At 47.7% G+C, this 71,712-nt stretch overlaps 1 protein-coding gene and 1 pseudogene across 2 annotated transcripts in view; both read left to right on the top strand.

Annotated features, from left to right (window-relative positions):
- The window catches only part of LOC147120876 (peroxisomal biogenesis factor 3-like), a 50,998-nt pseudogene extending 43,307 nt beyond the window's left edge, over window positions 1–7,691 (top strand). The window contains exons 7-10 of the transcript XR_015075323.1: window positions 927–997; window positions 2,316–2,438; window positions 5,787–5,883; window positions 7,126–7,691. The product of XR_015075323.1 is annotated as a peroxisomal biogenesis factor 3-like (transcript). The remainder of the gene's footprint in view (window positions 1–926; window positions 998–2,315; window positions 2,439–5,786; window positions 5,884–7,125) is intronic.
- Window positions 7,692–20,213: 12,522 nt separating this feature from the next.
- Window positions 20,214–51,683, top strand: LOC147120875 (zinc-binding protein A33-like). Its single transcript, XM_085979229.1, has 6 exons — window positions 20,214–20,705; window positions 25,141–25,236; window positions 27,095–27,328; window positions 44,413–44,435; window positions 44,543–44,658; window positions 50,739–51,683. Exons 1-6 carry the CDS (start codon window positions 20,313–20,315, stop codon window positions 51,281–51,283), a joined length of 1,407 nt encoding a protein of 468 aa, XP_085835355.1. The 5' UTR covers window positions 20,214–20,312; the 3' UTR covers window positions 51,284–51,683.
- The last annotated feature ends 20,029 nt before the right edge of the window (window positions 51,684–71,712 follow it).

Below are 71,712 nucleotides of genomic sequence, written 5' to 3'. Positions count from 1 at the left end.
TCTCCCAATGGCCAGCCTCACTCACAGGTACCACATCTCCCAATGGCCAGCCTCACTCACAGGTACCACATCTCCCAATGGGAACCTCACTCACAGGTACCACATCTCCCAATGGCCAGCCTCACTCACAGGTACCACATCTCCCAATGGCCAGCCTCACTCACAGGTACCACATCTCCCAATGGCCAGCCTCACTCACAGGTACCACATCTCCCAATGGCCAGCCTCACTCACAGGTACTACATCTCCCAATGGCCAGTCTCACTCACAGGTACCGCATCTCCCAATGGCCAGCCTCGCTCACAGGTACCACATCTCCCAATGGCCAGCCTCACTCACAGGTACCACATCTCCCAATGGCCAGCCTCGCTCACAGGTACCACATCTCCCAATGGCCAGCCTCGCTCACAGGTACCACATCTCCCAATGGCCAGCCTCACTCACGGGTACCACATCTCCCAATGGCCAGCCTCACTCACGGGTACCACATCTCCCAATGGCCAGCCTCACTCACAGGTACCACATCTCCCAATGGCCAGCCTCACTCACGGGTACCACATCTCCCAATGGGAACCTCACTCACAGGTACCACATCTCCCAATGGGAACCTCACTCACAGGTACCACATCTCCCAATGGCCAGCCTTGCTCACAGGTACCACACCTCCCAATGGCCAGCCTCACTCACAGGTACCACATCTCCCAATGGGAACCTCACTCACAGGTACCACATCTCCCAATGGGAACATCACTCACAGGTACCACATCTCCCAATGGCCAGCCTCACTCGCAGGTACCACATCTCCCATCAGATGAGGCCAGCTTGGCAGCCTGCCCCCAATGGCCAGGGTTGTTATGTGCTAAGAGGCGAGATTTAATATGGGATCTGTCACTGCAATTTCTATAGAATTTTTTTTCCCCCCGCAGGCCTGTGGATTGACAGAAAAAGACTTAACCACACTCAAACTTCTAAATGAAACCAGAGATATGCTGGAAAGGTCTGTATGAGGGAATTCCGGGGAAGAGAAATTCAGTTTCCCCTCTGACAGTGCTGTGTATCTTCAGCTATTAAAGTCTGATCAGGACATCGGGATTGGGAGCAGGGCGGGTGTGATGTTCTCACTGATTAGAGACTGCAGGCTTACGTGGCGGTGGTGGGAGGAGAACCAGGTTTCTGCTTACCCTTCCTTACAGTGCAGATGGGAGTCTTGAGTGGAAGTGAGCCAGCACTGCCTTAGAGGGTGCGGTAGTGTGGTGATTATGTTACTGGACTAGTAATCCCGAGGCCTGGACTAATGATCCAGTGACATGAGTTGAAATCAGCTGGGGGATTTAAATTCAGTTAAATAAATCTGGAATAAAGGGCTACCATCAATAATGGTGACCATGAAACTACAGGATTGTCGTAAAATCCCAATGTCCTTTAGGGAAGGAAATCTGCCACCCTTGCCCGGTCTGGCCTATATGTGACTCCAGGCCCACAGCAATGTGGTTGACTCTTAACTGCCCCTCTGAAATGGCCTAGCGAGCCACTCAGCTGTATTCAAGAAGGCGGCTCACCACCACCGTCTCGAGAGCAGTTAGGGATGGGCAATAAATGCTGGTCTTGCCGGCGACATCCACATCCTGTGAACGAATGAATTTTTTTAAAAAGTGGATAAATGCCCTGCCCTCTGCTATGGTACAGTGACGGAGAGAACAGGAAGGCCACAGGATCGATGCCTGGTCGGTGCTACGTTAGCGGAGCTCCACGAGTGCGTGGCTAAGATCGGGCTCGGCTACGATAGGTCATGCAGCCAATAGCCCGCCGACGCTCGCTGTCCAGGCTCCTATATGGAGAATGCTCACTTGGGCACGGTACGAGAAGGCAGCCGGTGCTGGCTAAACCTAACGCAAAGCAGCGGCGCGGGGAAACTGCAGGAAACACTAACCACTCCGTCCTCGTCTGACCAAGAAAGTTCTGGTAAATTAATGGCCCTAAACAATTTGCAACAAATACTCTTTATCACTACAGTTTTAATGATTTAATCCAATCTCGCATGTATGCACAGGAGGTTTAACTCTGCGCCTTTCAATTGTCCCCGTTTTTTAACCGGGGCGTTCCCAGTGCTGCTGAGAAAGGCAGAGACTCTCAAGCCGAAGAGTTCAGCTGAATTACTGTCTCTGCAAAGTAACTGAGCTGAATTTCACCCTCTCGGCTCGCTCCAAGCTGAGAAGCCATGAGCCCTTAAGCTTGCTGCTGGTTCACCTGCATGTTTTAAAAACTAAAGCAAGATGTGGTCGTTAACTATCTATTATTTTGTGTGAATATTACAGTCCGGACTTCAACACTGTTTTGAATTCCTGTTTGAATCGGGGATTTAGCCGACTGCTGGACAACATGGCGGAGTTCTTCAAGCCAACGGAACAGGAATTGACTCAAAACAGAAAGATCAGCAGGTCAGTGGATTCCCCCCCAATTGCAGCACGACACGCCATTCGGTACGTGCAAGCAGGGAGATGTGACTATAGCTAATGCTGCACAGGAACCTCGGTTTAAGTTTAGATTGCAAAATCAAGGAAGTTGTGCTAAACTTTTATAAAACTGGTCAGACCCCAGCTGGAGTATTGTGGCTAATTCTGGGCACCACACTTTAAGAAGGACACCAAGGCCTTGGAGAGGGTGCAGAAGAGATTGACTAGAATCTCGTACCAGGGTTGAGGAACTTCAGTTGCGTGGAAAGACTAGAGAAGCTGGGATTGTTCTCCTTAGAGCAGAGAAGATTTGATAGAGGTGTTTAAAATGATGAGGGGTTTTGATAAAGTAGATGGGGAGAAACTGTTTCCTCTGGCAGGAGGGTCGGTAACCAGAGGACACAGATTAAGATAATTAGCAAAAGAACCAGAGGGGAGAGGAGAAATGATTTTTACGCAGCGAGTTTTTATGATCTGGAATGTACTGCTTGAAAGGGCGGTGAAAGCAGATTCAACAATAACTTTCAATGGGGGATTGGATATGTACTTGAAAAGGAAACATTTTCAGGGTTGTGGGGGATTGGATAGCTGTTTCGAAGTAACAACAGAAAATTCTGGAAAAACTCAGCAGGCCAGGCAACTTCCGTGGAGAGAGAAATAGAGTCAACGTTTCAGGTCGAAACCCTTCGTCAGGACTGAGAAAACACAGGAAATGAAACAGATTAAAAGGCCAGTTTGGCGGCTGGGAAATGGGGATGAGAGAACAAAAGAGAAGTGAAGAAACATTAAGAGGTATTCAAAACGAGACGAGATGGTGATAGGACTAGTGGAGAGACAAAAGACAGCTCTAGATGAGGTGTGAAATGCGCTGGCAGAATGAGAGAGAGCTGCCATGTGGGAGAGAGAAAAAAGGGGGAAGGGCCAAAACAAAGGTGTGGATAAAAAATATATAAAAATGTAATAGGGGCCGAGGTTATGATCTGAAATTGTTGAACTCGATATTGAGTCCGGAAGACTAAAGTGCCGAATCGGAAGATGAGGTGCTGTCCCTCGATTAGGCACATTACAGCCTTCCGGACTCAATATCGAGTTCAACAATTTCAGATCATAACCTCGGCCCCTATTACATTTTTATATATATTTTTTATCCACACCTTTTGTTTTGTGCTCTCCCACATGGCAGCTGTCTCCCATTCTGCCAGCGCATTTCACACCTAATCTAGAGCCGTCTTTTGTCTCCACTAGTCCGATCACCATCTCGTCTTGTCTTGAATACCTCTTAATGTCTCTTCACTTCTCTTTTGTTCTTTCATCCCCATTTCCCAGCCCCCAAACTGGCCTTTTAATCTGTTTCATTTCCTGTGTTTTTTCTCAGTCCTGATGAAGGGTCTTCGACCTGAAACGTTGACTCTATTTCTCTCTCCACGGATGTTGCCTGGCCTGCTGAGTTTTTCCAGCATTTTCTGTTGTTATTTCGGGTTTCCAGCATCCGCAGTATTTTGCTACCTAGCTATTTCGAAGAGCCAGCACAGGCATGATGGGCCGAATGGCCCCTTTCTGTGCTGTAAGATTCTACGAGTTACTTAATGATGGCTCCGGGCCCACCTTTACAGCTTTTTGAATTGTAAGTTTGAGAGAATATTTCAATGAAAGTTTTTTAAAAAATGATATAGAAATGAGTGCCCCAGTAAATCTGCTGGCACTACCTCCCTCTGGACCGGCAGGAGTGAGGGGCCTGCTGGTCGCACATCTGCTACCGTCCCCCTGGCCATTGGATGAACCCTGGGACAGAACGCGGCTGCAGACTGGCCCGGGTTGGAACCCGCTGCCGCGGCAGGGCAGCAGGAGTTCCGCTCTACTGCAGGAACGCGCAGGACAGGACGGGACCAGTGAAGCGACTGCTCCAAGTTCCTCAAACTGACGGAGCCAGACCTGACTCGCACAGGAGGAAATCCATCCGGCCAGTCCCCAAATCCCTCTGCTTTTCACACTCCTCAATCAGCTTCCCCTGCCAAACGTAGCTCCAGTACCAGAACAACAAAAGCAAAAGCAGCATGGCTGCTGGAAATCTGAACTCAAAACAGGAAATACTGGAAACACTCAGCAGGCCAGGCAGCATCTGTGGAGAGAGAAACCGAGTTAACGTATCAGGTCGATGACCTGTCCAGTGCCTGCTTTCATTTAAGAACATGTTGAATGGCGGAGCAGGCTCGAGAGGCCGTACGGCCTCCTCCCTGTTCCTCATTTTTATGTTCTTAAGATCATGACTGATCTTCGACCTCAACTCCACTTTCTCAACTGGTCTCCATATCCCTTGATTCCCCTAGAGTCCAAAAAATCTATCGATCTCAGCCTTGAATATACTCAATGTCTGAGCAGCCACAGCACTCCCACCGCCAGCAGTCTGTTCCATACATGCACCATCCTCTACCTAAAGCCTGATTCACTTTCCCACTTCGATTGGGATTGGGATTTTATCTTTTGCAATCATGAATATCTCAGCAGGCTGCTGGAAGTCGGTTGTAAAAGAGGGACTTTTTTGGTGGCCGAATCTAGTCTTGGAGATTGTGCTGACAAGCTTCTGCAGCTTTAGATTCCGTTCTTTCAGTGGTTTGAGGTGGAGATGTTTTTAGGGGCTGTGCACAGTGATTCTGGTATACTTGTTTATCAGGTAATTCAATTGGTAGCCCTCGCGCCTCTGGGTCAGAAGGTTGTGGGTTCAAGTCCCACTCCAGAGACTTGAGCACAAAAATCTAAGCTGGCACTCCAGCGCAGTACTGAGGGAGTGCGGCACTGTCGGAGGTGCCTTTTTACGGATAAGATGTTAAACCGAGGCCCCGTCTGCTCTGTAGGGTGGATGTAAAAGATCCCACGGCACGATTTCAATGAAGAGCAGGGGGAGTTATCCCCGGTGTCCCGGCCAATATTTATCCCTCAATCAACATCACTAAAACAGATTATCTGGTCATTATCACATTGCTGTTTGTGGGAGCTTGCTGTGCACAAATTGGCTTCCGCGTTTCCGACATTACATCAGTGACTACGCTTCAAAAAGTACTTCAGTGGTGGCGCCACGCTTTGGGGCGTCCAGTGGTTGTGAAAGGCGCTATATAAATACAAGTCTTTTTTTTAACTGGCATGCTGTGGTTTAGAGCAGTTGGCTTGGGCTGATCATCCCCCTGATCTCTGGCTGTTAATTGGGCTGAGACACTGGCAAGTAAGTACCTGACGGGCTGTGCACGTTACACAGTGAGGCCCACTGCGAGAATTGGTTTCACCAGCAACCTGTTCCTCTCGTTTAATGTTCATCTTTCTCCCCCCACCCCCTTGCAGCTTGTCCAATGTTAGACTTCCACTCGCCAAAATCATCCCGATTATGAATGGGCAGATACATTCGACCTGCAGTGAGACACCCAGCCATTTTGTTCAGGTGAGTGATGGTCATTTTGTGGGGCCACTTTCCCTGCTCCCTGCCTTCTCACTGTGTTACAGTCGGTTCCCATCGCACCACCTCTAACTCATTACTTCCCCGGACCCCCTAAAATCTGGGAACTCCTTACCTCTCGCCCCCCCTTTCTCCTACAATCTGCAGACTACAATCTTGGTGTCGCATAAACGTTACTTCTCGACTTGTTTTGTCTTCTCTCCTACCCCTTTCAGCCCAGGCAGTATCCTCCACTGAGGGCCTCGGCCCTTCCCCCACGGCTTCCCCATTAAATTATAATTTTTTTTTCATGTTTTTTTTTGTTAAATTTGATACTCCCTGGATCTTGCTCTCTCTTCACTCCCAACCACCCCCTCCCAAACCTGCTGCCGTGGCCTCGGCTCAGGCCCGCTGCTGTCCAGTGCACAGCAGTGGATCAAAGCCCCTCTCCATCCCACTCAACATTGAAACTCTAGCGCTGAGCACCTCTGCACACAGAGTCCGAAACCGTGTTCGGTAGTGGAACAAATAGGAACGTGAAGGTGCAGCCTGTACCCGATGTACACTCGACATGGTGAGCTCATTGAGCAGTGAACAGGCCACCACCTCACCCAGTCCTTCTCCCCTTCTCTCGAGTGAGCAACATCGGCTTCCAGTTCCCTCACGCCGCCAATTTAAAATTCTCATTTTTGCATTCAAATCTCTTCATGGCTTCGCCCCCATCCAATCTGTGTAAGCTCCTCCAACCCTACAACCCCTTCCCCCATGGACTCTGTATTACCCCTAGTTCTGGCCTCTTGTGCATTCCCTGTTTTTCCCCCTCCACCCCACCATTGGTGGCCATGCCTCCAGCCACCTACGACCAAAGTTCCCTTTAATTATTTTTCGGTGCGTGGCCCATTCAAATTCCTGCGCATGCGCGGTTTTCCCTATTGTAAAGCCGGCAAGCGGACTGCGCGGGAGCTCCAGGCAGCTGCGCAGCCACGCAGCTTAAAGGGAACATTGCCTATGGCCCGTGCTCTGGGATTCCCTCCCTAAACCTCTCCAGCTCTCCACCTCCCTCTCCTCCTTTAAGACACTTATTAAAACCCACCCCTCCCAATCGCTCCTCCTCTTGCCTGGCGTCCATTCGTGTCTGATTGGTCCTCCGTGAAGGGACCTGGGGGACGCTTCCCCACGTTAAAGCTGGGGGTGGGGGGCTGCACAGAGGCGGGTTGTGGCTGACGGTCTGATGCCATTGCTGCCCAGGACCTGCTGCTGATGGACCAGGTGAAGGACTTTGCTGCCAACGTATATGAAGCGTTCAGCTCCCCTCCGCAGCTGGGGAAGTGACCCTCGGCCGAGCAGCTCCCACCCTCAGCCTCTTTGCCCGAGACGACGTGAAGTGCTTGCCAGACGTCTTTCCCGCTCCGCTCAGTCCTGCAGCATTCCCGTGACCGAGGCGCCAGTGGCTGTACTCTCCACACTGTCACCAACGGCCGTTCGCCGTTAACCCTGTCTGAATCTTTCCAGAAATGATTACATTAATCTGCCTGTAAATATTTTGTATCATACCGTTCTTTGTATCTCCTGAATTATACATTATAATCTGCGTGAGACTGGGTACGGGATTCTCCAGATCGTGTGGATATATATTTCTACTGCAGTGCGTGGCTGTTGCTCCACCTCAGATTCGAACGGATTAAATAAATAGTAATATATGTTGCTGGATGGCATCTCTTTCTTTGATGTTACTGTTTTGATTTCTTTGATCTTAAAGCCTCTCGTTTTAGTAATTTCTTGTACAGTATTAAAAGAATATAACACTAAGGCCACTTGTTGTCCAAGTTGTCTTATTTTGCAAATGCAAGTCGGAGAATTTACAGGCAGTAGACAGTGATGTAAGAAAACTACTAGGCACTTGGTCTAAGCGTTAAACAAAGCTTTAATCAACTGTTTGACAACATGGAGGTCTAGTTGTGTCCTTCACTAGTTCCTGTTAAGAATGTCCTGCGCAAACCGGGCCCGTGCCCGAGTATTTATACTCTCCCTGGACAGCGCCACCCGTAGGCTGCTCAGTATTATTTCATAAGTCTTTCTTTCATGAATGACTGATTCATGTCAGACAGCGCTATAAAGTCCGCGCCTCAATAATACACGGACTTCGGGAGAACAGTTTAACAGGTACTTTACTGAACAGGAGGCAGCGTCAGACTGAAAATACAGAAGCCTGCTAGGGCCTTTTATACAGGGGTGGTCACTGCCGGTACTGCAGTCTAAGACCAGTTATTCCCTTAAAGGTACATACACAACAATTCCTCCCCTTTTAGATAAACAGTACATAACATTCATTTAACAACTAAATAATAACTAATTACAATTACAATTTTCTCAGTAATATATACATCAACTGAAATAGTCATTTATAAGTTCAGTCTTTGAGGAGGCTTCCTGATCCTGACTGGATAGCGCCTTTCTCGAGTATCCTGTTCTGGCGGTGGAGTCAATTCTGGCTCATTGTCATTGGTTGGTTCGTCAGCTTCCAATACCCCTGCTTCTGAGGTAGACGCAATCTGTACTTCGGGCTCATTACCAGGTGCACATGCTTGTGGTATAGGTTTGGCTTGTTCCTGTGACTCTAGAATCTGGTCAGCATGGCGTCTCACGATGCTCTCTCCAACGCCCACTGTGTGCATTAGTGGTCCCTGCTGTGTACATATCGTTCCTGGCTGCCATTTTTCTGTTCGGTAATTGCGGGCCAAGACTGGTTGCCCTATCTTGAAGCTCCTGGTTGGCTTCTCATTTATGTTCTGGAACTGCTTATCCTCAACATCTCGTCTTATGTTTGGTTTGAGCAAATCCAAGCGACATCTTAGTCTCCGGTTGAAAAACAGTACGGCTGGAGTTTGGTTGGTTACTGCATGTGTCTCATTCCGGTAAGCAAACAAGAAGTTATCCACCTTGTGTTGCAGTGGTATGTCGTCATTATACATTGCCTTTATGGCCTTTTTAAAGGTCTGAACAAACCTCTCAGCCAATCCATTTGTGGCTGGATGATATGGGGCAGATGTGTAATGTTTCACCCCATTATTCTTCAGGAACCTCCGGAAATCCTCAGACACAAACTGTGGGCCATTGTCGGAACAAATCTGTTCTGGCAACCCATTCCTGGCGAAGATGGTCCTTAGGACTGCAATAGTTTTCTCCGTGGTGGTGGAGGACATTTTAATGACCTCTGGCCATTTCGAATGGGCGTCCACAGCGATTTGAAACATTGAGTCCATAAATGGACCAGCGAAATCAATGTGTACCCATTGCCATGGAGATGAGGGCCACTCCCATGGATGTAGCGCGGCCTGTGGTGGAGCGTTTTGGACCTTCTGGCATCCTGTGCATCTCTTGGTCATATCCTCGATTTCTTTATTGATTCCCGGCCACCACACAAACGCCCTGGCTAGGCTCTTCATTTTTACCCCTCCCAGATGACTCTCGTGAAGCTCATTGAGCACTCTATCTCTCAACTTGGGTGGAATTACCACTCGGGATCCACACATCAAGGTTCCCCGGCACACTGACAGCTGTTCTCTCCTTGGCGAGAATGCTGGCAACAGTGAGTCGCCATATGCTGGCCATCCCTTCACCGTCAAATCATAGACCCGAGAGAGTGTCGGGTCATTTCGGGTTTCCTTCTCAATACTTGCGTTTGTAACAGGCAAACATTCGACTATGGTCACATGGAATATCTCCACAGGGTCCACTGCAGGTGCTTCTTCCACCGTAGGCAACGGTAGGCGCGACAGCCCATCAGCGTTTCCATGTTGTTTCGTACCTTTGTACTCTATGTCATACTGATGTGCCCCTAGAAAAAGTGACCATCTTTGCAGCCGTTGCGCCGTCATCACCGGAAAGCCCTTCATTGGGTTAAAAATTGAGACTAGGGGTTGATGATCAGTCAGTAGGGTGAATTTCTGCCCGTGCAGATAGTAATTGAACTTCACCCCCCCCCCCCCACACCAGGCTGAGGGCCTCCCTGTCAATCTGGGCGTAGTTACGCTCGGCTGAGGTTAGCGAGCGCGATGCAAAGGCTATTGGCCTCTGAACCGTCACGGAATTTGTGTGACGGCACCGCTCCAATGCCGTAAGGTGACGCATCACATGCCAACCGAATCGGTAGTGTTGGGTTGTAGTGGGCCAATACTTCTTTTGAAGTGATTAGGCATTTACATTCCTGAAAGGCACGCTTACACTCATCACTCCATTTCCATGTTACACCAGTTTGAAGCAGGGCGTTCAGTGGGTGCAGAATTGTGGATAAATTCGGCAAGAACTTATGGTAGTAGTTCACCAACCCGAGGAACGACCTCAGTTGCGACACATTTTCCAGTGCTGGAGCCTTGACTACAGCCTCAATCTTGTCCGGCGACTTATGCAACCCTTCCTCATCAATCATGTGGCCACAATACGAGATTTGTCTCCTGAAGAACTCGCATTTGGGACGGTTGGCTCGTAGCCCATATTCCTGCAATCTCGTGAGCACCTGTTCCAGGTTTGCAAGGTGTTCATTGTCATTTTCGCCCGTAACCAGGATGTCGTCCAAATAACACTGGGTCCCCGGGATCCCTTGCAGGACTTGTTCCATTGCCCTCTGCCAAATAGCCGGGGCCGATGCTACCCCGAATACCAGTCGATTGTACTGGTAAAGACCTTTGTGAGTGTTTATCGTGAGGTATTTCCTAGATGCTTCTTCCACCTTCTTGTAGATACGCTTGAGCCAGGTCAATCTTCGTAAAACGTTTCCCTCCAGATAGTGAGGCGAAAATATCTTCTATCCATGGAAGCGGATACTGTACTGTGTGCAGGACTGGGTTCACAGTCACCTTGAAGTCCCCACAGATGCGAACCTTCCTTGGCTCCCCAGGCGTGCTGCTCAATGCTTTCTTCATTACAGGAACGATGGGTGTGGCCCACTCGCTCCAGTCCACCTTAGACAGCACCCCCGAATGCTCCAGACTCTCCAGTTCAGCTTCCACAGCTGGGCGGATCGCGTATGGCACCGGTCTGGCCTTGAAAAATTTTGGGGTTACATTATCCTCAATCTTTATGGTTGCCTTTACTCCTTTTAGAGTCCCAAGTCCTTGTTGGAACACCTCTTCCGCATCAGATAGAATTTGTGACAGACGTCCAGGTGCGACGTCATCATCTTTTTTGTCAGTCACAGTTAGTGCCAGAATGGAATGCCAATCCAATTGTAGTTTTCGGATCCATTCACGTCCCAATAATGGTGGTCCTCCATCTCGTAGTATATACATGTATAGTTTCTGTGTTTCCTTTCCGTTATATTCAACTGGCACCCTTATTTTTCCTCTGGGGTAGACCTTTTGCCCCGTGTATGTCTTAAATACAATGGACGTGTCCTTTAAGGGTATGTGTGAGAATAGCCGCTCATAGTCTCGTCGATTCATGACAGTTAGGGCTGATCCTGTGTCCAATTCCATCTTTACTGGGGACCCTGCTATCATGAGGGTGACCCAAATGGTTCGGTGATCTTCCTTTGCGATCACGTTGTGTAACTTTAAACAACTTAGTCTCCTGCTCCCGGAGTCCTTATCACTCTCCTGATCTTCTGAACTACTATCTGTCAGTTTCTTTACTTTCCTGTACTGTTCCTTAGTAGTTCTTGTCGTGTTGGTCTTCTTTCCCGACCTGCAGACTCTTGCTATATGTCCCATTTTTCCGCATTGCCTGCATATTTTGTCTTTAAACCAGCAGTCCTTCTGCTCATGGGTTGTTCTGCCGCAGCGATAGCACTTTTCGGCTCCATACGCCATTTCGTTAGCGCTGTATTCTTGTGGTTTCTGTTGTATTTCCGCAGCTCCCCGTGCTGCTGCTTCGTAGGATACTGCCACGCTGAAAGCCTGTTCTAGCGTCAGGTCCTTTTTTGAAAGTAGTCGTTTCTGGGTTCCTTCACTCTGGAGCCCGCAGACAAACTTATCCCGTAAGGTGTCTGCCAGTCCTGCTTCGAACTGGCAGTGCTTCGATAACTTGCGTAGTTCCGTAAGATAGTCAGCATTGCTCTCATCTTTGTGCTGGTTTCTTTTATGGAACTTGAATCTTTCTGCTATCAGCAGTGGTGTAGGGCTTAGGTGTTCCTGTAAGATATGAACAATCTCCTCAAAACTTTTCTCCATTGGTTTAGCTGGGGTAATTAAATTCCGCAATAGGCCGTACGTACTCGCACCCATCAGATTTAATAATACCGACGCCCTCTTTCCATCGGCCACCTCATTTGCCTTGCAGTATACTTCAATTCTTTCCACATACGTGGTCCAGTCTTCTACCTCGTTGAAAGCAGTGATACTGCCACTTTTCGGCATCTTGGGCGATTTTAAATGGTGCCTCCCGCGTTTTTGCTTCTTCCCCTTACTGCCACGCTGCTCCTAGCGTTCTACGGGGTAATGGCGGCGACCCGCAGCTTCGGCGCGTCTCGCTTCCCTTCCCCCCGTTTAGTTTCTCTCTGCTGTCCTGTTCTTGAGCACCGACCGCGCCCTGTGCGCTCCACCCTCTCTTATTTACTTTTCCGGGCGACGCTGTGCGGCCCATTTTGTAGAGCCGCTCGATCGAGCTTGAGCCCGCCGCAGTCTGGAAGGGTCAGCGCGCTACCAGCACGATTCGCTGGAACCACAGTCTCTCCCGCAATTCTCCGAACACCGATTAATTCTTTGGGCGGTTGCCCTCGGTCGACGCCCGTTGCTCAGACTACGACCTTTCAGGACCCTCCTCTCAGGCGAGATCCCCGTGAGATAATGCCACACTGCAGGTGAGTTCGAACTTACTCGTCGCCACTGTAAAGTCCGCGCCTCAATAATACACTGACTTCGGGAGAACAGTTTAACAGGTACTTTACTGAACAGGAGGCAGTGTCAGACTGAAAATACAGAAGCCTGCTAGGGTTTTTTATACAGGGGTGGTCACTGCCGGTACTGCAGTCTAAGACCAGTTATTCCCTTAAAGGTACATACACAACAAGCACCTCATGTTATGTTAAATTCATTCTCGGGGGGGGGGGAGGGGGGGTGTCGCTGGCAAGGCCGGCACTGATTGCCCGTCCCAGGCAGGTGGTGGTGGACGAGGCCGCGCAGCCAGTGAGTCGGCTTTTTAATTGGAAAATAAAACCGCGCATGAAATTACAGGGAACATTGGTGGTGGGCCAGCTTCTTGAACCGCTGCAGAGCGGGTTGATGCAACCGAGTGACTTCCGAGCAATGTTCCCGCTAAGCTGTGCGGCCGCGCAGCGGTCTGGAGGTCCCCCGCGCAGGCCGCTCACCCACTTTTACAGGGAAGAAACCGCGCAGGCGTGAAAATTTGAATGGGCCGCGCAGCCTGTTAAAGGGACCGCGCACCGAAAAAAATTGTTAGAGGGAGCATTGCTTCTTGGCCAATTTAGACAGCAGTAGTCAACCAGGTCTCATATGGGACTAGAGTAAGGACGGCAGGTTTCCATCCCTAAAGGACATGAGTGAACCAGTTGGGTTTTTACTGACAGTCCGACAGCTTTATGGTCATCGGGTTGAACTGAATTTAAATGATCGGGCTGCCATGGTGGGATTCGAACGCAGGTTCTGATGGATTATTAGTCGAGGCCTCTGGATGACGAGGCCAGACTTGCTGTAATGGCAGTCCAAATTTTGAACCTTTTGCCTAAATATTGCCACGCATCAGTGGCTGCAAACTGCAATCAGTGTTCTGGAGAGTGACGCATGACTCCTGTCTCATCAAAAATTACAACATGTAGCTGTTTATTATTCTTTTGAACTGTTACCAGTGCTGTAATCTCATCTGAAAGTTCAGCTGACTTCAAGTTATTACTTTTGAACTTTGTGATATTTATCTGAATTCGATTAGATTCACTCCTGGGTATTCGTTATTCTATATATAAACCACCCGAAACTCTCGATTAGATTCCAGCCTGTAACTCACTCCCAGGTATCTATTATTCTATATATAAACCACCCGAACCCATCGATTAGATTCCAGCCTGTAACTCACGCCCAGGTATCTATTATTCTATATATAAACCACCCGAACCCCTCGATTAGAATCCAGCCTGTAACTCACGCCCAGGTATCCATTATTCTATATATAAACCACCCGAACCCCTCGATTAGATTCCAGCCTGTAACTCACTCCCAGGTATCCATTATTCTATATATAAACCACCCGAACCTCTCGATTAGAATCCAGCCTGTAACTCACCCCCAGGTATCCATTATTCTATATATAAACCATCTGAACCTCTCGATTAGAATCCAGCCTGTAACTCACCCCCAGGTATCCATTATTCTATATATAAACCACCCGAACCTCTCGATTAGATTCCAGCCTGTAACTCACTCCGGGTATCCATTATTCTATATATAAACCACCCGAACCTCTCGATTAGAATCCAGCCTGTAACTCACCCCCAGGTATCCATTATTCTATATATAAACCACCCGAACCTCTCGATTAGATTCCAGCCTGTAACTCACACCCAGGTATCCATTATTCTATATATAAACCACCCGAACCCCTCGATTAGAATCCAGCCTGTAACTCACACCCAGGTATCCATTATTCTATATATAAACCATCTGAACCCCTCGATTAGATTCCAGCCTGTAACTCACTCCGGGTATCCATTATTCTATATATAAACCATCTGAGCCCCTCGATTAGATTCCAGCCTGTAACTCACTCCCAGGTATCCATCATTATAAAATATATACACTAGCAGGTCTCCTAATGTGTTTCTTACAGTGAAAAAGAGGATACACTATTTTTAGTAGACTGTTATTAACAAAATGTGATGATTTATTCAATTACTGGCTTAAAAAGGTGGTTATATCAGGTCAGGAGATCAAACAGCTATTTTTCTTCTGAGTCTTGACAAAGGGTTTCGACCTGAAACGTTGACTCTATTTCTCTCTCCACGGATGTTGCCTGGCCTGCTGAGTTTTTCCAGCATTTTCTGTTGTTATTTCGGATTTCCAGCATCTGCAGCATTTTGCTATCGTAATTTTTCTTCCCATGGTTGAGTAGCGTACCTACCATCTCTATCCATGCTCTGAATAATGGTCACTCGTGTGAGGCACTTGTGTTAGGAAGGTGAATTGTGTAATATTATAGAGAAAGGCTTCAGTCCTGCGCCTGTACGCCAAGATTAAATTCAACACGCAGCCAAATGGAAGATGAATTAAAGGTTAAATGAATCAGAGCGTAATCATGGCTGACAGCGAGATTGCATTAGATGCGGTCACGGAAGATACACACATCAGTCAGTCGAGTCCAACCCTCCAGATGTCTCTATTCTTCATCTACGGCTAGGATTTTACCCCATTTAATATGTTTCTAGCTGTGTTGCTCCATAGGGGTGCTTTCTGTAGCTCTCTGCCCACGTTGGCTACCTGTCCCTGTATCACGGTGCCCCCAGGTCCTGTGTGGGTTGACCCACAAACAATCTGCACATGTATGGGTGCACTTTCAGCCTTTTTGAAGTCTTTCAATTCTAATTAAAAGTTTTTTTCTACTACAGGACTGAAATGGAATATAATGTAACAATATAAATGGATTCCCCTTACTATTTCTCAACCTTAATCTCAAACAACCTGCAAAACTCGGCTGCCCGTGTCCTAACTCGCACCAAGTCCCGTTCGCCCATCACCCCTGTGCTCGCTGACCTACATTGGCTCCCGGTTAAGCAGTGCCTCGATTTCAAAATTCTCATCCTTGTTTTCAAATCCCTTTATGGCCTTGCCCTTCCCTATCTCTGTAATCTCCTCCAGCCCCACAACCCCCCGAGATCTCTGCGCTCCTCTAATTCTGCCCTCTTGAGCATCCCTGATTATAATCGCTCAACCATTGGCGGCCGTGCCTTCTGTTGCCTGGGCCCTAAGCTCTGGAATTCCCTCCCTAAACCTCTCCGCCTCTCTACCTCTCTTTCCTCCTTGAAGACGCTCCTTAAAACCAACCTCTTTGACCAAACTTTTGGTCACCTGCCCTAATTTATCCTTATGTGGATCGGTGTCAAATTTTTTGTCTTAAAATACTCCTGTGCAGCGCCTTGGGAGGTTTTACTATGTTAAAGGCGCTATATAAATACAAGTAGTTGTTGTTAAAATATTACGATCCTGAAGTTGCACAGAAATTAGCGATGTTTTGGTTAGCAAGGCATACGAAGAGAACTGAGTCTCCAGTTGGGGTGATAATGAAGTGTTTCGAGAGACTGGTCTTAGCTCACATCAAAGCCAGTGTTCCCGCCTCTCTTGACCAACACCAGTTTGCCTATCGTGCAAACAGATCAACGGAGGATGCAATCACAACTGCTCTACACTCGGCACTGAATCACTTAGATGGTAAGGAGACCTACATCAGAATGCTGTTCATAGACTACAGCTCAGCATTCAACACTATCGTCCCCAACAAGCTGGCCACCAAACTCCAAACTCTTGGCCTGAACACTTCCCTCTGCAACTGGACCCTGGACTTCCTAACAAACAGACCCAAGTCTGTCAAATTAGGTAACCACACCTCCCCCCCCGACCCTGAACACGGGGGCCCCACAAGGATGTGTGCTGAGCCCCCTCCTCTACTCCCTCTTCACCCACGACTGTGTGGCTGTTCATGGTTCCAACACCATCATCAAGTTTGTGGATGACACCACGGTAGTAGGCCAGATCACCAACAATGATGAGTCAGCCTACAGGGAGGAGGTCCAGCATCTCGTGAAGTGGTGCGCCAATAACAACCTGGCCCTTAACATCAAGAAAACCAAAGAAATCATTGTGGACTTCAGGAAGTCTAAAGGTGGAAGTCACACCCCCATCCACATCAATGGGGCTGTGGTGGAAAGGGTGGACAGCTTTAAGTTCCTCGGAGTCCACATCACGGAAGACCTCTCCTGGTCCCTCAATACCTCCTCTCTGGTGAAGAAGGCCCAGCAGCGCCTATATTTCCTAAGGAGGTTGAAGGGATGTAACCTGTCACCCCTGATCCTCTCTAACTTTTACCGCTGCACAATAGAGAGCATCCTGACGAACTGTATCACAGTATGGTATGGCAGCTGTAGCTACTATGACCGGAAAGCCCTGCAGCGGGTAGTCAAAACTGCCCAACGCATTACCGGCACCCGGCTACTGACCATAGAGCACATATACCAGAAACGCTGTTTACGGAGGTCACGGTCCATCATCAAAGACCCTACCCACCCCAGCCACAGTCTGTTCGCCCTCCTGCCATCTGGGAGACGCTACAGATGCATTCGCACCCGTACGACCAGATTTAGGAACAGCTTCTTTCCCAGGGCTGTCATCCTACTGAACTCCACAAATAAACACTAAAGCCTGCACATCTGCCAATGCACTTTATTATGGTTATGTTTATGTTAATGTATTACAAGCCAAATGTATGTTGAATGTTTAAATGTCTTAATCTAAATGTACACTCTCGGGAGCCGCAAGCCTACATTTCGTTGTACTGCACTTGTGCACTAACAATGACAATAAAAGTTGATTTGATTTGATTTGATTTGATTAAAGTGAATCTAAATGTAGAAATTTGTCGGTTGACCCACAAGCAATCTGCACATGTTCTCTGTATGGGCGCATTTTCAGTCTTTTTACAATCTTTCAATTCTAATTAAAAGTTTTTTTCAACAACAGGACTAAAATGGAATATAATGTAACAATATAAATGGATTCCCCTTACTATTTCTCAATCTTAAATTTCTAACAGCCTGCACCCTGCGAGGTTATCCACTTTGGTGTCAAAAACAGGAAGGCAGATTATTATCTGAACGGCAATAGATTGGGAGAAGGGGAAGTGCAACGAGACCTGGGCGTCCTTGTGCACCAGTCGCTGAAGGTAAGCATGCAGGTGCAGCAGGCGGTTAAGAAGGCAAATGGTATGTTGGCCTTCGTAGCGAGAGGATTCGAGTACAGGAGCAAGGATGTCTTGCTGCAGTTGTACAGGGCCTTGGTGAGACCACACCTTGAGTATTGTGTGCAGTTTTGGTCGCCTTATCTGAGGAAGGATGTTCTTGCCATGGAGGAAGTTCAGCGAAGATTCACCAGGCTGATACCTGGGATGGCAGGAATGATGTATGAGGAGAGATTGGGTCGATTGGGCTTATACTCGCTGAAGTTTAGAAGAATGAGAGGGGATCTCATTGAAACTTATAAAATTCTGACAGGACTGGACAGACTAGATGCAGGAAGGATGTTCCTGATGGTCGGGGAGTCCAGAACCAGGGGTCACAGTCTAAGGATAAGGGGTAAGCCAGTTAGGACAGAAATGAGGAGGAATTTCTTCACCCAGAGAGTGATGAACCTGTGGAATTCTCTACCACAGAAGGCAGTAGAAGCCAATTCATTAAATATATTCAAGAAGGAGTTGGATATATTTCTTAAGGCTAAAGGGATCAAGGAATATGGGGAGAAAGCAGGGACAGGGTACTGAATGTGGATGATCAGCCATGATCGCATTGAATGGCGGAGCAGGCTTGCGGGGCCGAATGGCCTACTCCTGCTCCTATCTTCTATGTCTATGTTTCACCCATAGAGCCATCCCCAAGATGCAAGTGTGCATTCAGAGGAGAAGATTGAAGGCGAAAATTCTTCTTGAAAAGTTTTTTATCCTGAGTGATGCAGTCACTTCAAAGTTTAATAAGGAAATGGGAGCAGGCAACACGTCACATGGAATAATAAGCGAACATGCTGGAAACACTCAGCGGGTCAGGCAGCATCTGTGGAGCGAGAAACAGTTAACGTTTCAGGTCGAGGACCTTTCGTCAGAACTGGAAAAAGCTGGAGATGTAATAGTTTTTAAGGAAGTACAGAAGCAGGGACAGGGTGGGGTGGGGAGGGAAAGAACAAAAGGGAAGGCCTATGATTAACCGACTCCCGGTTAAGCAGCACCTCGATTTCAAAATTCTCATCCTTGTTTTCAAATCCCTCCATGGCCTCGCCCCTTCCTATCTCTGTAATCTCCTCCAGCCCCACAACCCCCCGAGATATCTGCGCTCCTCAAATTCTGCCCTCTTGAGCATCCCTGATTATAATCGCTCAACCATTGGTGGCCGTGCCTTCTGTTGCCTGGGCCCTAAGCTCTGGAATTCCCTGCCTAAACCTCTCCGCCTCTCTACCTCTCTCTCCTCCTTATTGGACGCTCCTTAAAACCTACCTCTTTGACCAAGCTTTTGGTCACCTGGCCTAATTTCTCCTTATGTGGCTCGGTGTCAAAAATGTTGTTTTATAATACTCCTGTGAAGCACCTTGGGACGTTTTACTACGTTGAAGGCGCTATATAATTACAAGTTATTGTTGTATGATAGTGTAGAGGGCAGGAGTGACTAAATGACAAAAGGGATGATGGTGCAAGGCAAAGGTGTAAGACGTGTAGAAATCGCCCCTCACCCCGCCAAACACTTTCCAAAGTTCAGCCCCGTTGAACAGACAACACAAAACCCAATGAATCTTGTGAAAACTTTCCTTTACTTAAACATCAGCGAGAGGTTACAAGTAATCCGATACTCCTGTAGCGTATAATAATCATCAATTATACCTCCGCATACACAGAGCTATTCCTTTACTTTAAGCTCAAGCAAAACAAAAACCACATATGTACTGACACCAGCGAGTGGTCAATTCAGCTGTGACTAGACGCACGATGTCTGGCAACTGACCGGGGCACTCTCCCGAGTGCAGCCCTGACCGTCTTGAAACAGCACCTGTTATACCCCCAAAGTTTGGCACCCCTCCCACTGCGTACGTTTCCCTAACTATAGGCATAATGGTCATCAATTGTTTCTCAGACCCTCTTATCACCAGTCCATCAGGCAGCCATGGGCCTTCAAGATTACATTCCAAAGTCTGAAGATGTTTCCACAGTTCAATAGTCTGTTCCCACAGGACTCTCAAAGCGTGCTTTTCCTTATCGTAGTAAAAGGCAGCCGGCAGCCTTTCACAACTTACAGCCGTAACAATTCATTTAGCAAAGTTCTGTTCTTGCCCAAGGTCGTCTTTATCTGTCAACAGTTTTTATTTCGCACAAGTTCCCATAGAAACCTCTCAAAGCATGCTGGTATCCCAAAATGTTGTCAAGTTTTTCAGTTTTGGTCAAGTCACAGCAATATTTACAGCAAATGGTTTATTCTTACAAAGGTGGGGGTGGTAATGGGACAAGTAAAGAAACACAAGATGGGTGTGGAGGAGGTGTAAATGGCCAAAGCAGAGCCATCACCAGCACCTGCTGTTTGGAAAAAAATGGGAGCGGTGATTCCAATCTGAAATTGTTGATCTCAATGTTGAGTAAAATGGGCATTGATTAACCACATGAAACAGAAACTGAAGGTGTGCTGGACCAATTTCCAGCTTCAAACCAGGAAGTAAGCCTGCTTCAGTCTGGCTGCAGTCGGACAAGTTATGGCTTCCAGAGGCTTGTCTAACTCCGAGCTCCGCACTGAGCTAACCTGTGCCGTGTGCTGCGATGTTGTCCAGGATCCCGTCTTAACCGAATGTGAGCACAGCTTTTGCCGGGTTTGTGTTACCGAGAGCTGGGCCATGCAAGGACGCAACATTTGCCCTCTGTGCAGTCACGTTTCCCCCTCCAACAACTTGAGGTACAACCGGCCCCTTGCCAACGTTGTCGAACTGTACCTGAGGAGCGGTGAGCACTCCGCATGTTCGGAGCACGGCGAGGCCCTCACACGATATTGCAAGGACGACCAGGAAGCGATCTGCTCGGCCTGTCAAGATTCGCAGGGCCACCTAAACCATCAGGTTATCGCTGTGGATGAAGCCGTGGCTGGAATTAAGGTAAGGTGGGGGGGAGGGTGGGGGGCGGAGATGGGGGGTGGATAGTTGCCAGCTGTGGTCAAGTCTAGGCTGACACTCCAGTGCAATATTGAGGGACTGCGATCTTGTCAGAGGTGCAAAGCCCTTGGCCAGTCTGTCAGAGCTTCTGGGAAGCAAAAGTTTTTCCCCCCCTGTTGTGTTGAGGGTCCAGATGCGTCCATCCACACGCTCCACATTTAGTAACCCGCAGCGGAGATCTGCACACGTAGAACTCTCTCCGTGCGATCAGAGCGCAATTCGCAGGATAACTGTAGCAGTACTGGTTGAAAATTCTGCGGCGAGTGCCTCACCTCCCGACTCCCACTATCTACAAGGCACAAGTCAGGAGTGTGATGGAATACTCTCCACTTGCCTGGATGAGTGCAGCTCCAGCAACAGTCAAGAAGCTCGACACCATCCAGGACAAAGCAGCCCGGTGAGTTGGCACCCCATCCACCACCTTAAACATTCACTCCCTCCACCACCAGCATACCGTGGCTGCAGTGTGTACCATCTACAAGATGCACTGCAGCAACTTGCCAAGGCTTCTTCAGCAGCACCTCCCAAACCCGCGACCTCTACCACCTAGAAGGACAAGGGCAGCAGGCGCATGGGAACACCACCACCTCCAAGTTCCCCTCCAAGACACACACCATCCTGACTTAGAAGTATATCGGCCGATCCTTCATCGTCGCTGGGTCAAAATCCTGGAACTCCCTCCCTAACAGCACTGTGGGAGTACCTTCACCACACGGACTGCAGCGGTTCAAGACGGCTCACCACCACCTTCTCAAGGGCAATTAGGGATGGGCAATAAATGCTGGCTTTGCCAGCGACGCCCACATCCCATAAAAACGAATATTTAAAAAAAATTGCCCTCTGCAGCTGCTGGCCTGAGAACAATACTGTAGTTGAGGAATAAGATGTGGATGGTAGCGACACATGATAACACGCTATTTGATTGTTTTTTTGATGCTCTGGCACATCGCCACAGTGGAGCTGTGATGTCTGAGGAGTTGGGTGGTGGTGGAGGGAGGGCGCGGCAGTGGTAGAGACGGTACAGGAAGGTTGTGTTTATTGAGATACCTAGGCAAAGAGCCATGGTCCATAGTGCATCACACCAGAAGGTTGAAAAGAGTAGGAGAGAAGTTGTAAGTGTAAGGGTGTGTGTGTGTGGTCAGCTTTGCCTCTGACTCCCTGAGCGGTTCGAATCGCTCCCACTCCCTTGGTTCTAGACCTGGACTTATTTGGGGGTTGTAATGAAATTGCAACAGACAACTGAGTTTGATACAAGAACTTTGTTTTATTTGAGACAAGAAAATATACACAACACAATAATCTTATCACTCTAAAAGGGGGAACACTTCGGAATATATGAGGGAGAATGACAATAGACAGAATACTTCACCCCTCCCAATCCCACTACACTAACTAGGTTGGATTCCAGAGGACCAGGAAATGCTTACCAAACGCAGCAATAGTTTGTAGAGTGCAAAAAACTTGCAGATCTTCAGTTTCTTCCAAGTTGGTTTCTTGTTGGTCGCAGTGGCCCAGTATTACCTGGTTGTTGGTAATATCGTTAGTTGTTTGTTTCTTGGGGCCCTTGGTTGCCGCGATTCCTTCCGTTCTCCTCCTGTTGTCCTTTCGTCGATTGATTGTCCCGAGGCTGATGTGTTTCAAATGAGCTGTGCCTCTGTCTGTATGAACTGTACCTTTAAGTTCACACACCGTCCGAATAACCTTCACTGACTGTCCGTATGACTCTCTGACTGAACTGTACTTATCGAACTGTTCGAACCCATTGAACTCATCGAACTGACTTCTTGTGGAGACAGGTCTTTAGTTTATACTAATTAAGGCCTGCTTATCTGCCTGCCAAATCAGTCTCGGTTCATTATTAAATTTTGGCGGGCTCGTTAATTTTAATAGTTTTTAAATTCTTATTGCGTTTCGGGGCTGGTCCCATCTATTTTTAATTGACTTTTAACTAGTTTCGGGATTGCTTCGAAATCAGTTTAAGTGTGCGAAGTGGTTTTGGATGTCTCTCTGAGTGGGTTTAAACTGTTGTTCAATTGTCTTCTCCTGCTGGGGCCAGGGTCTCCTTTGTTGATTAGTGGCATGTATTGTATTATTCATGTTCTTGATGGCCCTGTAGGTTTTTGGCGGGAACTGTCCTTCCGTGGGCCTATTGTCTTTATGTAGAGTGGCTGGGACGGTCCAGAACATTCCCAGACAATCTGGCCTTTTCCAATACTCAAACAGTCTGTCCCACAGTGCCCAACCCAATTCCTTTGTTGCAGCTTTCCACAGGCCTGGACATGCCTTTTAAAATAGCCAAATCTTCCTGGGGTTTTGACTTTAAGTCCCTTTTGGCCCAATATTCTTTAAAACAGTCCAAAATCTCTTCTCTTCTTGGTTTGGGGGAATCTGTAGAATTTTGTGAACCTTACATAAGTCAAGAAGTAGTGTCAGCTTGGATCCTGTAGATTGGGGGATTAAAAAGGTCCGTAGATTTGTGTAGATGTGCATGGATTCTTTAGCACAGTCAAGACCATCTACGGCCCAAGCACCCAAGGTCCTACCCCACTGCAGGCCAAGAACGGAGAGGTACTCATCAAGGACAGAGACGCAGTCAGTACCCGCTGGAAGGAGCACTTTGAAGATCTCCTTAACTGCGACTCTGTCTTCGATGTGAGTGTCCTCAACTCCATCCCGCAGCATACTACCCGCCACCATCTCAGCACAACCCCAGCCCGGCATGAGGTTGAAAAGGCCATCCGACAACTGAAGAACAGCAAGGCCTCATGAGCAGATGGAATCCCTGCCGAGGCACTAAAGCATGGCGGAAAAGCACTACTGGTGCGAATTCATGAACTAATTTCTCTTATCTGGAAGGAGGAGAGCATGCCAGGGGATCTCAGAGACACCGTAATTGTGACCATCTTCAAGAAAGGTGACAAGTCCGATTGTGGTAATTACAGAGGAGTTTCCCTGCTGTCTGCCACAGGGAAAGTCATAGCAAGAATCCTCCTCAATCGCCTTCTCCCAGTGGCCGAAGAGCTCCTCCCAGAGTCGCAATGCGGATTCCACCCACTAAGGGGCACAATGGACATGATCTTCACCGCACGTCAATTACAAGAGAAATGCAGGGAACAGCACCAACCGCTGTACATGGCCTTCTTTGATCTCACAAAGGCCTTCAACACTGTCAACCGTGAGGAATTATGGAGTGTCCTCCTCAAATTCGGCTGCCCTCAAAAATTTGTCACCATCTGCACGACGACATGCAAGCCGTGATCCTGATCCTGGCCTTGTCCTGTAAATTAGACATTTTAGGTAGTTACACCGTAAGTTCTGCTCAGCTCGGGCTGAGCCACATCGAATCTCTTCCCTTGGGCCCGAGAACTTCTCCTTTTCAAAAGATCAGGAGAAAGGTTCTGAACGAAGAAACCTCTCTCCGGTCCATTCTTTCCAGAATACCAACTTGGTGTCTTGCCATCGCCGCTTCCAACTGTTTCTTTGTCAGCCTAAGGTGCTGGGCCTGAAAAATACTTTGATTAATGCCTGCCCATAATTTTCTATTTTTTTTTCTACAAGGCGTACATCCCACCAGGTTGCAAGGATACAAGGGATGTGAACCACTCACTGCAGCATAAAGCCTGTTTTATGCTCTTTGTTCCTAGCTTGCCTCAGCTATCTGCTGCTGAAACCCTCATCCCTGCCTTTGTTACCTCCAGACTTGACCATTCCAATGCACTCCTGGCCGGCCTCCCATCTTCCACTCTCTGTAAACTTAAGCTCATCCGAAACTCTGTTGCCCGTGTCCTAACTCGCACCAAGTCCCATTCACCCATCACCCTCTGTGCTTGCTGACGTTCATTGGCTCCCGGTTCGGAAACGCCTCGATTTTAAAATTCTGATCCGTGTTTTCAACCCCCCCCCCCCCATGGGCCTTGGCTCTTTGCCTAGGTTTTTCAAAAAATAAAATGTTCTGGTACCGTCTCTGTAACCTCCTCCAGCCCTACAACTCTCCGAGATCTCTGCGCTCCTCCAATTCTGGCACCTTGCACATCCCCGATTTCCATCGCTCCAGCATTGGCGGCCGTGCCTTCAGCTGCCGAGGCCCTAAGCTCTGGAATTCTCTGCCTTAACCTCTCCGCCTCTCTACCTCTCTCTCCTTTAAGAACCCCCTTAAAACCTACCTCTTTGACCAAGCTTTTGGTCACGTGTCCTCATCTCTCCTTATGTGGCTCGATGTCAAAGTTTGGCTGGTTTTGGGAAGTCTGGTGATTGTGAAAGGTGCTATATAAATGCAAGTCTTTCTTTTCTTTCCTGTGAAGCGCCTTGGGACCTTTTACTACATTAAAGGCGCTATATAAATGAAAGTTGTTGTTGTTACTGATTGCTGCTCTTTCAGGAGGAAATAAGGGATTCTTTGAAGGCTCTGCGTGACACGATGATTGATCGAAATACTTTGAAGGCCACTTTACAATCTGTTCAAGCACAACTAGCAGTAAGTAACTGGATGTTTTAGGGAACTACAGTTCTCATGTTTTCAGTGACTCTCACTATGTTGTTTAAGTGTAACCTGTTTCTACTGTATGTGTTTCACTGTGAAAGTAGAACCAGCTCGATTCCTTCTAATGGGTTTGAAATCAATGTCGCTATTTTCAACAACAAAAAATCCCACATTTCCCACAAAATTTAACACTGGCAATAGTGGAACTACAATCTCTCCTTGCGTGGGGGATAAGCAAGGTTGAGCTGGCTGTAGGATGGCGCAGCAAGTGTTGAGAGATTGAACCCAGCTGGTCCTCTGTGGCAGCCTTGGTAATCTCATTGCAGATCAGTGACACTAGATAGCTTGGCTCGTTGGTGTGGATCTGGGGGAGTCGATCTGCTCTTGGCGACTGGTATTTTTTCCACTCAGCCTAAGCTTTTCCAACATTTTCTTACAACTCAGTCCTCTTCCCTCCCCTCAGTGCTCTCCTGACCATGTCCTGACTTGCCCCTGTCAGTCCCACAAAAACAGCTTGCATTTATGTAGCACCTTCAGGAAAAAAAGGCCCAAGGTGCTTCACAGGAGCATAATCAGACAAAAATTGATACCGAGCCAGAGAAGGAAATATTAGGATGGGTGACTAAAAGCCTGGTCAAAGAAATAGGTTTCAAGAAGGGTCTTAAAGGAGGAGAGGGAGTTGGAGAGCTGGGGCGGTTTAGGGAGGGAATTCCAGAGCTCAGGGCCTAGATGGCTGAAGGCACGGCCGCCATTGGTGGGACAAAGGGAGTGGGAAATGCACAAGGCCAGATTTGAGGAACGGAGAGATCTCAGAGGTTTGCAGGGCTGGAGGAGGTTACAGAGCTAGGGAGGGGCGAGGCCATGGAGGGATTGAAACACAAGGTCGTGAATATTAAAATTGAGATATTGGTGGACTGGGAGCCAATGTAGGTCAGCGAGCACAGGGGTAATGTATGAACAAGAAAGGTCTTTTTCAGCCTTCCTGCGCAGTTTTGATGAAGTTAACACACTGCGCCTTCAATTCTTGTTTGTCTTTTGATCTGATGTGCATTTTATAAGAACATAAAAATTAGGAGCAGGAGTAGGCCATACGGCCCCTCGAGCCTGCTCCACCATTCAATAAGATCATGTCTGATCTTCGACCTCAACTCCACTTTCCTGCCCGATCTCCATATCCCTTGATTCCCCCTAGAGTCCAAAAATCTATCGATCTCAGCCTTGAATATACTCAAAGACTCAGCATCCACAGGCCTCTGGGGTAGAGAATTCCAAAGATTCACAACCCCCTGAGTGAAGAAATTCCTCCTCATCTCAGTCTTAAATAGCCAACTCGTTATCCTGAGACTATGCCCCCTACTTCTAGACTCTCCAGCCAGGGGAAACAACCTCTCAGCATCTACCCTGTCAATCCCCCTCAGAATCTTATATGTTTCAATGAGATCACCTCTCATTCTTCTAAACTCCAGAGAGTATCGGCCCAATCGACTCAATCTCTCATCATAGGACAACCCTCTCACCCCAGGAAACAATCTAGTGAACCTTCGTTGCACCGCCTCTAAGACAAGTATATCCTTCCTTCGATAAGGAGACCAAATCTGTGCACAGTACTTCAGATGTGGTCTCACCAAAGCCCTGTACAATTGGAGCAAGACTTCCTCACTCATGTACTCCAACCCCCTTGCAATAAAGGCCAACATGCCAACAATCCGTCAATGTCTGATTTTATCTGTGAATGAATTGTTTGTTGATATTGTGTGCTGGGATGTGTAACATAAATTAAATTCAGAGATTACATTGAAAAGGAATAATTATATTCTTGCCATTAACTCATTCCTCTTTCTCACATTGCTAGACACAAATGAGCAAAATTGAGCATCGAATAAAAACATCTTTTGTAAATCTCCACCAATCTCTTGAAGTAGAGGAAGCTTTGGTACTAAGTGAACTCAAGAGTGAAGAAAATGTCAAAAGCCAGAATCTGGGGCAAGAGTGTGAGCAGCTTTCCGGAGAAATTCGTTCTTATGGATCCTACGCGGACTATATAGGAAGGAATCTCGATCAGGAAGCCAACACAGTGATTTTACTGGTACCTTTTCATTATTGTGTCATTTAAAAAAAAATCATTTCTTTTCCAATCCTGGGGAATAAAGCCTTTTTTTCCTTTTTTAAAACCTGTATCAGCATCAAGCACTTTGAGGACAGACATGGTCAGGATTGGACGTAGGTTGAAGTTGCCCTTCCAAGCACAATGTGATCATTAAAGTGGATGTTATCAATGGAGTTAAGAGGCAATTCCATGGCTTTCGGGAGAGAAAGTGATTGAGGAATATAGTGAGAAAGTGATTGAGGAGTATGGTGAGAAGAGGATTTGAGGAGTATGGTGAGAAGAGGATTTGAGGAGTATGGTGAGAAGAGGATTTGAGGAGTATGGTGAGAAGAGGATTTGAGGAGTATGGTGAGAAGGTGATTTGAGGAGTATGTTGAGAAGGGGATTTGAGGAGTATGGTGAGAAGGGGATTTGAGGAGTATGGTGAGAAGGGGATTTGAGGAGTATGGTGAGAAGGGGATTTGAGGAGTATGGTGAGAGGGGATTTGAGGAGTATGGTGAGAAGGGGATTTGAGGAGTATGGTGAGAAGGGGATTTGAGGAGTATGGTGAGAAGAGGATTTGAGGAGTATGGTGAGAAGAGGATTTGAGGAGTATGGTGAGAAGGATTTGAGGAGTATGGTGAGAAGGGGATTTGAGGAGTATGGTGAGAAGAGGATTTCAGGAGCATGGTGAGAAGGGGATTTGAGGAGTGTGGTGAGAAGGGGATTTGAGGAGTATGGTGAGAAGGGGATTTGAGGAGTATGGTGAGAAGAGGATTTGAGGAGTATGGTGAGAAGAGGATTTGAGGAGTATGGTGAGAAGAGGATTTGAGGAGTATGGTGAGAAGGATTTGAGGAGTATGGTGAGAAGGGGATTTGAGGAGTATGGTGAGAAGGGGATTTGAGGAGTATGGTGAGAAGAGGATTTGAGGAGTATGGTGAGAAGAGGATTTGAGGAGTATGGTGAGAAGGATTTGAGGAGTATGGTGAGAAGGGGATTTGAGGAGTATGGTGAGAAGGGGATTTGAGGAGTATGGTGAGAAGAGGATTTGAGGAGTATGGTGAGAAGGGGATTTGAGGAGTATGGTGAGAAGAGGATTTGAGGAGCATGGTGAGAAGGGGATTTGAGGAGTATGGTGAGAAGGGGATTTGAGGAGTATGGTGAGAAGGATTTGAGGAGTATGGTGAGAAGGGGATTTGAGGAGTATGGTGAGAAGGATTTGAGGAGTATGGTGTGAAGGGGATTTGAGGAGTATGGTGAGAAGGGGATTTGAGGAGTATGGTGAGAAGGGGATTTGAGGAGTATGGTGAGAAGGGGATTTGAGGAGTATGGTGAGAAGGGGATTTGAGGAGTATGGTGAGAAGGGGGTTTGAGGAGTATGGTGAGAAGAGGATTTGAGGAGTATGGTGAGAAGGGGATTTGAGGAGTATGGTGAGAAGGGGATTTGAGGAGTATGGTGAGAAGGGGATTTGAGGAGTATGAAGGGGGTTTGAGGAGTATGGTGAGAAGGGGATTTGAGGAGTATGGTGAGAAGGGGATTTGAGGAGTATGGTGAGAAGGGGATTTGAGGAGTATGGTGGGAAGGGGATTTGAGGAGTATGGTGAGAAGGGGATTTGAGGAGTATAGTGAGAAGGATTTGAGGAGTATGGTGAGAAGGGGATTTGAGGAGTATGGTGAGAAGAGGATTTGAGGAGTATGGTGAGAAGGGGATTTGAGGAGTATGGTGAGAAGAGGATTTGAGGAGTATGGTGAGATGGGGATTTGAGGAGTATGGTGAGAAGGGGATTTGAGGAGTATGGTGAGAAGAGGATTTGAGGAGTATGGTGAGATGGGGATTTGAGGAGTATGGTGAGAAGGGGATTTGAGGAGTATGGTGAGAAAGGGATTTGAGGAGTATGGTGAGAAGGGGATTTGAGGAGTATGGTGAGAAGGGGATTTGAGGAGCATGGTGAGAAGAGGATTTGAGGAGTATGGTGAGAAGGGGATATGAGGAGTATGGTGAGAAGGGGATTTGAGGAGTATGGTGAGAAGGATTTGAGGAGTATGGTGAGAAGGGGATTTGAGGAGCATGGTGAGAAGAGGATTTGAGGAGTATGGTGAGAAGGGGATTTGAGGAGTATGGTGAGAAGAGGATTTGAGGAGTATGGTGGGAAGGGGATTTAAGGAGTATGGTGAGAAGGGGATTTGAGGAGTATGGTGAGAAGGGGATTGAGGAGTATGGTGAGAAGGGGATTTGAGGAGTATGGTGAGAAGGGGATTTGAGGAGTATGGTGAGAGGGGATTTGAGGAGTATGGTGAGAGGGGATTTGAGGAGTATGGTGAGAAGGGGATTTGAGGAGTATGGTGAGAAGGATTTGAGGAGTATGGTGAGAAGGATTTGAGGAGTATGGTGAGAAGGGGATTTGAGGAGTATGGTGAGAAGGGGATTTGAGGAGTATGGTGAGAAGAGGATTTGAGGAGTATGGTGAGAAGGGGATTTGAGGAGTATGGTGAGAAGGGGATTTGAGGAGTATGGTGAGAGGGGATTTGAGGAGTATGGTGAGAGGGGATTTGAGGAGTATGGTGAGAAGGGGATTTGAGGAGTATGGTGAGAAGGATTTGAGGAGTATGGTGAGAAGGATTTGAGGAGTATGGTGAGAAGGGGATTTGAGGAGTATGGTGAGAGGGGATTTGAGGAGTATGGTGAGAAGGGGATTTGAGGAGTATGGTGAGAAGGGGATTTGAGGAGTATGGTGAGAAGGATTTGAGGAGTATGGTGATATGCCTATCAATTAGTCCAATAAAAGGCGACGAGTTAAGAACGTAACTGAAGGTTTTTATTGGCTAAATAACAGAGCCCACCCTCGTGGGTGATCCGATCCAACAGGGAGGAATACTAGCCAGTCAGCTACCTTTATACCTGGGCAGGTAATGGGCGGAGTCGGAGGTGGTCAGCCCAGGTATAACAGTGCGACAAGAGGCGACCTCGTGTAGTGATGTGACAGTGAGAACAGTGAGAACAATATACAGTGATATCTATAACAGTGGTTTACCACATTCACCCCTTGTTTAGATTAGAGTCCGGCGGGGTGAAGTGTATTACCAGCTCTGGTATGTCAGTCTGTCCGGAGGCTTCGTTAGCCTCTCCGATCGTCGCAGCGGCGGTGTTACATTATCCGGTGTTAAAGCTAGTGTCTGCGTAGTCGGCAAAGGCTCGTGGGGTTCCGGCATGCCGTCTACCTCGGCTGGACTCGGGGGGTTGGGAGGGGGGGGTGAGGGTGCGAGGTCTCGTAAGGAGACAGTGTCCTCCCGTCCGTCTGGGTAAGCCACATAGGCGTACTGGGGGTTGGCGTGCAGGAGGTTCACCTTCTCGACCAGGGGGTCCGTTTTATGGGCCCTCACGTGCTTTCGCAGCAAGACGGGTCCCGGAGAGGTCAGCCAGGTTGGTAGGGTGGTTCCCGTAGTCGACTTCCTGGGGAAGACAAACATTCGAGCATGGGGGGTGGTGTTGATGGCAGTGCAAAGTAGTGACCGGATGGAGTGCAGCGCAATCGGGAGGACCTCTTGCCAGCGGGAGGTTGGGAGGCCCTTAGACTTTAAGGCTAAGAGGGTGGCCTTCCATACCGTCGCGTTCTCTCTTTCCACCTGGCCGTTCCCTCGGGGGTTGTAGCTGGTGGTCCTGCTTGCTGCAATACCCCTCTCCAATAGGAACTGACGGAGTTCCTCGCTCATGAAGGAGGCGCCCCGGTCACTATGTATATAGTTCGGGAACCCGAACAAGGCGAAGAGTTTGTTCAGGCATTTAATGACCGTGTTACTGGTCATGTCTGGGCAGGGGAAGGCAAAGGGGAAACGGGAGTACTCATCAACGATGTTGAGGAAGTACACATTACGGTCGGATGACGGTAGGGGCCCCTTGAAGTCGATGCTCAGACGCTCGAAGGGGCGGGTGGCCTTGATCAGGCTTGCTCTGTCCGGCTTATAGAAGTGCGGTTTGCACTCAGCACAGATCTGGCAGTTCCTGGTCATGGTCCTGACCTCCTCGATGGAGTATGGCAGGTTGCGGGCCTTAATGAAATGGTAGAGTCTGGTGACTCCGGGGTGGCAGAGGTCATTGTGGAGGGTCTGAAGTCTATCACTTTGCGCGCTGGCGCATGTAATGCGTGAAAGAGCATCAGGGGGGTCGTTCAGTTTACCGGGCCGGTACAAGATCTCATAATCATAGGTGGAAAGCTCGATTCTCCACCTCAAGATTTTGTCGTTCTTGATCTTGCCCCTCAGCTTGTTATTAAACATGAAGGCAACCGAGCGTTGGTCGGTGAGGAGGGTAAATCGTTTGCCTGCCAAGTAGTGCCTCCAGCGCCGTACTGCCTCCACAATTGCCTGGGCTTCCTTCTCGACCGACGAGTGTCGGGTCTCGGGGCCCTGTAGGGTCCTTGAGAAGAAGGCTACCGGCCTACCCTCCTGGTTAAGGGTAGCGGCTAGGGCGAAGTCGGATGCATCGCTCTCCACTTGGAAGGGGATTGACTCATCCACTGCGTGCATTGTGGCCTTGGCTATGTCTCCCTTAATGAGGGAGAAGGCCGCGCACGCCTCTTCCGTGAGGGGGAAGGATGTGGTTTTCAGGAGGGGTCTGGCTTTGTCCGCATAATTGGGTACCCATTGGGCATAGTAGGCGAAAAGCCCCAGGGTTCTCCTAAGTGCTTTTGGACAGTGGGGGAGGGGTAGCTCCATGAGGGGGCGCATTCTTTCGGGGTCGGGGCCGATGACTCCGTTCTCTACTACACAGCCAATAAAATTGATATGCCTATCAATTAGTCCAATAAAAGGCGACGAGTTAAGAACGTAACTGAAGGTTTTTATTGGCTAAATAACAGAGCCCACCCTCGTGGGTGATCCGATCCAACAGGGAGGAATACTAGCCAGTCAGCTACCTTTATACCTGGGCAGGTAATGGGCGGAGTCGGAGGTGGTCAGCCCAGGTATAACAGTGCGACAAGAGGCGACCTCGTGTAGTGATGTGACAGTGAGAACAGTGAGAACAATATACAGTGATAACTATAACAGTGGTTTACCACATATGGTGAGAAGGATTTGAGGAGTATGGTGAGAAGAGGATTTGAGGAGTATGGTGAGAAGGGGATTTGAGGAGTATGGTGAGAAGGCGATTTGAGGAGTATGGTGAGATGGGGATTTGAGGAGTATGGTGAGAAGGGGATTTGAGGAGTATGATGAGAAGAGGATTTGAGGAGTATGGTGAGAAGGGGATTTGAGGAGTATGGTGAGAAGGGGATTTGAGGAGTATGGTGAGAAGGGGATTTGAGGAGTATGGTGAGAAGGATTTGAGGAGTATGGTGAGAAGGATTTGAGGAGTATGGTGAGAAGAGGATTTGAGGCGTATGGTGAGAAGGGGATTTGAGGAGTATGGTGAGAAGGGGATTTGAAGAGTATGGTGAGAAGGGGATTTGAGGAGTATGGTGAGAAGGATTTGAGGAGTATGGTGAGAAGGGGATTTGAGGAGTATGGTGAGAAGGGGATTTGAGGAGTATGCTGAGAAGGGGATTTGAGGAGTATGGTGAGAAGGGGATTTGAGGAGTATGGTGGGAAGTGGATTTGAGGAGTATGGTGAGAAGGGGATTTGAGGAGTATGGTGAGAAGGGGATTTGAGGAGTATGGTGAGAAGGGTATTTGAGGAGTATGGTGAGAAGGGGATTTGAGGAGTATGGTGAGAAGGGTATTTGAGGAGTATGGTGAGAAGGGTATTTGAGGAGTATGGTGAGAAGAGGATTTGAGGAGTATGGTGAGAAGGGGATTTGAGGAGTATGGTGAGAAGGGGATTTGAGGAGTATGGTGAGAAGAGGATTTGAGGAGTATGGTGAGAAGGGGATTTGAGGAGTATGGTGAGAAGGGGATTTGAGGAGTATGGTGAGAAGAGGATTTGAGGAGTATGGTGAGAAGGGGATTTGAGGAGTATGGTGAGAAGGGGATTTGAGGAGTATGGTGAGAAGGGGATTTGAGGAGTATGGTGAGAAGGGGATTTGAGGAGTATGGTGAGAAGGGGATTTGAGGAGTATGGTGAGAAGGGGATTTGAGGAGTATGGTGAGAAAGGGATTTGAGGAGTATGGTGAGAAGGGGATTTGAGGAGTATGGTGAGAAAGGGATTTGAGGAGTATGGTGAGAAGGGGATTTGAGGAGTATGGTGAGAAGGGGATTTGAGGAGTATGGTGAGAAGGGGATTTGAGGAGTATGGTGAGAAAGGGATTTGAGGAGTATGGTGAGAAGGGGATTTGAGGAGTATGGTGAGAAGGGGATTTGAGGAGTATGGTGAGAAGGGGATTTGAGGAGTATGGTGAGAAAGGGATTTGAGGAGTATGGTGAGAAGGGGATTTGAGGAGTATGGTGAGAAGGGGATTTGAGGAGTATGGTGAGAAAGGGATTTGAGGAGTATGGTGAGAAGGGGATTTGAGGAGTATGGTGAGAAGGGGATTTGAGGAGTATGGTGAGAAAGGGATTTGAGGAGTATGGTGAGATGGGGATTTGAGGAGTATGGTGAGAAGGGGATTTGAGGAGTATGGTGAGAAAGGGATTTGAGGAGTATGGTGAGAAGGGGATTTGAGGAGTATGGTGAGAAGGGGATTTGAGGAGCATGGTGAGAAGAGGATTTGAGGAGTATGGTGAGAAGGGGATATGAGGAGTATGGTGAGAAGGGGATTTGAGGAGTATGGTGAGAAGGATTTGAGGAGTATGGTGAGAAGGGGATTTGAGGAGCATGGTGAGAAGAGGATTTGAGGAGTATGGTGAGAAGGGGATTTGAGGAGTATGGTGAGAAGAGGATTTGAGGAGTATGGTGGGAAGGGGATTTGAGGAGTATGGTGAGAAGGGGATTTGAGGAGTATGGTGAGAAGGGGATTTGAGGGGTATGGTGAGAAGGGGATTTGAGGAGTATGGTGAGAAGAGGATTTGAGGAGTATGGTGAGAAGGGGATTTGAGGAGTATGGTGAGAAGGGGATTTGAGGAGTATGGTGAGAGGGGATTTGAGGAGTATGGTGAGAGGGGATTTGAGGAGTATGGTGAGAAGGGGATTTGAGGAGTATGGTGAGAAGGATTTGAGGAGTATGGTGAGAAGGATTTGAGGAGTATGGTGAGAAGGGGATTTGAGGAGTATGGTGAGAAGGGGATTTGAGGAGTATGGTGAGAAGGGGATTTGAGGAGTATGGTGAGAAGGGGATTTGAGGAGTATGGTGAGAAGGGGATTTGAGGAGTATGGTGAGAAGGGGATTTGAGGAGTATGGTGAGAAGGGGATTTGAGGAGTATGGTGAGAAGGGGATTTGAGGAGTATGGTGAGAGGGGATTTGAGGAGTATGGTGAGAAGGGGATTTGAGGAGTATGGTGAGAAGGGGATTTGAGGAGTATGGTGAGAAGGATTTGAGGAGTATCGTGAGAAGGATTTGAGGAGTATGGTGAGAAGAGGATTTGAGGAGTATGGTGAGAAGGGGATTTGAGGAGTATGGTGAGAAGGCGATTTGAGGAGTATGGTGAGATGGGGATTTGAGGAGTATGGTGAGAAGGGGATTTGAGGAGTATGATGAGAAGAGGATTTGAGGAGTATGGTGAGAAGGGGATTTGAGGAGTATGGTGAGAAGGGGATTTGAGGAGTATGGTGAGAAGGGGATTTGAGGAGTATGGTGAGAAGGATTTGAGGAGTATGGTGAGAAGGATTTGAGGAGTATGGTGAGAAGAGGATTTGAGGAGTATGGTGAGAAGGGGATTTGAGGAGTATGGTGAGAAGGGGATTTGAGGAGTATGGTGAGAAGAGGATTTGAGGAGTATGGTGAGAAGGGGATTTGAGGAGTATGGTGAGAAGGGGATTTGAGGAGTATGGTGAGAAGGATTTGAGGAGTATCGTGAGAAGGATTTGAGGAGTATGGTGAGAAGAGGATTTGAGGAGTATGGTGAGAAGGGGATTTGAGGAGTATGGTGAGAAGGCGATTTGAGGAGTATGGTGAGATGGGGATTTGAGGAGTATGGTGAGAAGGGGATTTGAGGAGTATGATGAGAAGAGGATTTGAGGAGTATGGTGAGAAGGGGATTTGAGGAGTATGGTGAGAAGGGGATTTGAGGAGTATGGTGGGAAGGGGATTTGAGGAGTATGGTGAGAAGGGGATTTGAGGGGTATGGTGAGAAGGGGATTTGAGGAGTATGGTGAGAAGGGGATTTGAGGAGTATGGTGAGAAGGGGATTTGAGGAGTATGGTGAGAGGGGGATTTGAGGAGTATGGTGAGAAGAGGATTTGAGGAGTATGGTGAGAAGGGGATTTGAGGAGTATGGTGAGAAGGGGATTTGAGGAGTATGGTGAGAGGGGATTTGAGGAGTATGGTGAGAGGGGATTTGAGGAGTATGGTGAGAAGGGGATTTGAGGAGTATGGTGAGAAGGATTTGAGGAGTATGGTGAGAAGGATTTGAGGAGTATGGTGAGAAGGGGATTTGAGGAGTATGGTGAGAAGGGGATTTGAGGAGTATGGTGAGAAGGGGATTTGAGGAGTATGGTGAGAAGGGGATTTGAGGAGTATGGTGAGAAGGGGATTTGAGGAGTATGGTGAGAAGGGGATTTGAGGAGTATGGTGAGAAGGGGATTTGAGGAGTATGGTGAGAAGGGGATTTGAGGAGTATGGTGAGAGGGGATTTGAGGAGTATGGTGAGAAGGGGATTTGAGGAGTATGGTGAGAAGGGGATTTGAGGAGTATGGTGAGAAGGATTTGAGGAGTATGGTGAGAAGGATTTGAGGAGTATGGTGAGAAGAGGATTTGAGGAGTATGGTGAGAAGGGGATTTGAGGAGTATGGTGAGAAGGGGATTTGAGGAGTATGGTGAGAAGAGGATTTGAGGAGTATGGTGGGAAGGGGATTTAAGGAGTATGGTGAGAAGGGGATTTGAGGAGTATGGTGAGAAGGGGATTGAGGAGTATGGTGAGAAGGGGATTTGAGGAGTATGGTGAGAAGGGGATTTGAGGAGTATGGTGAGAGGGGATTTGAGGAGTATGGTGAGAGGGGATTTGAGGAGTATGGTGAGAAGGGGATTTGAGGAGTATGGTGAGAAGGATTTGAGGAGTATGGTGAGAAGGATTTGAGGAGTATGGTGAGAAGGGGATTTGAGGAGTATGGTGAGAAGGGGATTTGAGGAGTATGGTGAGAAGAGGATTTGAGGAGTATGGTGAGAAGGGGATTTGAGGAGTATGGTGAGAAGGGGATTTGAGGAGTATGGTGAGAGGGGATTTGAGGAGTATGGTGAGAGGGGATTTGAGGAGTATGGTGAGAAGGGGATTTGAGGAGTATGGTGAGAAGGATTTGAGGAGTATGGTGAGAAGGATTTGAGGAGTATGGTGAGAAGGGGATTTGAGGAGTATGGTGAGAGGGGATTTGAGGAGTATGGTGAGAAGGGGATTTGAGGAGTATGGTGAGAAGGGGATTTGAGGAGTATGGTGAGAAGGATTTGAGGAGTATGGTGATATGCCTATCAATTAGTCCAATAAAAGGCGACGAGTTAAGAACGTAACTGAAGGTTTTTATTGGCTAAATAACAGAGCCCACCCTCGTGGGTGATCCGATCCAACAGGGAGGAATACTAGCCAGTCAGCTACCTTTATACCTGGGCAGGTAATGGGCGGAGTCGGAGGTGGTCAGCCCAGCTATAACAGTGCGACAAGAGGCGACCTCGTGTAGTGATGTGACAGTGAGAACAGTGAGAACAATATACAGTGATATCTATAACAGTGGTTTACCACATTCACCCCTTGTTTAGATTAGAGTCCGGCGGGGTGAAGTGTATTACCAGCTCTGGTATGTCAGTCTGTCCGGAGGCTTCGTTAGCCTCTCCGATCGTCGCAGCGGCGGTGTTACATTATCCGGTGTTAAAGCTGGTGTCTGCGTAGTCGGCAAAGGCTCGTGGGGTTCCGGCATGCCGTCTACCTCGGCTGGACTCGGGGGGTTGGGAGGGGGGGGGTGAGGGTGCGAGGTCTCGTAAGGAGACAGTGTCCTCCCGTCCGTCTGGGTAAGCCACATAGGCGTACTGGGGGTTGGCGTGCAGGAGGTTCACCTTCTCGACCAGGGGGTCCGTTTTATGGGCCCTCACGTGCTTTCGCAGCAAGACGGGTCCCGGAGAGGTCAGCCAGGTTGGTAGGGTGGTTCCCGTAGTCGACTTCCTGGGGAAGACAAACATTCGAGCATGGGGGGTGGTGTTGATGGCAGTGCAAAGTAGTGACCGGATGGAGTGCAGCGCAATCGGGAGGACCTCTTGCCAGCGGGAGGTTGGGAGGCCCTTAGACTTTAAGGCTAAGAGGGTGGCCTTCCATACCGTCGCGTTCTCTCTTTCCACCTGGCCGTTCCCTCGGGGGTTGTAGCTGGTGGTCCTGCTTGCTGCAATACCCCTCTCCAATAGGAACTGACGGAGTTCCTCGCTCATGAAGGAGGCGCCCCGGTCACTATGTATATAGTTCGGGAACCCGAACAAGGCGAAGAGTTTGTTCAGGCATTTAATGACCGTGTTACTGGTCATGTCTGGGCAGGGGAAGGCAAAGGGGAAACGGGAGTACTCATCAACGATGTTGAGGAAGTACACATTACGGTCGGATGACGGTAGGGGCCCCTTGAAGTCGATGCTCAGACGCTCGAAGGGGCGGGTGGCCTTGATCAGGCTTGCTCTGTCCGGCTTATAGAAGTGCGGTTTGCACTCAGCACAGATCTGGCAGTTCCTGGTCATGGTCCTGACCTCCTCGATGGAGTATGGCAGGTTGCGGGCCTTAATGAAATGGTAGAGTCTGGTGACTCCGGGGTGGCAGAGGTCATTGTGGAGGGTCTGAAGTCTATCACTTTGCGCGCTGGCGCATGTAATGCGTGAAAGAGCATCAGGGGGGTCGTTCAGTTTACCGGGCCGGTACAAGATCTCATAATCATAGGTGGAAAGCTCGATTCTCCACCTCAAGATTTTGTCGTTCTTGATCTTGCCCCTCAGCTTGTTATTAAACATGAAGGCAACCGAGCGTTGGTCGGTGAGGAGGGTAAATCGTTTGCCTGCCAAGTAGTGCCTCCAGCGCCGTACTGCCTCCACAATTGCCTGGGCTTCCTTCTCGACCGACGAGTGTCGGGTCTCGGGGCCCTGTAGGGTCCTTGAGAAGAAGGCTACCGGCCTACCCTCCTGGTTAAGGGTAGCGGCTAGGGCGAAGTCGGATGCATCGCTCTCCACTTGGAAGGGGATTGACTCATCCACTGCGTGCATTGTGGCCTTGGCTATGTCTCCCTTAATGAGGGAGAAGGCCGCGCACGCCTCTTCCGTGAGGGGGAAGGATGTGGTTTTCAGGAGGGGTCTGGCTTTGTCCGCATAATTGGGTACCCATTGGGCATAGTAGGCGAAAAGCCCCAGGGTTCTCCTAAGTGCTTTTGGACAGTGGGGGAGGGGTAGCTCCATGAGGGGGCGCATTCTTTCGGGGTCGGGGCCGATGACTCCGTTCTCTACTACACAGCCAATAAAATTGATATGCCTATCAATTAGTCCAATAAAAGGCGACGAGTTAAGAACGTAACTGAAGGTTTTTATTGGCTAAATAACAGAGCCCACCCTCGTGGGTGATCCGATCCAACAGGGAGGAATACTAGCCAGTCAGCTACCTTTATACCTGGGCAGGTAATGGGCGGAGTCGGAGGTGGTCAGCCCAGGTATAACAGTGCGACAAGAGGCGACCTCGTGTAGTGATGTGACAGTGAGAACAGTGAGAACAATATACAGTGATAACTATAACAGTGGTTTACCACATATGGTGAGAAGGATTTGAGGAGTATGGTGAGAAGAGGATTTGAGGAGTATGGTGAGAAGGGGATTTGAGGAGTATGGTGAGAAGGCGATTTGAGGAGTATGGTGAGATGGGGATTTGAGGAGTATGGTGAGAAGGATTTGAGGAGTATGGTGAGAAGGGGATTTGAGGAGTATGGTGAGAAGGGGATTTGAGGAGTATGCTGAGAAGGGGATTTGAGGAGTATGGTGAGAAGGGGATTTGAGGAGTATGGTGGGAAGTGGATTTGAGGAGTATGGTGAGAAGGGGATTTGAGGAGTATGGTGAGAAGGGGATTTGAGGAGTATGGTGAGAAGGGTATTTGAGGAGTATGGTGAGAAGGGGATTTGAGGAGTATGGTGAGAAGGGTATTTGAGGAGTATGGTGAGAAGGGTATTTGAGGAGTATGGTGAGAAGAGGATTTGAGGAGTATGGTGAGAAGGGGATTTGAGGAGTATGGTGAGAAGGGGATTTGAGGAGTATGGTGAGAAGAGGATTTGAGGAGTATGGTGAGAAGGGGATTTGAGGAGTATGGTGAGAAGGGGATTTGAGGAGTATGGTGAGAAGAGGATTTGAGGAGTATGGTGAGAAGGGGATTTGAGGAGTATGGTGAGAAGGGGATTTGAGGAGTATGGTGAGAAGGGGATTTGAGGAGTATGGTGAGAAGGGGATTTGAGGAGTATGGTGAGAAGGGGATTTGAGGAGTATGGTGAGAAGGGGATTTGAGGAGTATGGTGAGAAAGGGATTTGAGGAGTATGGTGAGAAGGGGATTTGAGGAGTATGGTGAGAAAGGGATTTGAGGAGTATGGTGAGAAGGGGATTTGAGGAGTATGGTGAGAAGGGGATTTGAGGAGTATGGTGAGAAGGGGATTTGAGGAGTATGGTGAGAAAGGGATTTGAGGAGTATGGTGAGAAGGGGATTTGAGGAGTATGGTGAGAAGGGGATTTGAGGAGTATGGTGAGAAGGGGATTTGAGGAGTATGGTGAGAAAGGGATTTGAGGAGTATGGTGAGAAGGGGATTTGAGGAGTATGGTGAGAAGGGGATTTGAGGAGTATGGTGAGAAAGGGATTTGAGGAGTATGGTGAGAAGGGGATTTGAGGAGTATGGTGAGAAGGGGATTTGAGGAGTATGGTGAGAAGGGGATTTGAGGAGTATGGTGAGAAGGGGATTTGAGGAGTATGGTGAGAAGGGGATTTGAGGAGTATGGTGAGAGGGGATTTGAGGAGTATGGTGAGAAGGGGATTTGAGGAGTATGGTGAGAAGGGGATTTGAGGAGTATGGTGAGAAGGATTTGAGGAGTATGGTGAGAAGGATTTGAGGAGTATGGTGAGAAGAGGATTTGAGGAGTATGGTGAGAAGGGGATTTGAGGAGTATGGTGAGAAGGCGATTTGAGGAGTATGGTGAGATGGGGATTTGAGGAGTATGGTGAGAAGGGGATTTGAGGAGTATGATGAGAAGAGGATTTGAGGAGTATGGTGAGAAGGGGATTTGAGGAGTATGGTGAGAAGGGGATTTGAGGAGTATGGTGAGAAGGGGATTTGAGGAGTATGGTGAGAAGGATTTGAGGAGTATGGTGAGAAGGATTTGAGGAGTATGGTGAGAAGAGGATTTGAGGAGTATGGTGAGAAGGGGATTTGAGGAGTATGGTGAGAAGGGGATTTGAAGAGTATGGTGAGAAGGGGATTTGAGGAGTATGGTGAGAAGGATTTGAGGAGTATGGTGAGAAGGGGATTTGAGGAGCATGGTGAGAAGGGGATTTGAGGAGTATGGTGAGAAGGGGATTTGAGGAGTATGGTGAGAAGGGGATTTGAGGAGTATGGTGGGAAGTGGATTTGAGGAGTATGGTGAGAAGGGGATTTGAGGAGTATGGTGAGAAGGGGATTTGAGGAGTATGGTGAGAAGGGTATTTGAGGAGTATGGTGAGAAGGGGATTTGAGGAGTATGGTGAGAAGGGGATTTGAGGAGTATGGTGAGAAGGGTATTTGAGGAGTATGGTGAGAAGAGGATTTGAGGAGTATGGTGAGAAGGGGATTTGAGGAGTATGGTGAGAAGGGGATTTGAGGAGTATGGTGAGAAGAGGATTTGAGGAGTATGGTGAGAAGGGGATTTGAGGAGTATGGTGAGAAGGGGATTTGAGGAGTATGGTGAGAAGAGGATTTGAGGAGTATGGTGAGAAGGGGATTTGAGGAGTATGGTGAGAAGGGGATTTGAGGAGTATGGTGAGAAGGATTTGAGGAGTATGGTGAGAAGGATTTGAGGAGTATGGTGAGAAGGGGATTTGAGGGGTATGGTGAGAAGGGGATTTGAGGAGTATGGTGAGAAGGGGATTTGAGGAGTATGGTGAGAAGGGGATTTGAGGAGTATGGTGAGAAGGATTTGAGGAGTATGGTGAGAAGGGGATTTGAGGAGTATGGTGAGAAGGGTATTTGAGGAGCATGGTGAGAAGGGGATTTGAGGAGTATGGTGAGAAGGATTTGAGGAGTATGGTGAGAAGGGGATTTGAGGAGTCTGGTGAGAAGGGGATTTGAGGAGTGTGGTGAGAAGGGGATTTGAGGAGTATGTTGAGAAGGGGATTTGAGGAGTATGAAGGGGATTTGAGGAGTATGGTGAGAAGGGGATTTGAGGAGTATGGTGAGAAGGGGATTTGAGGAGTATGGTGAGAAGGGTATTTGAGGAGTATGGTGAGAAGGGGATTTGAGGAGTATGGTGAGAAGGGGATTTGAGGAGTATGGTGAGAAGGATTTGAGGAGTATGGTGAGAAGGATTTGAGGAGTATGGTGAGAAGGGGATTTGAGGGGTATGGTGAGAAGGGGATTTGAGGAGTATGGTGAGAAGGGGATTTGAGGAGTATGGTGAGAAGGGGATTTGAGGAGTATGGTGAGAAGGGGATTTGAGGAGTATGGTGAGAAGGGGTTTTGAGGAGTATGGTGAGAAGGGGATTTGAGGAGTATGGTGAGAAGGATTTGAGGAGTATGGTGAGTAGGGGATTTGAGGAGTATGGTGAGAAGGGGATTTAAGGAGTATGGTGAGAAGGATTTGAGGAGTATGGTGAGAAGGGGATTTGAGGTTAAGATCTATCAAAAGTGACTGCCTTGCCTTGTCAAGTTTTACAGTCCTATATAATGCATTTCCAACCATCTGTCAAAGCGCTTTACAGCCAATTTTTACTTTTGAAGTGGCACTACTGTTATGTAGGAAACGCAGCAGCCAATTTGCACACAGCAAGCTCCCACAAAAGCATTATCATAATGACCAGGTAATCTGTTTTTAGTGATATTGAGGGATAAATATTGCCATGGTATCTTTTACATCCACCTGAGAGGGCAGACAGGGCCTCGGTTGAAGAACATAAGAACATACGAAATAGGAGCAGGAATAGGCCACTTGGCCCCTCGAGACTGCTCCTCCATTCAGTAAGATCGTGGCTGATCTTGGGCTCAAAGCTATTTCCCAGCCTGCTTCCCATAATCCTTCACTCCCTTATCTTGCAAAAATCTGTCTATCTCCACTTTAAATGTATTTAATGACCCGGCCTCCACAGCTCTCTGGGGCAGAGAATTCCACAAATTTACGACCCTCTGAGAGAAGAAATTCCTCCTCATCTCAGTTCTAAAAGGGCGACCCTTTATTCTGTGACTGTGCCCCCGAGTTCTAGATTTCCCCATGCGGGGCATACATCCTCTCTGCATCTACCTTGTCGAGCCCCCTCAGCATCCTATATGTTTCGATAAGATCACCTTTCGTTCTTCTAAATTCCAATGAGTATAGGCCCAGCCTGCTCAACCTTTCCTCATAAGTCAAACCCCTCATCTCTGGAATTAACCTAGTGAATCGTCTCTGAACTGCCTCCAATGCAAGTATATCCTTCCTTAAATAAGGAGACCAAAACTGTATGCAGTTAACATTTGTTTAACGTCTCACCTGAAAGATGGCACCTCCGACAGTGCAGCACTCCCTCAGCACTGCACTGGAGGGTCAGCCTGGATTTTTGTGCTACAAGTCTCGGGAGCAGGACTTGAACCCACAACCTCCTGGCTCAGGAGGCGGGAGTGTTACCCACTGAGACAGGCTGACAGGCGAGTGTGAGAATGGTGTTAGAAGAGCTTGCCCATTTAAAAAAAAATTTATTCATTGATGGGATGTGGGCGTCGCTGGCTGGCTCGGCCTGCATTTAGTGCCCATCCCTAATTGCCCTTGAGAAGATGGTGGTGAGCCGCCTTCTTGAACCGCTGCAGTCCATATGGTGTAGGTACACCCACAATGCTGTGAGGAAGGGAGTTCCAGGATTTTGGCCCAGCGACAGTGAAGGAACGGCGATACAGGTCCAAGTCAGGATGGTGTGTGGCTTGGAGGGGAACTTGTAGGTGGTGATGTTCCCATGCGTCTGCTGCCCTTGGCCTTCTAAGTGGTAGAGGTCGCGGGTTTGGAAGGTACTGTTGAAGGAGCTTTGGCGAGTTGCTGCAGTGCATCTTGTAGATGGTACACACTGCAGCCACAGTGCACCGGTGGTTGAGGGAGTGAATGTTGAAGGTGGTGGATGGAGTGCCAATCAAGCGGGCTGTTTTATCCTGAATGGTGTCGAGCTTCTTGAGTGTTGTTGGAGCTGCACTCATCCAGGCAAGTGGAGAGTATTCCATCACACTCCTGACTTGTGCCTTGTAGATGGTGGAAAGGCTTTGGGGAGTCAGGAGGTGAGACACTTGCCGCAGAATTCCCAGCCTCTGGCCTGCTCTTGTAGCCACAGTATTTATATGGCTGGTCCAGTTCAGTTTCTGATCAATGGTAACCCCCAGGATGTTGATAGTGGGGGATTCAGCGATGGTAATGTCATTGAATGTCAAGGGGAGATGGTTAGAGTCTCGCTTGTTGGAGATGGTCATTGCCTGGCACTTGTGTGGTGCGAATGTTACCTGCCACTTGTCAGCCCAAGCCTGAATGTTGTCCAGGTCTTGCTGCATATTATGGCATCAGTCTTCAATTTTTGGACAGGCATAGGCTTTGTGGGAAGTTAAGTAAAATTGAGGGTAAAAGAAGCATTTACCTCGAAAGAGAAAACCAAACATCTTGGTGGCAGCTTTAGCAACAGAAGAGAGCGGGGAATTCTATTAGAGGTTTGATATCTCATGAACAGCATCTTTCCACTCAGGTGGATTGGGAGGAACCAAATGATGTGGCATTTTGTTCATCCGAGGAACCTTGATTTATCTATGTATGGTCCATTCAAGAGGTGATCAGTTATTTGGTCTAACATTTAACATTTCTGTTCTGTTTTTCAGAGAATGCGGGACACTTTGTCAAGGTGCTTATTTTAATTTAAACCAATACATATCTATGCTTATGATTTATTATATGAGTTTGAAGGATCTTGAATGTTTTCAGACTAACAAAAGGCTCCTATTTTTCCAGAGTTAACCTCAGTGATCCACGTGTGGAGAGCACAGCAGTGAAAATAGATGAAGCGAAATACTTAGGACCTCTGGAGTACAAAGTCTGGAAAAAGATGTTCAACGCTATTCATCTGAGTATGGAATAATTTAAGAGTTAATTATTTCTGCCTCACACCACTTGTGTAAGAGGGTCAACATAGAAACATAGAAACATAGAAGATAGGAGCAGGAGTAGGCCATTCGTCCCTTCGAGCCTGCTCCGCCATTCAATGAGATCATGGCTGATCATCCAAATTCAGTACCCTGTCCCTGCCTTCTCCCCATACCCCTTGATCCCTTTAGCCTCAAGAAATATATCCAACTCTTTTTTGAATATATTTAATGAACTGGCCTCCACCGTCCTCTGTGGCAGAGAATTCCACAGGTTCACCACTCTCTGGGTGAAGAAATTCCTCCTCATTTCAGTCCTAAATGGCTTACCCCTTATCCTTAGACTATGACCCCTGGTTCTGGACTCCCTGGCCATCAGAAACATCCTTCCTGCATCTAGTCTGTCCAGGCCTGACAGAATTTTATAAGTTTCAATGAGATCCCCTCTCAATCTTCTAAACTCCAGTGAGTATAAGCCCAATCGACACAATCTCTCCTCATACGTCATTCCTGCCATCCCAGGTATCAGCCTGGTGAATCTTCGCTGCACTCCTTCCGTGGCAAGAATGTTCTTCCTCAGGTAAGGCGACCAAAACTGCACACAGTACTCAAGGTGCGGTCTCACCAAGGCCCTGTACAACTGTAGCAAGACATCCTTGTTCCTGTACTCGAACCCTCTTGCTACGAAGGCCAACATACCATTTGCCTTCTTAACCGCCTGCTGCACCTGCATGCTTACCTTCAGCGACTGGTGCACAAGAACACCCAGGTCTCTTTGCACTTCCCCTTCTCCCAATCTATTGCCATTCAAATAATAATCTGCCTTCCTGTTTTTGCCACCAAAGTGGATAACCTCACATTTACCCACATTATAGTGCATTTGCCATGTTTCTGCCCAATCACCCAATCTGTCCAAATCGTACTGGAGTTTCACGACATCCTCCTCACAGCTTACCCTCCCACCCAGCTTTGTGTCGTCTGCAAATTTGGAGATATTACATCCAATTCCCTCGTCCAGATCATTAATATATATTGTGAACAGCTGGGGTCCTAGGACCGATCCTTGCGGTACCCCACTAGTCTCGGAAAACGACCCGTTTATTCCAACTCTTTGCTTTCTGTCCGCCAACCAGTTCTCTATTGAAGTCAATACCTTGCCCCCAATCCCATGTGCCTTAATTTTGCACGCTAATCTCTTATGTGGGACCTTATCGAAAGCCTTCTGAAAGTCCAAATACACCACATCCACTTGTTCTCCCTTATCTATTTTACCAGTTACATCCTCAAAAAATTCCAGTAGATTAGTCAAGCATGATTTACCTTTTGTAAATCCATGTTGACGTTGTCCGATCCTGTCACTGCTTACCAAGTGCTCTGCTATTACATCTTTTATAATAGATTCTAGCATTTTCCCCACTACCGATGTCAGGCTTACCGGTCTATAATTCCCCGCTTTTTCTCAACCACCTTTTTTGAATAGTGGGGTAACATTAGCTACCCTCCAATCCATGGGTACTGTTCCAGAGTCTATCGAGTTCTGGAAGATGACCAGTAATGCATCTACTATTTCCAGGGCCACTTCCTTAAGTACCCTGGGATATAGATTATCAGGCCCTGGGGATTTATCGGCCTTTAGTCCCATCAATTTTCCTAACACCATTTCCCTACAAATACTGATTTCTTTCAGTTCCACCCTTTCATCAGGCCCTATGTTCCCCGGCATCTCTGGGAGGTTATTTGTGTCCTCCTTTGTGAAGACAGAACCAAAGTATGAATTTAGTTGGTCTGCCATTTCTTTGTTTCCCATTATAAATTCCCCTGATTCTGACTGTAAGGGACCTACGCTTGACTTCACCAATCTTTTTCTCTTCACATATCTATAAAAGCTTTTACAGTCAGTTTTTATGTTCCCTGCTAGCTTACTCTCATATTCTATTTTCCCTTTCTTAATTAATCCCTTTGTCCTCCTTTGTTGAATCCTAAACTGCTCCCAATCCTCAGGATTATTGCTTTTTCTGGCCAATTTATATGTCATCTCCTTGGATCTTATGCTATCCCTAATTTCCCTTGTTAGCCACGGTTGAGTCACCTTTTTTGTTTTATTTTTATGCCAAACTGGGATGAACAAATTCTGTAGCTCATCTATTTGGTCTTTGAATGTTTGCCATTGCCTATCCACCGTCAACCCTTTGAGTGCCATTCCCCAATCAATCCTACCCAACTCGCTCCTCAGACCATCGTAGTTTCCTTTATTTAAATTGAGGACCCTAGTCTCTGAGTCAACTAATTCATTCTCCATCTTAATGAAGAATTCGATCATATTATGATCGCTCAGACCCAAGGGGCCTCATACAACAAGATTGCTAATTAATCCTTTGTCGTTACATAATACCCAGTCTAAGATGGCCTGATCTCTGGTTGGTTCCTTGACATATTGGTCCAGGAAACCATCCCGTAAACACTCCAGGAATTCCTCCTCCACAGTATTGTTACTAATTTGGTTGGCCCAATCTATATGTAGATTAAAGTCACCCATGATGACTGCTGTGCCCTTATTGCACGCTTCTTTAATTTCCCTTTTAATGCCATCCCCAACCTCCGCCTTACTGTTGGGAGGTCTATATACCACTCCCACTAATGTTTTTTTCCCCTTAGTATTTCTCAATTCTACCCATACAGATTCCACATCATCAGAGCTAATATCCTTCATTACAATTGTATTAATCCCTTCTTTAACCAGTAATGCTATCCCACCTCCCTTTCCTTTTTGCCTATCTTTCCTGAATATCGAATACCCCTGGATGTTGAGTTCCCAGTCTTGGCCATCCTTGAGCCACGTTTCCGTAATCCCAACCAAATCATATTCGTTTACCTCTATTTGCGCAGCCAATTCGTCCACCTTATTACAAATGCTCCTCGCATTAAGACACAAAGCCTTCAGGCTTGTTTTTTTAACGCATTTAGACCTATTAGAATTATTATTTACTGTGGCCATGTTTGATTTAAACCGTTGATTTCTCTGACTGCCACTTTTGTTTTTCTCCTTCCTATCTTTTGCTTTTATCCCTGTTTCCCTTTCCTCTGTCTCCCTGCTCAGGTTCCCAACCCCCTGCCATTTTAGTTTAAACCCCCCCTGAACAGTGCTAGCAAACCTCCCCGCAAGGATATTTGTCCCGCTCTGGTTCAGGTGCAACCCGTCCGACTTGTACAAGTCCCACCTTTCCCAGAAGCAGGTCCAGTGATCCAGGAAACTAAAGCCCTCCCTCCTGCACCAACTCTTTAGCCACGCATTCATCTGCTCTATCCTCCTATTCCTATACTCACTAGCACGTGGCACCGGGAGTAATCCAGAGATTACAACCTTTGAGGTCCTGCTCTTTAATCTGCTACCTAGCTCCCTAAATTCTTGCTGCAGGACCTCATTCCTCTTCCTACCCATGTCATTGGTCCCAATGTGAACCACGACCTCTGTCTGTTCACCCTCCCCCTTCAGAATGCCCTGAAGCCGTTCAGTGACATCCTTGACCCTGGCACCAGGGAGGCAACAAACCATCCTGGAGTCACGTCTACGGCCACAGAAACGCCTATCTGTACCCCTTACGATAGAATCCCCTACCACTATTGCTCTCCCACTCTTTTTCCTCCCTTCCTGAGCAGCAGAAACACCCCTGGTGCCAGGAAGTTGGCTGCTGCTGCCTTCCTCTGGTAAGTCATCCCCCTCAACAGTATCCAAATCGGTATACCTGTTTGAGAGGGGAATGGCCACAGGGGTCTCCTGCACTACCTGCCTGCCTCTACTGCTCTGCCTGATGGTCACCCATTTCCCTTCTGCCTGTGCAGCCCTTACCTGCGGTGTGACCAACTCACTAAACGTGTTATCCACAACCCTCTCAGCATCGTGAATGCTCCAAAGCCCATCCATCCGCAGCTCCAGCGCTGCAATGTGGTCTGCTAGTAGCCGCAGCTGGATGCATTTCTGGCACACGTGGTCATCAGGGACACCGGCAGTGTCCCTGAATTCCCACATAGAGCAAGAAGGAGCATAACACGGGGCTGGGCTCTCCTGGCATGACTTACCCTTTAATTAATTTAAATTATTTCACTATCACCAATTAAAGATAGCTCTAAGGCGCTTGTATGGTTTACCAACAGTCCCTGCTACACCAGAAAAGACCTTAGTAACTATAAACTACAGAGTTAAAGTTTAAAAAAGAGAAATACTCACCAACCAATCACTTACCTGCTCCCTGGTGACGTCACACTCTGATTACTTTTTACCTCTCTCCCCGCTGCTGAGTTAGTCAGGCCTCGCCTCTCTCCTGCTTTTGTACTGCCGCCTCGGTGCTCTCCTGGTCCGATCTGGTCGGGCCTCGCCTCTCTCCTGCTTTTGTACTGCCGCCTCGGTGCTCTCCTGGTCCGATCTGGTCGGGCCTCGCCTCTCTCCTGCTTTTGTACTGCCGCCTCAGTGCTCTCCTGGTCCGATCTGGTCGGGCCTCGCCTCTCTCCTGCTTTTGTACTGCCGCCTCGGTGCTCTCCTGGTCCGATCTGGTCGGGCCTCGCCTCTCTCCTGCTTTTGTACTGCCGCCTCGGTGCTCTCCTGGTCCGATCTGGTCGGGCCTCGCCTCTCTCCTGCTTTTATACTGTCGCCTCGGTGCTCTCCTGGTCCGATCTGGTCGGGCCTCGCCTCTCTCCTGCTTTTGTACTGCCGCCTCGGTGCTCTCCTGGTCCGATCTGGTCGGGCCTCGCCTCTCTCCTGCTTTTATACTGCCGCCTCGGTGCTCTCCTGGTCCGATCTGGTCGGGCCTCGCCTCTCTCCTGCTTTTGTACTGCCGCCTCGGTGCTCTCCTGGTCCGATCTGGTCGGGCCTCGCCTCTCTCCTGCTTTTGTACTGCCGCCTCGGTGCTCTCCTGGTCCGATCTGGTCGGGCCTCGCCTCTCTCCTGCTTTTGTACTGCCGCCTCGGTGCTCTCCTGGTCCGATCCGGTCGGGCCTCGCCTCTCTCCTGCTTTTGTACTGCCGCCTCGGTGCTCTCCTGGTCCGATCTGGTCGGGCCTCGCCTCTCTCCTGCTTTTATACTGCCGCCTCGGTGCTCTCCTGGTCCGACTTGGTCGGGCCTCGCCTCTCTCCTGCTTTTATACTGCCGCCTCGGTGCTTTCCTGGTCCGAGCGAGTGGTTAACAGAATCAAAACCTTTTGGTACAATCTCAAAAATGTTGGCATATTGCCCCTCCCACTGTACCAACACGGCCCTAACCAAAGTCACACACCACGTGTCTCTGTGACTGTGAGCTTGGTGCGTTATCCCTCCTGATCCTTCTCGACCTCGGTCCAGTCATCCACACCATCCTCCTCCAGCCCCACTCCTCTGCTGTCCACCTCAGTGTGGGACTGTGTTTGCTTTGTCCCAGGGCATCTCCAGCAAGGGCTTCTCTTCCAGCCATTGCACCGTCACTTCAGGAGTCCTCCCCAAGGATCCATCCTTGCCCCCCCCCCATCCTCTTCCCAGTCTGCCTCTTGTCACCATCACCTGTAGACATGCGGTCAGTTTAAAAAAAAATTAATTCATGGGATGCGGGCGTCGATGGCAAGGCCAGCATTTATTACCCATCCCTAATTGCCCTTGAGATGAGCCACTTTCCTGGCAACCGAATGGCTTGCTAGACCATTTCAGAGGATCAACCACATTGCTGTGGGTCTGGAGTTACATATCGGCCAGGGCAGCAGATTTCCTTCCCTCAAGGACATTAGCGAACCAGATGGGTTTTTACGACAATCCGATAGTTTCATGGTCACCATTACTGATACTAGCCTGATTTATTTAATTAACTGAATTTAAATTCCCTCCCACTTTCTTAGGGATAGGAAGAGAAAATGGGAGGGCAGTTTTACCAGGCAGCTTTTATGCACCTACTCCTGCCTAGTAACAGATTGTCATTGGCAGAGTTAGAATCCTAGGGATGGGTCACTTGCTGTCTCAGTGGGAAATAAACAGATAGAAAGTGGGGTTGTTGATGGCAGTGCTTCTAGAGCTTTTAATTAGTACTTAATCAGCGCTTCTGCCCTCCAGCCCCAGCTCCCCTGACCATGAATCCTGATACCGCACACCGGGAACTCATCATTGGCGATGATCTGACCAGCGTAGTATTCGATGAAACACGCCAGCAAGTCCCCAGTACACCGGAGAGATTCGACACTTGGTTGTCTGTCCTGGGCGCTACGGGATTTGATGCCGGGGAACACTACTGGGAAGTCGATATGATGGACAAGACCACCTGGAGAGTGGGCGCGGCCAAAGGATCTGTCAACAGGCAAGGGATGTACAGGCTGACTCCAGCTGAGGGCTACTGGACTCTTTGGCTGAGGAACAGTAATGAATACTGGGCAAGCACTTCACCAGAAACCCTTCTGACAGTGAACACAAAACCCAGGAAGATTGGCATCTACTTAAACTACGAGGAAGGCCAGGTGTCATTCTATAACGCCGATGACATGTCTCACCTCTTCACCTTCACCGACGCCTTCACTGAAACGCTGTATCCTTACTTCCATCCATGGTGTAACGATGATGGCAGGAACTCTGAGCCCATGTATGTGCATCACCTCTACCTGTGATTTACAGCTAGGTGCAAAGTGGGGCCCAGAATATATTGTACTCTGCTTCCCTTGATGATGCTCCTTGAAGTAGTGCTAGCCATTGTTGTGAAGATAAGAATTCAGGCACTTGATTATTTAGGAAGCTCTCTCTCTCTAGTTCAGATTGATTAGAACACTTTTTTTAATAGTCTACAGTGTTACGTATTGCCCATTCGCTGGCACAAGCCTCCAAGTTGTGAGAATTGGGGACAGAAACTGCCAAGTGAAGGAAAGTCTTAAGGGAGTACTTTTTAATTCAAAAGGGGAGAAATTTGTCTGAGACAGTAGCTGTAATGTATAATCACATGGTTTATCACATGGTTTAGTATGAGCATGCTCACTTTGCTCTGATCTAATAAACAAGCACATGGACTCGCAACTCATCCTGTCTCTGTCCTTCATTTGTTCTACCCACATATATTACATTTTTGGCGACGAGGATGGGATCCCAAAGCCATTTTTAGGGATCATGGAAGGACGCAGTGTTCAACCTTCGATTGGACAAGTTTAAGGTGAATTTGTGACACCTAAACTGAATTTTTGCGATGTTTTACTGTTAATGCTGATGCAAAATCATCTGTGGTTCACCTTCGTGTGTATGTATACACAGCAACAGTGGCGTTGATTCTCACAGGTACACAGTTACCGTGCTGAGTCACTGTTCAACGGGATCGGGACAATCATGGCCGCACCTATGGGATTCACCGGAAGCCTCGGCCTGTATGACCGAGCTCGCGAACCATTCAGTTCTTACATTGAGCGGATGGAGATGATTTTTAAGGCCAATAACATTATTGAGACCGAAGGTGCTGATGAGAATGTTCAAGCTCAAAATAAACATAAGAACATAAGAACATAAGAAATAGGAGCAGGAGTAGGCCACACGGCCCTCGAGCCTGATGTCAATAGGATCATGGCTGATCATCGACCTCAACTCCACTTTCCTGCCCAATCTCCATATCCCTTGATTTCCCCTAGAGTCCAAAAATCTATCTGTCTCAGCCTTAAATATACTCAAAGACTCAGCATTCATAGAACTCAGGGGCAGAGAATTCCAAAGATTCACCACCCTCTGAGTGAAGAAATTCCTCCTCATCTCGGTCTTAAATGGCCGACCCCTTATCCTGAGACTATGCCCCCTAGTTCTAGACTCTCCAGCCAGGGGAAACAACCTCTCAGCATCTACCCTGTCGACCCCCCTCAGAATCTTATATGTTTCAATGAGATCACCTCTCATTCTTCTAAACTCCAGAGAGTATAGGCCCAATCTACACAATCTCTCATCATAGGACAGCCCAGGAATCAATCTAGTGAACCTTCGTTGCACTGCCTCCAAGGCAAGTATATCCTTCCTTAGATAAGGGGACCAAAACTGTACGCAGTACTCCAGGTGTGGTCTCACCAAGGCCCTGTACAATTGTATCAAGACGTCCTTACTCTTATACTCCAACCCCCTTGCAATAAAGGCCAACATGCCATTTGCCTTCCTTATTGCTTGCTGTACCTGTATGCTAGCTTTCTGTGTTTCTTACACGAGGACAGCCAAATCTCTCTGAACACCAACATTTAAAAGTTTCTCACATTTAAAAAATATTATTTTTTTCTATTCTTCCTACCAAAGTGAATAACCTCACATTTCCCTACATTATACTCCATCTGCCACCTTACTGCCCACTCACTCAGTCTATCTATATCCCTTTGCAGACCCTGTGTTCTCCTCACAGCTTACTGTCCCACCTAACTTTGTATCGTCAGCAAACTTGGATCCATTACACTCGGTCCCTTCATCTAGGTCATTAATATAGATTGTAAACAGCTGAGGCCCCAACATTGATCCCTGTGGCACCCCATTAGTTACATCCTGCCAACCTGAAAAAGATCCGTTCATCCCTACTCTCTGCTTTCTGTCCGTTAACCAATCCTCTATCCATGCTATTATATTACCCCCAACCTCGTGAGCCCTTATCTTGTGTAATAACCTTTTATGTGGCACCTCATCAAATGACTTTTGGAAATCCAATATATTACATCCACTGGTTCCCCTTTATCTACCCTGCTAGTTACATCCTCAAAAAATTCTAATAAATTTGTCAAACACGATTTCCCTTTCATAAAACCATGTTGACTCTGCCTAATCATGTTATTGCCCTGATACCACTTCCTTAACAATGGATTCCAGCATTTTCCTGACGACTGATATCAGGCTAACTGACCTGTAGTTCCCTGTGTTCTCTCTCTCTTCTTGAATAGCAGTGTCACATTTGCTACTTTCCAATCCGCTGGGACCATTCTAGAATCTAGGGAATTTTGGAAGATCAAAACCAATGCATCCACTACCTCTGCAGCCACCTCTTTTAGAACCCGAGGATGTAGGCCCTGAGGTCCAGGAGAGTTGTCGGCTTTTAGTCCCATTAGTTTCTTCAGTACTTTTTCTCTACTTATATTAATTATGTTAAGTTCCTCACCCTCATTAGTCCATTGGTTCCCCACCATTTTTGGTATGCTTTTTGTGTCTTCTACTGTGAAGACAGATACAAAGTAATTCGTGAACGGAAAAAGCAATTTTTTTAACGGAGATCGGGCCAGATGTCTACGGAACATTGACAAACCTGCTCGTGCCAGGGAAAGCGAAGGATGCGACATTGTCGAGAAACTCGAGGACGATTTCGATCCAAAGCCGTTAGAAATAGCAGAGAGCTACAAGTTTGGTACCAGAAACCAAAAACAAGGTGAACCCATCAGTGAGTACATTGTAGCTCTTAAAAACCTGTCTTTGCATTGTAACTTCGGCGCGTTGTTGGATCGTGCGTTGTGAGATAAGTTTGTGTGTGGACTGGTGGAGGAGCGCACACAGTCCAAGTTACTGAACACTCGGAACCTAACGTTTGACACAGCATGCAAACTTGCCCTATCTATGGAGATACTGTCTAAGAATGCTAGGGAGCTCCGTCCAACTCAAGTGACTAGTGCAGCTGAGGTCAACAGTCACAAAGCCACCGCCGAACCTAAAGCTGTGAGACTGAGTCAAAAGCATATCGGTGAGAGCAGTTCAGTGAATTGTTATCGCTGCAACGGAAATCACTCACCACAGTCCTGCCAATACAGAAATGCGAAGTGTTTTCACTGCCAGAAGGCCATATTTCACCAGCTTGCCGAGTTAGATCAAAAGCAGGAAGTAAGAACCATTCTAGTGGCAATGCAAAGCAGCAACAACAAAAGGGAAGAGTTTACAATAAAGTGAACACATCTGATGTTGAAGAACTAGGCATCAACAGTCTCTATGCCATGAGTGGCAATGCAAGAAGTTGTGAGAAAGACTTCCGTACAAAACGTTTGATCAACGAGCAATATATTGATATGTGTATCGACACATCGGCGGACTGCTCTATCATGAGTAAGGACACATATGAGAGTCCGTTTAATGAAATACCCCTTACAAAGAGTACCGTAGAGTTAAAAACCTACTCCGGAGAAATCCTAGAGACATGTGGAGAAATGGAATGTACAGTTCAGCACAATGGCCAGTCAATAAAGCTGCCTATTATTGTAGCGAGCTACAACAGGCCAACCCTCATGGGCAAAGATTGGTTGAGAAAAGTAAAACTAGACTGGAAAAACATCTTCAGTGTAGATGCTTCAAAGAAGCGACTCGACACAATGCTGAACAAGTATAAAAGCATGTTCTCAAACAGTTATGAGGGCATCACTGGTTATGACACACATATCCACATCAGGTCCAACACGAAGCCTGTCTATTGTAAGGCAAGGCCGGTCCCCTATGCATTGAAAAGTCAGGTGGAGGAAGAGCTAGAGAAGCTCAGAGAGAATGGAGTGTGTTGTGTATGTACCTTTAAGAGAATAACTGGTCTCAGACTGCAGTACCGGCAGTGGCCACCCCTGTATAAAACGCGCTAGTGAGCCCATGTTGTTCCAGTTTCACTATTGACTTCCATCAGTAAAGACTTGTTTTGTTCAATTCCTGCTGTCCGTGTCTCAATCATTCACGGACGTAATACTGGCGACGAGCAGATACGAACCTACCTACAGTCTGCACCACCTCCTGGGATCCATTCCTACAGTGAAGTGAGCAGAGGTCGAGGCCAGAAAGAAAAGAAAGTAAGAGGCAGTAGAAACGAGCGTCGACCGTGGGCATCCGCCCCTGTGTTGCAGAGTTGAAGATTGCTGGAGAAGCTGTCGGAAGCGGGGCCTGGTTCCTGTCAACGGTGCTTCAGCTAATCGGGCTGGTGGCAGGTAGTGCACTGATCCTTCCTGGGCTGCGGCGGTCGCGAACTCGAGCGGGTGGTTTGCAACGGGGCCGAGCAGCGTTGTCGGGAAGAAGAGAGAGAGAGGGTGGAGCACACAGGGCGCGGCCGGTGCTACGAAGCCAGGCAGCGTATAGACCCGAGAAGAGGGAGGCAAGAGTCCCACAGGGTTGTTCCACGACGAGAAAATAATAAAAAAAGAAATATTAAACGCGCAAGAAACCGCGAGGAGCTGCAGGTTGCAACGGGAACTGCGGAAAGCAGCGCTAGCAACAGCGGGGAAGAAGGCAAAGCGCGGGAGGCGGCATCTTAATCAGCGGGGAAGAAGGCAAAGCGCGGGAGGCGCCATTTTGTTAAATCGGGGAAGAAGGCAAAGCACGGGAGGCGCCATTTTAGATTTGCAGGATGCCGAAGACTGGCTGTATCACTGCTTTTGATAATACAATAGAGGACTGGACCACGTATGTGGAAAGAGTCGAGGTATATTTCGAGGCAAACGAAATAGCTGAGGAGAAAAAGGCATCGATATTGCTAAACTTAATGGGCGCTAGAACGTATGGCCTATTGCGGGACCTGATTACTCCAGCCAAACCGAAGGCGAAGAGTTTTAATGAAATTGTTGCTGTCCTACAGGAACACCTAAACCCTGCACTGCTATTGATAGCAGAAAGATTTAAATTCCACAGGAGAACTCAGCATAAAGATGAGAGCAATGCTGAGTACCTTACGGAACTACGAAAGCTATCAAAGCACTGCCAGTTCGGAGCAGGACTGGCAGATACCCTACGGGACAAATTTGTCTGTGGACTCCTGAGTGAAGGAACACAGAAGAAGTTACTCTCAGAGAAAGAGCTGACGCTAGATAAGACTTTCAGCGTGGCAGTATTGTATGAAGCAGCAGCCAGGGGAGCTGCAGAAATTCAACGAAAACCACAGGAATACGGCACCCACGAAATGACACGGGGATTTGCAAAATGTTATCGCTGCGGCAGCATTAACCATGACCAGAAGGACTGCTGGTCCAAAGACAAAATATGCAGGCAATGCGGGAAGATGGGACACATTGCACGAGTTTGCAGGTCTGGGAAGAAGACCAGCGACAACAAAAAGGCTACTAAGGAACCGTACAAGAAAGTACAAAAGATGACGGACAGTAGTTCCGAAGACCAGATGAGCGATAGTGAATCCGGAAACAGGAGACTAAGCTGTCTCAAACTTCACAATGTAATCGCAAAAGAGGATCACCGAACCATTTGGGTCACCCTCATGATAGCAGGGTCCCAAGTTAAAATGGAATTGGATACAGGATCAGCGCTAACCGTCATGAATCGACGAGACTACGAGCGGCTATTTTCACACATACCCTTGAGAGAGACATCCATCATCTTAACGACGTATACGGGGCAAAAAGTATACCCCAGAGGAAAAATAAGGGTGCCTGTAGAATACAACGGCAAGAAAATATGGAAATTGTATCTCTACATACTGCCAAATGGTGGACCACCGTTATTGGGACGGGAATGGATCAGGAAGATAAACTTAGATTGGCACTCCATTCGTGCAATGACGGTGGACGGTAAAAAAGATGAAGACGTCACTCCTGGACGATTGTCAACAATCTTAGCTAACGCCAAAGAGGTATTTCAACAAGAACTGGGCACGCTTAAAGGCGTAACCGCCTCGATAAAAATAGAAGAGAATGCAGTTCCCAAGTTTTTAAAAGCAAGACCGGTACCATATGCAATTCGCCCAGCCATCGAGGCAGAGCTGGAGAATCTGGAGAAGGCAGGCGTGTTGTCTAAGGTCGACTGGAGCGAGTGGGCGACACCCATCGTTCCTGTCATGAAGAAAACGTTAAGGCATAAGTCCGGGGAGCCAAGGAAGATTCGCATCTGTGGGGATTTCAAGGTGACGGTGAACCCAGTCCTTCACACAGTACAATATCCTCTTCCAAGGATAGAAGACATCTTCGCCTCACTGTCTGGAGGGAAGCGTTTTACAAAAATTGACCTAGCAGAAGCATATTTGCAGATGGAGGTTGAAGAGTCCTCTAGGAAGTATCTCATGATAAACACTCACAAAGGCCTTTACCAGTATCATCGATTGGTATTCGGAGTGGCATCGGCTCCGGCGATATGGCAAAGAGCGATGGAACAAGTCCTGCAAGGGATTCCGGGGACTCAGTGTTACTTGGACGACATCCTTGTGACAGGTGAAGATGACAGTGAACACCTTAACAACCTAGAACAGGTGCTCACTAGACTACGGGAACATGGGCTGCGAGCCAACCGCCCCAAGTGCGAGTTTTTTAAGAAACAGATATCGTATTGTGGCCACGTGATTGATGAAGAGGGGTTACATAAGTCCCCTGACAAAATTGAAGCGGTTGTTAAGACCCCAGCGCCTGAAAATGTGTCGCAACTGAGGTCATTCCTCGGATTGGTGAATTACTACCATAAGTTTTTGCCGAATTTGCCGACAATTCTGCACCCACTGAACGCCCTGCTATGAACGGGAGTAGCATGGGAATGGAGCAATGATTGTAAGCGGGCTTTTCAGAAGAGTAAGGACTTAATCACTTCAAGGGAAGTATTGGCTCACTACAACCCAGCACTGCCGATCAGACTGGCGTGTGATGCGTCCCCCTACAGCATTGGGCGGTACTGTCACATAAATTCCTTGATGGTTTAGAGAGGCCGATAGCTTTTGCGTCACGCTCGTTAACTTCTGCCGAGCGTAACTACGCCCAGATTGACAGAGAGGCCCTCAGCCTAGTGTGGGGGGTGAAGAAGTTCAATCACTACCTGCACGGTCAAAAATTTACTCTACTAACTGATCATCAACCTCTTGTCTCCATTTTCAACCCTCAGAAGGGCGTACCGATAATGACAGCACAACGGCTGCAGAGGTGGTCCCTTTTCCTAGGGGCACACCTGTGGAGTATGTGCCTTTAAAAGCAATTGTGGTGTATGTGCCTTTAAGAGCCCCAGGTGTGCGTAATGCCGGTAATTGCCACTTGGGCTATATAAGCCTGTGTATTGTGTATATCCTTTAGAACCCCCCCCAGACTTGCTTAGTAAATACCTATGAACCAACTCCTGTCTTCAGTGTCTTTATCTACACACGGACACTACAGTGGCGACGAAGTGGAAACGGACTTACCTGCAATTCGGCAGCACCTCAAGGACATCGATTCCTCCAGCGTCCAGAAGACTCAAGGAAGTAATAGAAACTGTGGTTTCACCAGCTGGCCAAGCTGGTGGCAGGTACTGCGCTAATCCTTCCTGGGCGTCAGGCTGGGGCTCCAGCGGCGGGCTCTACAGCTGAGACAGGCAGCGAAATCGGAGGCAAGCAATAACGGACTGGGAGGGTGCACTCGGGAGACGGCCAGCGCGGCAAGCAGGTCAGCGTTTAGACCTCCGTCGGGAACGAGTCTCCAACAGTGAATAAACGGAAACCACAGTAAAACAGCATTGTTATCGGTAGCAGCGGCGGGAAAGCGCAGGCAGCGCCATATTTTTTGCTACAGAGAGAAAAAAAAAGCGCGGGAAGCGCCATATTTTTTTTTTTTTTGAAATGCCTAAGTCTGGCAATATTGATGCTTTTGATAACGAAACAGAGCCTAACTTTGGCAATATTGATGTCTTTGATAACAAGATAGAGGATTGGACCACATATGTAGAAAGAGTGGAGGTGTTTTGCACCGCAAATGGAATAGAAGATGAAAAAAAAGCTTCAGTGCTTCTGGATCTAATGGGCGCAGAAACATACAAGCTGTTACGCAACTTAATCACTCCAGCCGAACCGATGGACAAGAATTTTGAGGAGATTGTTGATACCCTACACTGCCAATTCGAGGCAGGACTGGCAGATTCTCTGCAAGACAAATTCATCTGCGATCCCCTAAGTGTAGAAACACAAAAAAAGGTATCTTCTGGAAAAGATTTAACACTGGACAAGGCTTTCAGTGCAATAGGAGCGGCAAAGATACAGCAAAGGCCACAGGACTTCGGCACCCATGAAATGACACGAGGTTTCGAGAGATGTTATCGCTGCGGCAGATCCAACCATGACCAGAGGGATTGCTGGTTCAAAGAAAAAGCATGCAGGCGATGCGGAAAGATGGGACACATTCCACGTGTATGCCGATCTGAAAATAAAAAATCCACTAACGGGAAAAGAATCAATAAGGAAAAGCACAGAAAGGTACAAATGATGACGGACAGTAGCTCCAAAGACCAGAAGAGCGATAGCGACTCTGGGAACAATAGACTAAGCTCTCTCAAATTACATAATGTAATTGCCAATGAAGATTACCAGACCATTTGGGTTACCCTCATAATAGCAGGGTCCCCAGTTAAAATGGAGCTAGATACAGGATCAGCTCTAACCGTAATAAATCGACGAGATTACGAGAGGCTATTTTCGCATATACCTCTAAAAGACACATCCATTATCTTAAAAACATATATGGGGCAGAAAGTATACCCCAAAGGAAAAATAAAGGTGCCTGTGGTATACAACGGCAAAGAAATACAAAAGTTGTATTTATACATTCTACAAGATGGTGGTCCACCGTTGTTGGGACGTGAATGGATAAGGAAGATACGTTTAGACTGGCACTCCATTCAGGCACTGACGGTGACCAGTAAGGAAAAAAACAATGATGACATCATAGGCGTATTATCCAAAATAGATTGGAGCGAATGGGCAACACCCATCGTTCCAGTCATGAAAAAAGCATTGAAAAATAACTCTGAGGAACAGAGAAAAATTCGCATCTGTGGGGACTTTAAGGTGACTGTAAACCCGGTCCTTCACACGGTACAGTATCCTCTTCCGAGGATAGAAGATATTTTCGCCTCACTATCCGGAGGAAAACGTTTCACAAAAATTGACTTGGCACAGGCATATCTACAGATGGAGGTTGAGGAGACCTCTAAAAAGTATCTCACAATAAACACACACAAAGGCCTGTACCAGTACAATCGACTGGTTTTTGGAGTAGCATCAGCTCCAGCTATCTGGCAAAGAGCTATGGAGCAAGTCCTGCAAGGGATTCCGGGGACTCAGTGTTACCTAGACGACATCCTTATAACAGGAGAAAACGACAACGAGCACCTTGCCAATTTGGAGCAGGTGCTCACTAGGCTGAAAGAACGGGGCCTACGAGCAAATCGCCCCAAGTGCGAATTTTTCCAAAATCAGATATCATATTGTGGCCACATAATTAATAAGGAAGGGTTGCATAAGTCACCTGAAAAAATTGAAGCAGTTATAAAAGCCCCAGCACCTGAAAATGTTTCACAATTGAGGTCATTCCTGGGATTAATAAATTACTATCATAAATTTTTACCGAACTTATCAACTATTCTACACCCTCTTAATGATCTTCTACACACAGGAGTGATTTGGAAATGGAACGAAGACTGTAAACGTGCCTTCCATAAATGTAAAGACTTAATCACATCCGAGAAAGTTTTGGCTCATTACAACCCATCACTACCAATCAGACTGGCGTGCGATGCATCCCCTTACGGCATAGGAGCGGTATTGTCCCATAGATTCCCTGATGGCTCGGAACGGCCGATAGCTTTTGCGTCACGCTCATTGAACTCAGCTGAGCGTAACTATTCCCAGATAGACAGGGAAGCACTCAGCCTGGTATGGGGAGTGAAGAAATTCAACCATTACCTACATGGACAAAAATTTACCTTGCTGACTGACCATCAACCCCTCATCTCCATATTCAACCCTAAGAAAGGTGTCCCCATTATGACGGCACAAAGACTACAGAGGTGGTCCCTTTTTCTAGGGGCACACCAATACAACATTGAATACAAAGGGTCAAAACAGCATGGGAATGCTGACGGTTTATCGCGCCTGCCGTTGCCAACGATAGAAGAGGCACCTACAGTAGACCCAGTAGAGATATTCCACTCTACCATAGTGGAATGTCGACCGGTGACAAATTCTGCCATTGAAAGGGAGACCAGAAATGACCCTACTCTCTCACGGGTCTACGATTTAACAATGAAGGGATGGCCAGCACATGGCGAACCACTGTTGCCAGCATTCTCGCAAAGAAGAGAACAGCTGTCAGTGTGCCGAGGAACCTTGATGTGTGGATCCAGAGTGGTGATTCCACCCAAACTCCAGGATAAAGTGCTAAAGGAGCTTCACGAGGGGCCCCTGGGTGGAGTGAAAATGAAGAACCTAGCTAGGGCGTTTGTATGGTGGCCAGGTATCGATGGAGACATCGAAGACATGACCAAGAGCTGCCTAGGATGCCAGAAGGTCCAAAATGCTCCGCCACAGGCCCCTCTACATCCATGGGAGTGGCCCTCATCTCCCTGGCAAAGGGTGCACATCGACTTTGCTGGTCCATTTATGGACTCAATGTTCTTAATCGCAGTTGATGCATACTCCAAGTGGCCGGAGGTAATAAAGATGTCCTCCACCACCACGGAAAAAACCATCACAGTATTAAGGACCATATTTGCCAGGAATGGGCTGCCGGAACAGATATGTTCTGATAATGGACCGCAATTTGTGTCCGAAGAATTCAGAAAGTTCTTAAAGAACAATGGGGTAAAGCACTACACGTCCGCCCCATACCATCCCGCCACCAATGGATTGGCTGAAAGGTTTGTCCAGACCTTTAAGAAGGCCATAAAGGCCATGGGTAATGAAGACATAAAACTTCAGCACAAGGTGGATAACTTCTTATTTGCATATAGGAATGCAACGCATATGGTTACAAACCAAACTCCCGCCATGATGTTCTACAATAGAAACCTAAGATGCCGGCTGGACTTGGTCAAGCCCAACATCCGAAGGGACGTGGAGAACCGGCAGTTTCAGGGCATGAATGAAAGGCCAACTAGGGCCTTCCAGATAGGCCAACCGGTTTTGGCCCGGGACTACCGTACCGAGAAATGGCAGCCTGGAACTATCTGCAGTTCCATTGAGTACAATGGAACTAAACAGCATGGGAATGCTGATGGATTGTCACGCCTACCGTTGCCGATGGTGGAAGAAGAAGACCTTGCAGTGGATCCAATGGAGTTATTCCACTCGACCATAGTCGAATGTCTCCCTGTGACGGATGCAAACATAGAAAAGGAAACACGTAATGACCAGACACTATCACGGGTCTATGATTTAACGGTGAAGTGATGGCCAGCGCATGGCGAACCACTGCTGCCAGCATTCTCGCCGAGAAGAGAACAGCTGTCAGTGTGCAGAGGAACCTTGATGTGTGGATCCAGAGTAATAATTCCACCTAAGTTGACGGATAGAGTGCTCATCTGGGTGGGGTAAAAATGAAGAACTTAGCCAGAGCGTTTGTGTGGTGGCCGGGAATCGATAGAGAAATCGAAGAGATGACCAAGAGCTGTGCAGGATGCCAGAAGGTCCAAAACGCCCCACCACAAGCTCCTCTGCATCCATGGGAGTGGCCCTCATCTCCATGGCAAAGGGTGCACATTGATTTTGCTGGTCCCTTCATGGACTCGATGTTTTTAATTGCGGTGGATGTACATTCAAAGTGGCCAGAGGTAATAAAAATGCCCTCAACCACCACGGAAAAAACTATCACAGTTTTACGAACCATATTCGCCAGGAATGGGCTGCCTGAACAGATTTGCTCTGACAATGGACCACAGTTTGTGTCTGAAGAGTTCCGGAGGTTCTTAAAGAACAATGGTGTTAAGCATTACACATCTGCCCCATATCATCCAGCCACTAATGGATTGGCCGAGAGGTTTGTCCAAACATTCAAGAAGGCTAGCAAGGCAATGTGTAATGAAGATATACCCCTACAACACAAGGTGGACAACTTCTTGTTTGCCTACCGGAATGCGACACATGCGGTTACCAACCAAACTCCAGCCATGATGTTCTTCAATCGAAGACTACGATGCCGCTTGGATTTGGTTAAGCCAAATGTCCAAAGAGGTGTGGAGAACAGGCAGTTTCAGAATATGAATGAAAGGCCGACCAGGAGTTTTAAGATAGGTCAACCAGTTTTGGCCCGGGACTACCGCACTGAGAAATGGCAGCCAGGAACGATTTGTACATGGCAAGGACCTCTCATGTATACCGTGGACATTGGAGAGAGCATTGTAAGACACCATGCTGACCAGATTCTAGAGTCACTGGAAAACGTCAACTCCACACCACGATCTGATACACCTGGTAATGAAATCGACGTACCAATTGCAGCTACCGCAGAACCGGTAATATTGGAAGCAGATGAACCAAACAACGACATTGATCCCGACTCAACATTGCCAGAAGAACCTGATACCCCAAAGAGGCGTTATCCAGACAGAACCAGGAAGCCTCCTCAAAGACTGAACTTATAATTGCTTAAACTTAACCAATGTATCTAGCAACCGTAATTGTGATTGTAATTAGTTATCATTTAGTTGTTAAATGAATGTTATGTACTGTTTATCTAAAAGGGGAGGAATTGTTGTGTATGTACCTTTAAGAGAATAACTGGTCTCAGACTGCAGTACCGGCAGTGACCACCCCTGTATAAAAGGCGCTAGTGAGCCTCTGTTGTTCCAGTTTCACTATTGACTTCCATCAGTAAAGACTTGTTATGTTCAACTCCTACTGTCCATGTCTCAATCATTCACCGACGTAATAGAGTGCTAGTAAAAACTGACAAAAGTGAATGGGCTACTCCGATTGTGGTAATGCCCAAAGCAGACAAAACTATATGCTTGTGTGGTGAATACAAAGTTACTATCAACCAAGTAGTTGACGATGGGCAGTACCCATTACCTACATCACAAGATTTGTATGCAGCACTCTCTGGGTCAAAGGTTTTCTCCAAGCTTGATCTGTCACACGCTTACACTCAGCTGAATGTTGACAAAGAGAGTCAACAGTATCTCACCATCAACACACACAAGGGACTGTACTCATGCACAAAGCTGCCGTATGATGTAAAGTCCTCCCCCAAAATCTTCCAGGCTACGATGGATAGGATTTTGCAAGGAGTTCCAAATTGCTTATGTAATCAAGATGATGGACTGCTTGCAACAAGCAGCGAGGAAGCAAATCTAGAAGTTTTAGATATAGTGCTTCAAAGGTTGAATTCCCACAATGTCAAATTGAAAAGGAGCAAATGTGCTTTTGTGCAGCCCGACGTTGTGTACCTTGGCCTGAAAGTTGATGCAAATGGCTTGCAACCAGTGAAGGAAAAGGTTGATGCTGTCATCAATGCTCCAAAGCCACAGAACGTGTCTGAGTTAAGATCTTTCCTGGGAATGGTCCAGTTCTACACACGTTCCTTACCTGAATTAGCGACCATGTTAGCTCCATTGCACGAGCTCCTCAAGAAGGATGTCCAGTGGAAGTGGACGAAAGCGAAACAGGAAGCTTACGATGCATGTAAGAGAAGTCTCTGTAGCGATGCTCTACTTGTGCACTACGACACAGAGCGTGAGCTTAAGTTAACGTGTGGTGCTTCTAGCTATGGTGTGCGAGTTGTCGTAAGACTCGTAATGGATGACGGCAAAGAGAAACCAATCACGTTCGCATCGTGAACCCTCACAAAGAGCAAAAGTAACTACGTGCAAATTGAAAAGGAAGCACTCGCCATAGTGTTTGGAATCAAGAAATTCCAACAGTTCCTAATCGGCAGAAAGTTTACCCTGATAACCAATCACAAACCGCTCCTAGCAATATTGGGGCCCAAATCTGCCCTCCCTCCAATGGCCGCATTGTAGTGTATGTAACCTGTACTACCTTAAGAGGGTACCTTAAGGTGATGGAGTACTTTTTGATGGCTCCTGTACATTGTAGTACCGGTGGTGACCACACCGGTATATAAACCCTGCGGAGCAAAGCGTACCTCAGTTCCGACCTGACCCTCAATCACTAAAGACCTGTTTACTTACGTCTGTAGTCTGTGTCCTGTTATTTAGTATAACTGCATTTGTAAACACAGACTCAACAGTGGCGACGAGTCTGATCTTACCTCGTGGCAGTTTTGCATCCAAGGAAGCTTCGTCCTCAAAAAAGGGGGGTCGAAAAAGGGCATCCGCCCTCAACATCCTGCTGAGCACTGCATCGCACGGGAGGCCATCGGGAACCCGGGTTGGTTTTCTGGCCACGAAGTCCAACATCAGTGATCATCCCTTCTGCGACAGCGGCGGGTAAGCCCGATCGAGCGGCATGGGGGGGAAGTCGGCCAAGTTGTCAGTGGGAGAAGGGGAGGGAAAATGACGAAAAGGGCGGAGAACACGACCGCAGCCGGTGTCAGGGCCGGACTGCAAGCGGGGCAGAGATGCGCAGCAGCCAGAAAAGCGTTTATGGCCACAAGGACCGCGGGAGCGGCGGGGCAACAAGAGCAGCAGCGCAAGGAAAATAAAGGACCGCTGGGAGGCGTGGACGGCAACAGTGCGGGAATCGCCATCTTGAGTCGGCGGGGGAAGAAGACAAGCGCGGGAAAAGCCGCCAAGCGCGGGAAAAGCCACCATCTTAAATAAAAAAAAAGTCATCATATTAAATAATATCCGAAGGGAAAGGAGAAACTCAGCAAGGATGCCAAAAATGGGTAACATCACTGCTTTTGATAACGATGTGGAAGATTGGGCCACTTATGTGGAACGCATCGAAGTTTACTGTACAACGAATGAGGTACCGGATGATAAGAAAGCACTAACCCTATTAAACTCGATGGGTGCGAAGACGTACGGGTTATTAAGGAACCTTGTAACCCCAGACAAACCGGTAGGGAAGAGTTTCGCGAATATTGTTACTATCCTGCAAGAGCATTTAAACCCCACGCCGCTGCTGATAGCGGAACGATTTAAATTCTACAAAAGAATTCAACTTAAAGAAGAAAGCAACGCTGAATTCCTAACAGAACTGCGCAAGTTATCAAAGTACTGCCAGTTCGGAACAGGACTAGCAGACGCACTGAGAGATAAATTTGTGTGTGGGCTCCTAAGGGAAGGAACCCAGAAGCGACTGCGAGAGGAAAAGGATCTTATGCTGGACAAAGCTTTCAGCATTGCAGCATCCCACAAGGCAGCAGCACGGGGCGCTGCAGAGATACAGCAAAGGCCACTGGAATTCAGCACCAATGAAATGGCATTGGGCGCAGTAAAGTGCTATCGTTGCGGAAGGACAACGCATGACCAGAACCAGTGCTGGTTCAAAGACAAAGAATGCAGGCAATGTGGCAAACTTGGTCACATAGCGAGAGTATGCCGGTCAGGAAAGAAGACCAGCAGCAAAAAGTCACCGCAGGAGAAGTACAAAAAAGTACACAAGGTGACAGAGAACAGTTCGGATGAACAGAAGATGGATTCAGACTCCAGCAGTAAGGAACTGGGTTGTCTGAAAATACATAATGTGGGTAACACAGCAGACCACCAAACTACCTGGGTCATGCTCCGGATAGCAAGAGTCCAAGTGAAGATGGAATTGGACACAGGGTCGGCATTAACGGTCATGAATAAGCAAGATTACAAAAGGTTATTCTTGCACATTCCCCTGAGGGATACGGAGATTGTATTGAAAACATACACGGGGCAAATAGTATACCCCAAAGGAAAGATAAAAGTAAATGTGGTCTACAATGGTAAAGAAAGTCAGAAAATGGACTTGTATGTGTTACCTGATGGAGGTCCGCCACTACTGGGACGGGAATGGATCCGGAGAATAAATGTGGACTGGCATTCCATACAAGCACTGACTGTGGATGCCTGTAAGGAGGACGACGTCAAACCTAAACGACTGTCCAAAAGCTTAGACGATGCTAAGGAGGTGTTCCAACAGGGACTTGGAACACTGAAAGGAATTACGGCAACCATCAAGGTTGAAGAACATGCAAACCCAAAATTTTTCAAAGCCAGACCAGTGCCTTATGCGATACGACCTGCTGTGGAAGCAGAGCTGGAAGGGCTAGAACATTCAGGGGTACTGTCCAAGGTGGACTGGAGTGAATGGGCTACACCCATTGTTCCTGTCATGAAGTGTTCGTTGAGCAACAAGCCGGGGGAACCTGGGAAGGTTCGCATCTGTGGCGATTTCAAGATCACTGTTAATCCGGTTCTTCACACGGTGCAATATCCACTTCCGCGGATTGAAGATATCTTCGCTTCGCTGTCTGGCGGGAAACACTTCACCAAGATAGACCTGGCGCAGGCGTACCTACAGATGGAAGTTGATGAAGCGTCACGTCAGTATCTCACGATCAACACACATAAGGGCTTATATCGGTATAATAGGCTGGTTTTTGGAGTGGCATCGGCTCCAGCAATTTGGCAAAGGGCCATGGAGCAGGTATTGCAGGGAATCCCAGGCACACAATGCTACCTGGATGACATCCTGATTACAGGAGATAACGATAAGGATCACCTCGCGAATTTGGAGCAGGTGCTCATCAGATTGAAAGCTAAGAGCTAATCGCCAGAAATGCGAGTTCTTTCAAAAGCGAATCTCGTACTGCAGCCACGTCATTGATCAGGAGGGGCTCCATAAGTCACCTGACAAAATCGAAGCTGTTGTCAAAGCTCCAGCACCGGAAAATGTATCCCAGTTGAGGTCGTTCCTCGGGTTGGTTAACTATTACCACAAGTTTATTCCAAATTTATCCACGGTGTTACACCCGCTAAACACTCTTTTGCAAATGGGAATACCATGGAAGTGGAGCAATGATTCTAAGCGGGCTTTTCAAAAGAGCAAGGCACTGATCACCTCTAAGGAAGTGTTGGCTCACTTTAACCCAACGCTGCCTACTCGCTTAGCTTGTGATGCTTCTCCATATGGTATCGGGGAAGTGCTCTCTCATAAGTTTCCAGATGGCTCGGAAAGGCCAGTCGCTTTCGCATCCAGATCATTGACCTCCGCTGAGCGCAACTATGCTCAGATAGATAGGGAGGCTCTCAGCCTCGTGTGGGGAGTTAAGAAATTTAACCATTACCTGCAAGGCCAAAAGTTTACGCTGCTGACAGATCACCAGCCGTTGGTTTCCATTTTCAACCCTAAGAAGGGTGTTCCGGTAATGACGGCGCAGAGGCTTCAGAGATGGTCCCTTTTTCTAGGGGCACGTCAATATGATATTGAATTCAAAGGTACAAAGCAACATGGTAATGCTGATGGGCTGTCGCGCCTGCCACTACCTACAGCGGAAGAGGCACCGGCAGTTGACCCTGTCGAGATATTTCACTCGACCATCATCGAATGCTTACCAGTCACCAATGCGGGTATTGAGAGAGAGACCCGAAATGACCCGACACTGTCTCAGGTCTATGACTTGACAGCGAAGGGATGGCCAGCACATGGCGAACCACTGTTACCAGCATTCTCAGCCAGACGAGAACAGCTGTTCGTATGTCAAGGAACATTGACGTATGGAACAAGGGTGATTATTCCTCCTAAATTAAGGGAGAGAGTTCTAAAAGAATTGCATGAAGGTCATCTGGGGGGAGTCAAGATGAAAAGCCTTGCTAGGGCTTATGTGTGGTGGCCAGGTATCGACAAACAAATGGAGGATCTGACTAAAAGCTGCTCAGGGTGCCAAAAAGTTCAGAACGCACCTCCAATTGCACTGCTGCATCCGTGGGAATGGCCTTCAGCCCCATGGCAACGTGTGCATATCGACTTTGCAGGTCCATTCATGGATTCCATGTTTTTGATAGCAGTAGACGCACATTCTAAATGGCCAGAAGTGATTAAGATGTCGACCACTACCTCTGAGAAGACGATTGCAGTTCTAAGAGCCATATTTGCAAGGAATGGATTGCCGGAGCAAATATGTTCAGACAACGGACCACAGTTCGTGTCAGAAGAATTCCAGAAATTCATGAAAAAGAATGGGGTGAAACACTATACATCTGCCCCATATCATCCGGCTACAAATGGGTTGGCCGAGAGATTTGCACAAACGTTCAAAAAGGCGATAAAGGCCATGAGTGAAGATCATATTCCACTACAACACAAGGTGGACAATTTCCTAATGGTGTATCGAAACGCCACGCATGCAGTGACAAATCAAAGCCCTGCCATAATGTTCTATAACAGAAGGTTGCGGTCCCGGTTGGATTTGTTAAAACCCAATGTGCGACGGGAAGTCGAAAACAAGCAATTCCAGCATGTAAATACTCGTAGTTTTGAAATAGGACAACCAGTGTTGGCCAGGGACTATAGGGATGATAAATGGCAACCTGGGACAATTCGTGCACGACAAGGACCCTTGATGTACACGGTAGACGTTGGAGAGAACGTAATACGATGTCATGCTGACCAACATGTGGAATCGAGAACAAGGGTCAACCCCATTTCTACGGCAGAGACACCAGTTGAAGAACTTATTGAGCCTGTAGCATCTACCTCAGACTCGAGCGTATTGGATGATGTTAAATCCATAGGAGATCAAGTGGATGAGTCACCCCAGCAACAGGAACCAGAGATCCCTGAAAGGCGTTATCCGGGCCGGATCAGGAGGCCTCCTCAGAGACTGAATGTTTGAACAGTTCTTGTGTGTAAATTGTATGTATGTTATCCATGTAGTGTATTAATTTGGGGTGTCCACTGTTAAGCTAAAAGGGGAGGAATTGTAGCACGGTGGCATAGTGGTTAGCACTGTTGCCTCACAGCGCCAGGGACCCGGGTTCAAATCCGGCCTCGGGTGACTGTCTGTGTGGAGTTTGCACATTCTCCCCGTGTTTGCGTGGGTTTCCTCCGGGTGCTCTGGTTTCCTCCCACAGTCCAAAGATGTGCGGGTTAGGTTGATTGGCCACGATAAAAAAAAAAAAAAAAAAATTGACCCTTAGTGTTAGGGGGGATTAAATACGTGGGGTTACGGGGATAGGGCTTGGGTGGGATGGCTGTTGGTGTAGGGACCGAGTGCTAGGGTTTGGATAATCAGCCATGATCTCGTTGAATGCCGGAGCAGGCTCGAAGGGCCGAATGGCCTGCTCCTAGTTTCTATGTTTCTATGTATGTAACCTGTACTACCTTAAGAGGATACCTTAAGGTGATGGACTACTTTTTGATGGCTCCTGTACATTGTAGTACCGGTGGTGACCACACCAGTATATAAACCCTGCGGAGCAAAGTGTACCTCAGTTCCGCCCTGACCCTCAATCATTAAAGACCTGTTTACTTACTTCTGTAGTCTGTGTCCTGTTATTCAGTATAACTGCATTTGTAAACACAGACTCAACACGCATCAAGAATGCAACGTTGGACAGTGTTGTTGTCACAATATGGCTACACGATTGAATATCGCACTTCAAAGCAAAACGCAATCGCAGATGCCTTGTCCAGGTTGCCACATGAGGACTCGTGTGTTGAGGGTGAAGGTGCTATTTTCACGCTAGGTGCAGTTGACAAAGACTTTCCCATGAATGCAACTGAGATTCCAGATGAGACTCAAAAGGACTTAGTACTGAAAAGAGTGCATGAAAACACCTTGAGTGGATGGACTGATCAGTGTATGGAGACAGAGTTGAAACCATTCCATAACCGTTGTACTGAAATGTCTTGTGAGCAAGATTGTATCAAGTGGGGAAACAGAGTGGTGGTATCTACTTCTTTAAGAGATAGAATTCTGGCCAAACATCCAGGGATCGTCAGTATGAAATCAATTGCAAGGAGCTTTGTTTATTGACCTGGATTGGACAGTGATCTTGAATCACTTGTCAGCAAATGCAGCGTTTGCCAAAATTGCAGAAACAAACCACCCAAAACTCCACTACAACCCTGGTCATGACCAAGTAGACCTTTTCAGAGAGTACATGTAGACTTCGGTGAGAAAGCAAATGATCATTTCCTGGTACTTGTAGATAGTCACTCAAACTGGATTGAAATGAAATACATGGGTTCAAATACTACAACTGAGCGTACCATAGATGAGTTGAGGTCTATCTTTGCATGTCATGGTTTACCTGAAGAGCTTGTTTCTGACAATGGCCCTCAGTTCCATTCTGCTCTATTCCAAGAGTTCATGAAATGGAACAGTATCAAACACACTCTCATTTCACCATATCACCCAGCTTCAAATGGAGCGGCCAAAGGTCAGTCAGAATAGTAAAAGAAGCTCTCAAAAAGCAAGTGTTGCCGGGTTGTTCGGGACTCAGCATGAAGCAGCGTTTGGCAGATTTCTTTCTGAAG

The sequence above is a fragment of the Somniosus microcephalus genome, chromosome 3, assembly GCF_052327205.1.
Source record: "Somniosus microcephalus isolate GS21.2 chromosome 3, FLI_Smic_1.0, whole genome shotgun sequence".
NCBI classification, from domain to species: domain Eukaryota; kingdom Metazoa; phylum Chordata; class Chondrichthyes; order Squaliformes; family Somniosidae; genus Somniosus; species Somniosus microcephalus.
This window is presented reverse-complemented; position numbering and strand designations above follow the sequence as displayed.

What these genes read in the sequence shown, in the direction of transcription:
- LOC147120875 (XM_085979229.1), top strand. Translation starts at nt 20,313, where the DNA reads ATGGCTTCCAGAGGCTTGTCTAACTCCGAGCTCCGCACTGAGCTAACC. An exon ending in CCAACACAGTGATTTTACTG is followed by an intron (nt 27,329 to 44,412) that starts GTACCTTTTCAT and finishes TCTGTTTTTCAG; the next exon opens with AGAATGCGGGACACTTTGTC. An exon ending in ATGCGGGACACTTTGTCAAG is followed by an intron (nt 44,436 to 44,542) that starts GTGCTTATTTTA and finishes CTATTTTTCCAG; the next exon opens with AGTTAACCTCAGTGATCCAC.